This window comes from Diospyros lotus, chromosome 11 (genome assembly GCF_014633365.1).
Source record: "Diospyros lotus cultivar Yz01 chromosome 11, ASM1463336v1, whole genome shotgun sequence".
Lineage (NCBI taxonomy): Eukaryota > Viridiplantae > Streptophyta > Magnoliopsida > Ericales > Ebenaceae > Diospyros > Diospyros lotus.
In genome coordinates, this window is record NC_068348.1 from 24,124,402 (window position 1) to 24,196,490 (window position 72,089).

The window sequence follows — 72,089 nt, forward strand, 5'->3', positions numbered from 1 at the left end:
GTACTAGAGCTCAGAATAATGTAATTAACAGGGACACTACAAGAATTTGGAGAATTTATCCATACATAAATTATCCATACATATTATACTTCGGTATTTACCCATACATAATCGTAACATATATAGGTGATTAAATTAGACAAAATGATTACATTATTCACATTTATTATGTATAGGTAAATTGATATACCCATACTTATCTTGGCGAAAATAAATTTCTAACTTTTAGAAGTTAGTGGGATATTTTTCGATAAAATTTTACCTGACGTGGTATTTATTTTAAATTATATCACCCATACATATTAATAAATATTATACATGTGTGGGTAATTATTTATATACTTACCCACATATAATTACAAATATTATATATGTGTGGATATCTATATATTAGTTGATGTGATAGTTTTTTAAATTTTATTATCCACACTAATGTTACATAGTAATTATTTATAAATTTATCCACACACATTATACATTATACGTGAGTATTTATTCATATATAATAATAATATATATGAATAATTAAATTAAATAAATTTATTACATTATTATCCACATTTATTACGTGGATAATGCAATAAGGTTGAAAAATCAAATGGCGTGTAGGTTTTAAAAGTCCAAATTAGTGGGCTTGTGAATTGGAAGTGGGGCTGCCGTCCATGCATTTGTGTATACTTACCCAGGAATTGGAAAAATCAAATGGCGTGTAGGTTTGAAAAATCCAAATTAGTGGGCTTGTGAATTGGAAGAGGAAGTGGGGCTGCCGTCCATGCATTTGTGTGTGTGAGTGTATATATATATATATATATATATATATTATTTAAATGAGGGAAAAAAAGGGATGACAGTGTGGTAATTATAGAAAATCACCAGGGCAAATTGAAAAAGATAAAAAGAATGAAAGAGGGCAAGTCTTCATGTCTTCCCTTTCTTCCTCCTCTCCCATTCTTCTTCTCTTCTTGTTTCCTTCCCTTCTTTTTGTTATTGTTGTTGCTCAAGAAAGTTTAAGTTGCTGATTTTAAAGGGCTATTTTTTGATTGCGATAGCTTGGTTCATGGCGTCCTTTCTTCTTTCGGTTTAACCATCAAAAGATAAGTTCTTACTTTTTTTATTTCTTCCTATAATTGAGATGATGCTTAATCTTATTGATTTTCTTAAATACTTAATGTATTTTATTCAAAAATCTCGATAAGATTTCGATTCATCCTATATTTCTTAAGGAATTATGCATTTCTTCATTTATAATCTAGTGTTATGCAAGATCTTATTGCTATCTTGCGTGTACTTTTGGTTTCTCCTTGATTATCGACTAATTATTTTTGTTCATCTTTTGTATGGCCCTAATTGTCATTAATAGCTAGGGGATAATACATGAGTTAATCTTAGGAATGGTTGGACATTTTGAGGGGTAAAAACATGGTAATGGGATAAAATTAATAAAATATTTATAATTATTTAGGAATGTACATTTATGCATGAAAATTGTCATATGTGGATGTATGTTGAAAATGTTTAAGAGTATAATTGTGGATGCATGCATTTAATCATGAGCATGTATTGAGCAACATGTGAGTATGCATAAGCCTCTATATATAAATATATATATATATATATTTACGGATGGCCTATGCATTCATATAAATATATTTGCGCATCTAATATTTTGCACAAATGTGTTATTCGGGTAGGGAAAAGGATATCCGAGATAAACTCGATAGACACTTGTTTGATCGTGGGAGCTTCGACCTATAATACTTGCCTGGTATAAAACCATAGCATGGGTGAACAATGGTCCATAATATGATGATATGAAATTGTTATGTATGGATTCAATATTTGTGGCCCTCAAAGATATAAATGTGCATTACTATATGATATATTGTGAAAAGACATGATATGGTGAAAAAATATATATATATATATGTCGTGTGAAAAAAAAAATATGCATAAGAGTGTCATGTTATAAAGCATAACATGGATATGATTGCATGTGATATGAGACGTGGTACGAGAGCATATCATTGTATAATGTGATATAAATCGGTATGAGTTTACGATGGGGTATAATATGTCATGGATTAGTTAAAATAGTGAGTAAAACATATTTTGACTTATGCTAGACACAGAGGATATGCGTATCACCGGTGCTATGTTTCAAAATTTTACACATAATAATTACACGTAAAATATTTCTAGTAGTATAATATTTTCAGAAGAAGCTGCACCCATAGGAGAGAGATAAAGAAAGGCAGAGGGCCTGCCTCTGTTATTAAACAATTCCTCCTCCCCCATTTTCTTCCTTCTTAATTTCAATTGAAATTGAAATCCTTCGCCTTTTACTATGCAATCAATAATTGATTTCATTATGCAATCAATAATTAATTTTACTATATATTATGCACTTTAACCATTTGAAATCCATTGTCTATTACTGAGCAATCAATAATTAATTTTATTATACATTATGTACTATGCACTTTTACTATGCATTATGCATTTTTGGCAAAAGGGGCCATGGGTTTAACTTTTGACCAATCACCTCCAGAGACATTTTAAGCACATGATGTCAATACCAAACACAACACTATATGGTGTATAACTTTCTATGTTTACTACCCATTATTAGTAATTAGATAATATTGAAACCCCTTTCGATATCGATCAACCCTTTGATCCATCACCAAAACTTCTCCAAATCTTAACGAGATTTCGAGAGTTCTTGAATAGTATCTAATAACAGTTCAAGATAGTATAGGTGGCAGCAAAGTCTATTGTTGTACTTTTTATACATTAGTTTTAATGATGAAAAATATATATTGGTTTAATCCCTAAGTCATGAGTCAAGTGTGTGGTTTTCAACATATATCAATTTCAATATCAAGTATTAATTTGTCAAAATGGAAACCAAATGAATTTCAACTATCAAGAATTCAAAACCCTGTTTTGACTAAGTCTGGAAGGTTAGCACCTTATAAGGAGATATATATGAAAATATTTTCATTTTAGAAAACTATCTCTTGATAATTTGATATCTAACATTCATTAGTGCTAAAACGATTTTTAATGAATTTTTCATTAAATAGAAAGTATATATTTTGGAGGTGGTTAAATCGTAAAATCGTAAGTTTGTACTAAAACCCAAAATCTACTTTCTTATTGATTTGGATTTTGATTTTGATTTTCTAGATATTTTTATTGTATTCAAATAGGGGGTACTTTGTTATTTATATTTATGTATTAAAGTAAATGGAGGTAAAATATAAATAAAAAAAAATGTGGACATTTACTTAAACTAATGAAATGTAAATAAGCTGTGATGTATGCATGTTGTGGATTGTACTTTCATGCAAATGTTTTTTAATATCTATCATGTTCCTATGCATGTTTCGAAACCCCTTTGGAAAGGTTTTCAATATTTTCAAGTACATATGTTATTTCGAAACATCTATGTATTAGCATTTATTTCAGGTTTTGAACTATGTTTCAAAACCTATATATCACATTTCGAAACCTCATTTCCAGATATGTGTGTTTTGAAACTTATGATGTTATGTTTCGAAACCTCATTTCCAGAGAGGTATGTTTCGAAACTTGTGACAGTATGTTTCGAAACCTATGTCTTTGTCAGTAGAGATCCGAGATGCTTTTTGCTTTGCATTTTTAATATTTATCTAAAAGCTTCTCAAAACATTTTTTAATGCATTATCCATGGTTTACAAAATTCAAATTCAAATTTGAAGTGGAGATCATTATTATGTGTTAGTGGGGAATAGATTGTGTCTCCCACTCATTGTTATCTCTTGGTGCATATCCAGCTGTAAAGACTGTATGTTTCGAAACATAAGAAGTATGTTTCGAAACCTATGTGTAAAATTGTGATGTTTCGAAACCTATTATGTATGTTTCGAAACCTACTTTTTTGTCTTGTCTCTAATGACTATAAAATGGCCAGATTTCTATCTTTTGGTATAAATAGCAGGTATTTGAAGACAAGAAGAGATTGATAGAGAGATAACAAGAAAGAACGAGTGAGCACACACTAGAGAAACACACACAAGCATAAATGATCTAAATTCGTTTGACAAGCTTTCAAAAAGGATCCATGCATTCATTCATAGATGTGCATTGTGGTGTGAAAGTGAGAAGGAGAAGCAAGCTGAAACAATAAGTTATATACTCTCTAGCTCTCCCCATCTTAAGCCGGTACAAAGGTTTGTACATCCTCTGGTAAGGCATTTGTTGCTCCTTGGGCTGTAAAGATAAATTTTATTTATCTTGACTGTTGTAAGGTTTGAATTTAGCCTAAAAACTCATTTGGTGTAAAGGTTTGAGTTGAGCCTAAAACTCATTGTGTCAAAGGTTCGAGTTTAGCCTTAAAACTCACCTGGTGCTAAGTTTGAGTTGAGCTCGTAAAAACTCACTTTGTAAGGTTTTGGGGTGAACCATGATAAAACCCTTGTTGTGGTGATCACTAGTAAAAGTAATTGGAATTGCAAAATCCTTCAAGTGGATAAGCTTAAAGATAGTGGAGTAGGCGAGTGCCGAACCACTATATATCTTATGTGCAAGTATTCTTTAGCTTTCATGTATCATTATTGCCTATTGCACATGCTTGCATAAGTTTTGTTATCAAAGACTAAAATAGTTTTCTTGAGAACAAGTTTATACATATACATAGAAAATATATCTTTGATATACAAACATCTTTGGTATACTCTTAATTACATAAATCATATTTTCCAAAGATCGTTATTTTGAACTACAAGGTAAAAGATTTCGAATCAAGCAAAACAGTGAAATAGATTTCGAAACATACATTTCATATTTCGAAACTTGTAAAACAGTGAGGTATATTTCGAAACATATATAGTAGGTTTCGAAACTTACTTAACAAAAAGGTTTATTTCGAAACATATATCTTATATTTCGAAACATAGTGTTTTGCCATCTGTCAAAGTTTTAAATTATAGAAAATTTACACAATTCATCCCCCATTATGAACCAACAAAGTCTCACTTCAAGTAAATGTATTATAGTTGATGATTACCGGGTGCTATAATACTTCCATCACCTAACGTCCTGACTGAACGAGAACCATAAAGTGACAAACTCACAAACTCAATAGCTATGAGATTTCATTAATGTGACTACATGACACATCAAAAAACACATTTTCTGAATTTCAATCTGCCATAGTCAGGAACTATCATGTCACGCTAATAGTAGATCAAATAGGATGTTCACCCCATCAAATACCGATGAGGGTGACGGATCTTATTTCTAGCACCTATCTCCATATACTAGTAATACAAAACCACATAAATGAATATTTTCACCTCCTAATTGGATGGTTCGACTCATTAGTAAATCTCGCACAATAATACACAAAATAACCGTGTTGGATCAAGTCTAAGGATCAACACACCATCGCAACTTGATGACTCGACCATTATCCACCATGCCATGTGGTCAGTCATTGTCATTACATTCGATTGATCATTCTCCAATGACCACCCACAGGTTTACTAGCGACATCTCATATCGTATAGCGCATGACACATCATCCTCCCATCAATATCCCGATATCGAATGAGATAGTAACCCATGCGTTAATTCATACTCGATTAATCAAAGTCCTCTATTTAAAGAATCTAAGGACTGAATAATTTAAGAAGTCTTGTTACTAGAGAATTCTGTCACACAGTCTCAACATCTTGAAAATAAAATTCTCAAACAAAATATCTAAAGACCCATTCATAAAATTGATTGGAGAAAATATGAATGAAGAAAATATTATCTTTTATTGATTTATACAAAAATATAATTAATACATTACAAACAAGTTCGCTAGATGTCATCCAAATCTAGCATTAATAGAGCATACAACACTAACAAGGACACCACACCCAAGATGGGGGTGAATAATCCTGAGGTATTTTTTACTATAGTCTTATGGTAGTTAATTTGATGGATAGTAATCGAAGGTCTAGGGGTTCCATTTCGATTTCTAAACCATTTGGTAGAACGTTCTTTATTTTTGCATAAGGTGGCTACTAGTTAGGTTATGAGAGTGAACAAGACTTAATATTTTATTTAGTGAGTAAGCTTAAGGCGGTGAAAAGTGCCATGAAATAGCTTAATAGCACTAAAAGTCATGTCTCTAAGAGACTTATTGATTTTAGAGGTCAATTAACTAATGTTCATGAATGCATCTAAGATAACCCTCAATACCTAGTTCTTCACTAGAGAGAGTTGGAATTGAGTAAGGACTATATAGTTGCATTAGCTCAAGAATTTGAATTTTTCCATATTTGCGCCTAGGTCATATGATCAGTAGAATGGCATCAATGTTCTAGATTCTTTTTCCAAACCATGATGGCTCAGTGAAATAACCATCATATCTTGAGTATTTAGAGAGAAGATGGTTTGAATTCAGAGTCTCCAGATAAAGTGGTGGACGTTATAATGTCCTTCTAACAATATCTCTTTAGGCCTCGTGCTCGACTAAAAATTGTTTGTAGCTTGAGAATGTTGCCCCTTTTATGGATAAGCAATTGACTCAAGGGCAATAGATGGGACTTACTACATCTGTGACCCTTGAGGAAGTTAAGTAGTCTTTGTTTGGTATGGGTGATGACAAAGTGCTTGGGCTTGACAATTTTACTATCAAATGTTTTAGAAAGGCTTGGGATGTGATAGATCCTAATGTGGTGGAGGCAGTCCAAAACTTCTTTCCATGGGACGTCTATTGGGAAAGATTAATACTACCATTATTAGTCTTATTCCCAAAGTCCCTCATCCTGGGACACCTAGCTAATTAGACCAATTTTGTGTTGTAATATCCTTTATAAGGCCATTACCAAGATTTTGGCTAATAGAAAGTGGTACACTCAAGTTTGGTGGATGAGTTTCAAGTATTTTTGCTAGGCGAATCAATTGGAGATAATGTTTTATTGGCATAGGAGTTGGTTTACTAGTACCATCTTCATAGGTGTTTCCCATGTTGTGCGATAAAATGGGTAAATTATATGAAACCCCCCCTTGCACTTAGGGTCATGTGCAACTTATCCCCTTGTGCTTTCAATTGCATCAAAAAAAACCCCTTGCACTTTCAAAATGTTGCAATTAGTTATAATTTGTTGTTATTTTACATAATTTTGTACAATAATCTACATACAAAATATATAATTATACATATATAATTTCAATATGTCAAAAAAATACAAAATTTTGCATTAATCAACCAATAAATTACATAAAATTATGTAAAAAAATAACAAATTATGGCTGATTGCAACATTTTGAAAGTGCAGGGGAGTTTTTTGATACAATCGAAAGCACAGGGGGATAAGTTGCACATGACCCTAAGTGCAGAGGGGTTTCATATAATTTACCCCGATAAAATTTGACCTAGCTAAAGCCTATGATTCTCTTGAATGGGATTTTCTCCTTATAGTTCTCTATCTGATGAATTTTCCTTCTCAATTTTATGCATGGATTAAGGAGTGTAGTACAATTCTCTATTATTCTGTTAAGATTAATGGAAAGTTGTATGATTTTTTTGGTGGAGCTCAGGGTTTAAGGTAGGGGGATTCATTATCGCCCTATTTATTTGTATTGGTAATGCACGTTTTCATGGTATTGTGCGTCATTAATTAAAAAATCATTTACATCACTAGATAAGTCTATATTATGTTAAAAATAATTTAGATAAATTTTTAAAATAGTTTAAAAGTGTAACATGTGTTACATGTGTTATTATATGTTATTCGCATAAGTTTTTATTTTTTTAGTAAACTAGCAAAGAGTATTTTGAGTTTTACCTTGTTGATAAAGTTTTATAACCATAAAATGACTTTTTTTTTTAATTGACAGAATAAGTAGTATGTTTATATATATAGTATCAAGTTAGAGTGGGGATGCTAAATGTCATTCCCACCCACCATCCCGATTGAAAATAATTGAGGAATACGTGAATTCAACCCTGATCAACACTTGTTGATTGTTATCCTAATGGGGGCAAGGTGGGTTTCGTGAGTTTGGATCATTTTGCTAATTTTAGTGATAGATATTGTTGCAAGGACCCAAAAATTATAGATACATGCGTCATGCATATTAGCACAATGTCAACTAAAATATAATGTTTAACACAAAAACAAGATGTGCATCAATTTATTTATACAAAACTATTATACTTATTTTTTTTAGTATTAAATATTGAGACACAGACTCACAAAATTTATAAATAAGTTTTAAATGTCACATAAAAGTTCATAATAAAGATGAAAATTTTTATAAACGGGCAACCTTAAGTTCTCTTTTTGACCAAATATCTCTTTATTTTTTTTATAGAATAATGTTAGGAATCACTTAAAAAAATGTTAAGAATTATGACTGATGACGGTATTATCAGTTATGTGATGTTTTCTTGTTGGAAGAAGGTAAGAAGACCCATTTATTATTATCTCATCTATCTAATATCTCCTTCAATGAGACTGCAACACAACACAAATGACACCGTCATCATGACTACTAGTATTATTATTTTCTATTTTAATCTGCATGACAATCACTTCATTAGTTAGTAACAAACAATAATAAAATTTGACTATGGTCCATTATTGAAGTAGGATTAAAAAAAAAGGACAATTAGCACAAAAAAATCAAACGATTTTGGGTTTTTGCAATTATATCCAATCGTTTCAATTTTGGTAAAAAGTACCGATTTTATGAAATTAGTTACAATTTTAGCCAACTCTCTAAATCGAATCCCCGAGCAACACGCCACACGGCTTTATAAAAACCATGTTGACTGAAGTAAAAATAAAAGTAAAATAAAAATCACATGGGTTAACTGCAATTAAACCCATAGGGAATCGGAACATTCAAATCCTGAAAGAGAAAGAGCCCGAAGAGTCGATCGATGCGAAGAGGAATTAGAGGCTGATGGCAACGTCCTTGAGGAAGCAATTGAAGGATGAAGAGGACGAGATCGAGGAGTGACATCGACAATTTTGAAATAGTTTTGCAGAGCTCCCAAAAAATAGATTTCTTAACAAGGTGGAGAAAGGAGATGAAACGTAAGTGGCTTACTATTTATCGAACTCTTCATCATCTGGACTTTTCAGTCGTTTTAATCTTCATCCGAAGAAGAGTCCGATCGGACTTGTCCGTTTTTTTTTATTTCTCATTAAATTTGTAAAAAAAATGTATAATTTTTTCTTTTGAATGTGAAGTTTAGGATGAGATTTCAGTTTTGTTGAAATGGTTTTTAGCATTCGTGGATGTAAAATATGGAAATGTAATTCGATTGAACTTGTCTTCAAGTTGTTTTGGTTAGAGTGTTTTTGAGAATTTAGGATGAAACTGATGAAACCCAAAATATTGAAATGATCGAACAAAACCATTTGGATCTGAAAGTGTCCGATCGGAATAGTCCGATCAAGCTAATGAATAGTCCGATTAGAAATGACAATAGTCCGATCGGGTTGATTAATAATCCGAACGAACCTTTAAGTCAAGTTATTTTTTTGGGTTGATTTTTTTTTATTTCTCATTTAATTTCTAAACTCTAGTATTGTTGTTGTTGTTAAAGTGTGGTTTAGCATGAGAATGTGGCTTAAACTCATTAAACCATAGATCGGAAATGATTCATCAAGAGTCCGATGACAATAGTCTGATCGGGTTGATGAATAGTCCGATTGGACCTTTAAGTGAAGTTGTTTTTTGAGTTGATTTTTTTTATTTCTCATTTAATTTCTAAACTCTTGTATTATTGTTGTTGTTAAAGTGTGGTTTAGTATGAGAATTTGTGACTAAAACTCATTAAACCATGGATCGGAAATGATTCATCAAGAGTCCGATGACAATAGTCCGATCGAGATGATGAATAGTCTGATCGGACCTTTAAGTGAAGGGAGTTTTTTTTTTTTTTGAGTTGGTTTTTTTTATTTCTCATTTAATTTCTAAACTCTTGTATTGTTGTTGTTGTTGTTAAAGTATGGTTTAGCATGAGAATTTGTGGCAAACCATGGATTGGAAATGATTCATCAAGAGTCCGATGACAATAGTCTAATCGGGTTAGTGAATAGTCTGATCGGACCTTTAAGTGAAGTTATTTTTTCAATTGATTTTATTTTATTTATCATTTAATTTCTAAACTTTTGTATTGTTATTGTTGTGAAAGTGTGGTTTAGCACGAGAATTTGTGGCTGGAACTCATGAAACGCATGGAATGAAAATGATTCATCAAGAGTTCGATGAAAATAGTTTGATCGAGCTGATGAATTGTTTGGCATACAATTTAGTGCATAATTGTCTCACTTGATACATTTGGTGTTTTTGGTTTTCTTACCAATCTTCACCAACTCTCTCAAAAGGCTAGTATGGATGCTAATATTTGAATCACTGCAAACTTAATGTTGTTAATTGAAAGTTACTTTACATGATCGATCAGGTTATGATCATAATAATTGGATCTTGTTAGGTTTTGAATCAATACCATAACCATGATACCATCAAACCATGAATAAGGAAGAGAAAAACAGAACACTCTAGATTTTTGCTTCAATACTGATTTTTACTTTTCCATTGATATTTATATAAAGTGCATGAAAAAATTACAGCCACACACTACAGTCAAAACATAAACTAAGACATTGTCATTAGGTAGATAGATTTCCTCAAAATCTAGAATACCATGCCTTTACAACAAAACCTTACCCACTAAAGTAAACAAAATGATTACATCCATTAGCAAAGAAGTACCCAAAAAAGTTTCACACGTTAACATATCTCTTTTTATTCACCTGAGCAGCATTACACAATCAATCCCCACTTCCAGTTTACATCTTAAAGGTTACGAAAATGTGGGTTTGTATACAAATGGTTAGACAAAGAGAGTATGGAAAAGAAACACTCCCAAGCTGATTCCATTTTTTATTCCATTTTTTTATGCAATCTATTCATACGTGAAGATCCATTTTGAAGATAAAACCGGATAACCAAAATTGCTAAATAATTAATGTTATGTTTTAGTTAGTTTTGAATGTATTAGTAATTTTTTGACATACATGATAGTGTATAAATTTTTCCTGTTTAATCATGTTTTTTTTATATACTTTTTTAGTGTATAAAGGGGAGGATATTGACAATATTAAAATATTCCAAGGGTAATCATTTAAGAAAATAATCTTTTTTAAATTTAAATATTTTAGTTAAGATCATGTCTAATTTTAAAATGAGTGAAGTTTCAATCAACTCTTCAATCTTGTATCAAATAATCATGTGTGAGCATGGTGTGCCTGTTTAGTGTTATACTTCATGGAGTAAATCTAATTTTGGAAAAAATTCTTACGATATCTATTTTGAAAGGTAATTTTTATCTTATAAATGAAATAATTATTAATGATTTTTTTAAAATTGATTGTTGGATGGTTTGGTGGATAAGATAATGATTGTAAATGATTTCAATGGATCGATAATAAATGAATTAGACGTGAGAAAATATCATGTGAAGTTTTGTTAGATAAATAAATGAAAAGGATAGATTATTTTAAGAATAAGTGTGGGCTTTAAAAGAAAAAAAGATATTGGCGCTCCAGAAAGGCTACAGATATTGTCAACGCGTTTGCCAAGGCTACAGATATTCTTGGTTATGAATCATTGCCCACAACACAAAGAAATTGTCATCATCTTCGGTTCTAGCTTCCCTTGTATTTTGTATTTTCCGCGAAAGAATTCTCTTCGTCCAACCCCTGCAAACATACTGAATTCCATTTTCTCACTTGTCTCTTTCTCTTCAATTCCAGCGCGCCATGAAAAGAGAAAGGCGAGGAAGACAACCCCACCATCACCCAATCGACGACGGGAGAAGGATAATCAAACATTTTCATGATCATAACCAAGAACAAGTTGAGCAACAACCGGACCTCAAAAACCCACATTCAATGCCTTCCACATCTCAATTTGAACCCGCTGAGTCGTCGAGGCCGCCTCAGAATCGCGGGAGCTCGAAGTGGGTTTCACGAAATCGGCGTGGCAGTGGTGGTTTCAGACCTCGGTTTGTTGAAATGGGAAAACAGAATTGTAACAGGGAAGCGAAGGGGAAGGAAGGGCAAGAAAAACGGTTGGACTCGGATGAAGATATAAGTGGATTGGGTTCTTTGAGAGATGAGAAAGCGTGTGAAGAAGGAGGAAATCGAGGTGGGGTTGAGTCCGGGTTGAAAGGTGATTCAAACGGAGAGATGACAGAGGGGTCTGATTCGGTTAAGGGTTTGGATGATATAGGAAGCAGGTTAAAAGGGTTGCAGCTGGGAGCAGAAGAACCCGAGTTATTGGAGGAGCTGCTGAGAATCAATGACCAATTGCAGGAAGACGAGGTAATTTGCTGTGAAAGCGTATTTATCTTTGCTAATGCTTCATATTGGCGTCAATTGAGATAAGCTTAACTCTTCAGGAATTAGTCAGTTGTGATTCAGCATAGCAACTTTAGAATCAGACTTAACCATTTACTATGTTATTGGGTCTGCAAGCTTTGCAGGGATGCAATAGATTCTGGGCTTTTTAGTTTGTGCTTGTGCCTGTGGATGACAGAATGCCTAATATTATTAAATAGAACTTAGTAGTTGGTAGGCAGTAAAATAATTCATTGCAAGTTCCAGATAATAGGGTTAGGTTACTGTCAAGTGTTATACACTCGCTTGTTATTGCAAAATAAGATGCTTCAAATCGACAGCTAAATTGATTGATTGTGAATTTGGATTGTCCGTATCTGAACATTCCTGGGTGGAACTTTTTGCGGGAGACATTAAGAAAGCACTAGGATACTTGAAATCAAAATATTGGGATTAGGAACACAGAATGTATGTATCCTTCCCCGACAACTATAGATGTTAGGTTGAAATGGTGAATGTTTACCTTATACGTTTTAGTCTAGAAGAAGCATGACACAAGTTTGTTCAGGGTTATATGTTAGTCAGAATTGTTGTTCTCGTAACTATTCTTTAGCTCTATATGCATGTTTATTCTTTAGCTTCATGCACATGTTAATCACTCGTTGCAGAACAACTCTTATGTGTCCCCCTGTGTTAGGACCTCGTATCCTGATGATGGGATCTCTCCTTACGAGAGATTCATTAGGGTTGGAGAAGGGTAGGGGGGAAAGGACAAGGCAGGGAGAACAAAGGATTCAGAGGGGGAGAAGTTGAAGAGAGAGAGAGAGTCTGATTCTGTTATGGAAATTTGTTGATCTTTCTCCTTCAATCGGGAGGCTTTTATAGTTCCTCCTTATTGCCAATCTAGGCTATTACAACTCTAACAAAAGGTAACAACTATAGCTACCGCTAACAGCTTTTTAACCACCTACTAACTGCCTCTAACCACTAACTGCTATCTCATGGATTTGAATGATTGGGTGCATCGTGAGTTATTTTTCTTGATTCTTATGACCATATGCCTGACTTTAAAAAGAGAGGGAAACTGATCCCTATTACATTATTCTGAGCTCTAGTATGGAGGTTTAGAAGTCTTGCATTTCAGCTCAGTTGCGAAGTGACTATGTTCTCCTCTCTTATTTCTTTGTTGTTGTTGTTTTTAATGTTTGGCTGCAGTTAGTTGCTATGGAGTCAATTTATGGAGATAATATGTTCATTCTTTGCAAACAAGGAGACCTGCGATCTTTTCAGGTTGGTACTATTTGTAAAATTCTGTCATGTTTAATGTCAATTATGCAACATTTCGATGTTTTTGCAGATTCATATACAAGTTGAAGCCCCCAGCGATCTTACCATCTCCACAAAACTAACAACCTATGATGATCTTGAGACCAAAACTGACAGTTCATCCAACTTCTCATACTCTTTCAAAGTTCAATATCTTCCCCCAATTGTTTTGACATGTTTATTACCCAAGTCATACCCAAGCCATCTCCCTCCTTATTTTACCATCTCAGTTCAGTGGATGGATTCTTGGAAAATCTCTGAACTTTGCTCTGTGCTGGATTCAGTATGGAAAGAACAACCAGGACAAGAGGTTATATACCGTTGGGTGGAATGGCTACAAGGTTCTTGTCTTTCTTATCTTGGTTTTGATAAAGAAATTGTTCTTGGTCCTTATGGTTCAAGATATTCTGGAGATAGGCGTGCAATTTCAGGAAGCATCTCACCAGATGTTGATGTTCCTTCAATGAAGAGTTACAATGATAAGCAGAACTACAAGAACTTCCTCAGAAACCTTCATGAATGCTGCATCTGTTTTAGTGAATTTGCAGGTATTTTGAACCATTTTCTTGGAAAAGTTTATGGTGCCAAAAAGAGTTTAACTAATTTTTGTAGAAGATAAATTCTTGGTATATTTTTTAACTTTTACCTGTTCTTTCTGAATATTGTGGACCTGCTATTGTGGTAAGTACAGATTGAATTGTTTTTATCAGGAAGAAAATTCTGCTGAGATCAAATTGTCAGAATGTAACCAATGAAATCACCAATCAACTTTTCACCTTTAAGTTTTGTGGATATACCTGAGTGGAAAAAAAAATTTGGATTGACTTTAGCATTTTCTTGTCTGTACTACTTTTTCACGATTCGAGTAAAATTGGTCCAGATGACATTTATATCATGTGATAAACCTGAAACAAGAATAAAGCAAAGGAATTAAGCTAATGAGCCATACCATGAAACTCTAGGAGAGAGTAATAGAGCAGAGACTCAGAAAAGAAACAAAGGTCTCGGAAAATCAGTTTGGTTTCATGCCTAGTAGGTCAACAATGGAAGCTATATATCTACTGAGACGCCTAATGGAAAGGTATCGGGATCATCAGAAGAACCTACATATGGTGTTTATAAATCTAGAAGATAGGGTTCTTAGAGAAGTATTATGGAGGGTTTTAGAGAAGAAAGGAGTCAGAATAGCCTATATACAAGCCCTTAAGGACATGTATCATGGTGTAGAGACAAGAGTCAGAACATGCGGAGGGGATACTAAACCGTTTACAACTACAATAGGACTGCATCAAGGTTCTGTACTAAGCCCATACTTATTTGCTCTAGTAATGGATGAACTCACTAAAGATATTCAAACAGAGGTGTCATGGTGTATGCTATTTGCAGACGACATAGTGTTGGTGGATGAAACAAAAGAAGGAGTGAACACTAAGCTTGAGTTGTGGAGAAGCAATTTAGAATCTAAGGGATTTAAATTAAGTAGAAAGAAAACAGAATATATGGAATGTAAATTTTGTAAGAATGCAAGAGTGGATGATGTTATAATAAAATTGGAAGACCAAATCTTACAAAGAAAAGACTATTTTCGATATTTGGGATCAGTGATTCAAAAAGATGGAGAAATTCACGAGGATGTCGCACATAGAATTAAGGCAGATTGGCTAAAATGGAGAAATGCATCGGGGGTGTTATGTGATGGTAAAATCCCAGTAAAACTGAAAAGAAAATTCTATAGGACAGGTATAAGACCAGTCTTGCTATGTGGCTCATAATGTTGGGCAGTCAAATACCAGCATGAGCAAAAGACGAGTGTAGCGGAGATGAGGATGTTAAGATGGATGTGCGGCCATACAAGGAAGGATAAGATTATAAATGAAGTTATTTGTAATAAGGTAGGAGTAGTGCCAATCGAGGAAAAGATGAGAGAGACTAGACTAAAATGGTTTGGTCATGTGAGAAGGAGACCAATAGACGCTCCTGTGAGGAGAGTTGATAAAATGGAACAATTAGCCAAAAAAAGAGGTAGAGGCAGACCCAAAAAAATTTTGGGAGAGACATTAAAGTTTGATATGAAGTGTATGTATCTAAATGAAGATATGACAAAAGATAGAAATACATGGAAGTCTAGAATTCATGTAGCCGACCCCACATAGTGGGATAAAGGCTTGATATGTTGTTGTTATCTAGTAGAAAAGTATAATATAATATTTTTTTTTTATTTCTAGTAGTAAATTATTGTAAAAAAAAAAAAATCTGGCCCAGTAGGGGCAACTATCCCCATTGGGCCTCACGTGGCTCCGCTCCTGGTTCTAGGATCAGAATATTGAAATATTAAAAATATTTGAAAATTTTGGGAACAAAAACAAAAATTATAGAAATTTTATGCAAACCCCAGAACTTAATAAATTGATCAATTTTGTTCATTGTTATGATATGAGCATTAATTATACAGTTTAACAGACCTTTAAACAACTGTTAATACTGATTTTGATTAAAAAACTGAGTTTTTTATACACTTCCCAATTTATCACTTTTAACACTTCTATTTTTCTACCAGGCTCAGAGTTTATTAGATTGCCTTGTGAGCATTTCTTTTGTTGGAAATGCATGAAAACGTACTCTGACATGCATGTAAAGGAAGGAACAATAAGCAAACTTCTGTGCCCTACTGCAAAATGTGGAGGCATGGTCCCACCAGGTTTGCTGAAACGATTGCTTGGTGATGAAAAGTTTGAACGTTGGGAGTCACTAATGCTACAGAAAACACTAGAGTCTATGACAGACGTAACCTATTGTCCAAGATGTGAAACAGCTTGCATAGAAGATGAGGACCACCATGCACAGTGCTCAAACTGTTTATTTAGCTTTTGTACACTTTGCAGAGGGCGACGCCATGTTGGAGTCAAATGTTTGACACCAGAAATGAGGCTTCGTATTTTGCAGGTAATTCATTTTCTATTTTTTCCTCTAAATTTACATATTTCTGTGGTGTCTGTTCAGTTGAATGGCTGGATATCACTTGAGCAGCATCAGTACACTGATAGTCAACTGCCTCCTCCCCCCCCCCCCCCCCCCCCCACACACACACACACAAACCAAAAACAAAACAAAAAAAAATTGCCATCATATTCATTTGTGCAAGACTATTGCATGTGTGTTATGAACAGAGGGGAAGAGAATAGACCGACGTATATTTGAGATGATGTGCTTGATGCCCTTCCAGGCATATGAAAGGATTGGCTAGCATGCCTAGTAGCTAGCTGTTGGAAGGCACTGGCATTCTTCTTAGTGTTGAGTGATTCTAGTTTTGCTCTTCGGCTTTGCAACTATATTCTGTGTGCTTACCAACTCACATCCGAGCTCAACAAACAAGGGTGGAAGGATAAGATTGTTTAGTTTGACATGTGTGGTTCTCCTAATCTCCTTATGTTGAAAAGAAATTCTGCAAAGAATGTCAAGATGACAGAATATCATATCCCTTGATAATTACTGCTAGAAGAGGGCTATCAAAGCTCCAATGTCAGCAAATATATGAACATCTAAAATGTCTAGTAGTCATTGTTAGACAAGGGATTTGATCAATGCTGGATAAATTGGTGAGTGGTGACACTAGAATCCAGGGGGCATGGGGAGACAACTGCTAGATTGGTGTTCTATCACTAACATTTAGGCATCATTTAGTAAGTGCTCCAGAAGTAGTATTACAGCATTCATTGCCAGATAAGCAAAGGATCAGAGCATCAGTGGAATGACTATTTTCTGGACAGATTTTTTAGTTCATGAATTGGGGATTCCATAAAGTTTCCTCCTTTCTTTCCGTGCTTAAAATGTATGATGTAAAAGGAGTGGCTGATTTGATAGTGGACTTTTGACCTTAGCAAGCAATAATACACTTTATAGAGAGGGGTTATGAATCCTTAGGCTGGAAAAGGGCTTTAGAGGAGTATCAAAGAGGTTGATACAGAATATCATGCATTCAGCATTGCTGGAATGTGCAATGGGATGGAAGTGTTGACTCAAGCAAGAAATGTGAAGAGAAGTGTGGTGGACTTTCAACTGGAATATGGTTGTAAGATTCTTGTAAACTGTTTCAATTGATATAGTGCATTTTTCAGCAGTTAGTCTCTGGATGGGACTTGAGTACCTGCTAACACATGGTTGGTTGGTATCCTCTTAAGAATATCCCTGGTCTACTTTATGTATGTGTTTCTATTTCAGTGAGAAAATATATTTTCTTAGGATGCCTCCTGAATCAGACCACTAAGCATGCCCCATAAATTGAGGATATTGGTTTTTCATTATTATTGTTCTATTGCCTAGCTAGCTGACCTGCATTATTCTTCTATGAACTAAGCCCCAAGGGGTCTCTCATCAGAAATCACAAAGTACAACTTGGAATGTATGGTCACATCTTGCTTTGTTTTTCTCACCCATGAATACGTATCCAGATAAAATTTGACTAGGACATATTTTTAATAAATATATTCTTGTATTGTATGGTTTGATTTAGATGTGGTAATATCCAGAGACATTATAGTTTGATCTAGAAATTGCCAAATGTCTGACCTTGGACTTTTGTGTTTTGAAAGATGCAGGAACAACCATCGTGTTGTGATCTGTATGTTTACAATCTTTTGTTATTGTTGGAATAGTGTATATATATTGTAGTTTAGCTATTATACTATATTAGTACTAACTGTACTACACTTGTAGTGCTTGACCCATGGTCCATTACTTCCTATATATAATTGACTCAGTAGTATCAATAAAACATAATACGAATCATTCACCCATAGGATTTTTTTTTTTTTCTAATTTAACATGATATTAAAGCCAAAACCCTAGAGTCCCGCTGTATTTCTCTCTCCATCAACATCCATACCCTATTTTCTTGTCCCAAAAGGTGAATCGCTCACCCCAGGCGCCCCCACACCCGGCTCGACAGAATGTGAGGGAGTTAATCATGGCGACTCAGCCAGGCACAGTGGCTAGACCAGTGCTCACTGCACACAAGGAGCCCCCCTCATTTTAAGATATTGCTCCCACACTGCCGCTGGCGAGACTCGATCCTTGGTTCTTGTCCCAAACTTCACCTTGGAGGCACTTTGTGCCCCCAGCTGTGACCAGCTGAGCTGCCCATGCGGGCACCATACCCTATTTTCTCTCTCTTCCTGCACTTGTCTAGGCTTATACACCCACTTTCCGATGCCATTTGAGAAATCCAACCACACCATCGTGTTTAGAAAAATCTGATCAGCTTGACCTTGGAAGCTCGTCATAGGAATCACTGCCACACGCTGCCTCTTCCATTGTTGACAACACAACTTCCAATCTTTGATCTCGCTTTTCCAGTGGTTGTTTCAAGACACCGACCACACCACCGAAACCAGCACCTTCTGATCTGGTGTCCCTCATTCATCACAGCATCCACCAGATCTGACGTCAGCATCCCTCATCTGTCATAGCATCCTCCAAATTTGGTGTTGACGTCCCTCGTCTATTGCTAGTCTAACCCAAATCGAGACGCTGCTCAAGCAGCTGTTCGTCGGTCCATTTGCTTGTCATCTCTGGCGTCAAAGTGTTCTTGCTCTGATGACACTGTTGCGACCATCAATTTACAATCCTTTGCTGCTCCAGAATACTTAGAGTTGCCTTCCATCCAAATCATGTCCAGCACCAGTTCCTCTGTTGATTCGGGCTCCAAATCTGGTATTTTCTCTCAATTTATCACTCCTTCTCCAGCCATTAGCTCTGAAAAACTAATTGGTAGTGTCAACTATACGTCTTGGGCTGTATCTGTTGAATTATGGTTTTTGGGTCAAAGATATGAGGATCATTTGACTACAAAGGTAGATGATATTCCTACAGTTGAACGAGCTACTTCGAGGAAAGTTGATGCTCTCCTTGGCAATTTACTATTGCAATCTATCGATCCTAAACTTTATGTTATTTATAAAGTTTATAGGACTTGCTATCAGTTATGGAACAAAGTTAAAACTCTTTACACTAATGATATCCAATGGCTCTATAATGTTGTGTCCAACATGGTTCACTTGAAGCAACACGATCTCGACATGTCTGAGTTTATTGGTAGACTTGAATCATTTAAAGAGGAGTTTAATTCTCTCAAGCCTGTTGGGACTAAAGAGGAGTCTAATGTTGAGGAACAACTGCAATAGAGAGATGAGTTCTTTATGGTATTGGGGTTGACAGGGCTTTAGACCTGAACTCCCTCCAATTCGACATCAGATCCTAGCTAGTCCCACCATTCCCTCTATAGAGAATGTTTTTGCTCGACTGTTTTGTGTCTCTTCTTCAATCATAGTGGCTGAGTGCCCTTTAGCGGACTCTTCAGTTTTGGCCTATCAAACTAGTGCTAGAGGAGAAAAATGAGGAGGATGGAGTGGTAATTCAAATAGGGGAAATCGCCCCAAATGCAATTATCGTCACATGTGGGGTCACACCAAAGAGAATTGTCATAAATTATATGGCTGATCTCCTTGTGCTGTTAAACTGACTCTTAATCTGAAGCATCAAAGGGTCAGTCATTGCCATCTCTTCTCCTGACTGGAGCTAATTATGAGGAATACCTTTTGTATCATGCCACTAAGCAGTCCACATCCTCTGTTGCTTTAGTAGCTCACACTAGTAATTCTTTTGCTTGCCTTACTTTTTAATCTTCCTCACTTGGCCCTTGGATTCTGGACTCTGGTGCATTTGACCATATCTCTAGTAATCAACATCTTTTCTCACATCTTAATCATTCCATGTGTCTTCCTTGTGTCACTCTTGCCAATGGTTCTAAAGTAGTTGCCAAGGGCATTGGTCAAGCTCAATCGCTTCCTTCATTAGCTTTGGATTTTGTTCTTCAAGTTCCTGGATGTCCTTTTAACCTCGTCTTTGTTAGTAAGTTAACCCGTGCTCTTAATTGTTTTATTACCTTTGTTGATAATTCTATTATTGTGCAAGATCGAGGTACGAGATGGATGATTGGTATAGAGCATGAGTCACAGGGACTTATGATCTTTCCATGCCTCCCTCACCAGTTGCCTGCACTTCTACTGAGTCTCCATCCCTATCCAGAATCGCTTGGCGCATCGCAGCCTTTCCAAACTCCAGAAGATGGTTCCAAGTCTCTCTAGTTTGCCTTCTTTAGATTGTGAGTCATGTCAGCTTGGTAAACATAGTTGTACTTCGTTTCTCAACCATGTGAATACTCAGGTTGCATGCCTCTTTGAATTGGTTCATACCGATGTTTGGGGTCTTAGTTGTGTTATTTCTGTTTTAGGCTTTCAATATTTTGTAACATTCATTGATGACTATTCTCGATGCACTTAGTTTATTTTTAATGAAAAATCATTTTGAGTTATTCTTTATTTTTCAAGCTTTTTGTGCTGAAATTAAGATCCAATTTAAAGCTTCTATACATGTGTTGCGCAATGATAATGCCTGTGAATATTTTTCTGCCCCTTTATTACATTTATGTCTTCTCAGGGTGTTCTTCACCAATCTTTTTGTACTCACACACCTCAACAAAATGGAGTTGCGAAGCATAAAAATCGTCATCTCATTGAAATTGCCCACACTTTTTTGCTCCATAACAATGCCCCTTTTCGTTTTTTGGCTGATGTTGTTCTTATTGTTTGTTATTTAATTAACCGAATGTTGGAACACAAGACTCCACATTCCATTTTATTTCCTACTTGGACCCCCTATCTTCTTCCCTTTCATGTCTTTGGTTGCACTTGTTTTGTTCATGATCTAATCCTTGGGTGAGATAGACTTTCTGCCAATTTCGTAAAGTGAATCTTCTTAGGTTACTCTCGACTTTAGAAAGGGTATAGGTGTTATTCTTCCAATAGTCAACTTTACTTCATCTCCGTCGGCGTTACATTCTTCGAGTCTTTTCCCTTCTTCACCTCCCCAACTACTGAGGGCACTGCCATTTTTTAGGTTCCCCCTATTCCTTATCTTGGTCCTCCTCTACAGGTCTATCATCATCATCTGCCTCCTAACCCTCCTGTAGGTATTGTTGATGTTCCAAACAGTGTTCTAAAATGCACTAGGCGCTAGTCAGGCATCAAATTGGAGCCTAGAGCCTAGGCGGACTGTATATTTTTTTTTAAATGTAATTTCATGTTATTTTCAAATAAATCAAAGTTAAAAAAACAAATAAAACTTATATATATATATATATAAATTAGGGTGAACAACTAGAGAGACGAGCGGTGGCCAAGGGAAATTGGGGCCAAGAGAGACGACTAGAGCGACGGCCAAGGAAATCGAGAAATCAGGGGTCAAGAGAGACAATTGGTGGTAGTGGCAGCGACGACGATGAGAGAGAGCTTTCGAAGCGGTGATTGGCGGCGATAACAAGAGAGAGAAATCAACCTAGGCACCGTTGACGACAGGTTAATCGAATCAGTGCCTAGGGAGGCCAATTAGCCTATATTCGCGACGGCCGCCTAGGCCGATTTTTAGAACACTAGCTCCAAATGACTCACCCCTAGCTCTATGATGCGGTCACCAATCAAGACTCGGCCCAAGGCCGACCCAACTAAACTGGAATAGTATCACCAAAATAGTAGTGTCATAATGTTATTTTAATACTTCTTAAGTTTTAGAATTCTACTTGATTTAGGATTCTACTTTATATTTCTACTTGATTTAGGATTCTATTTCATGTTTCTACTTGATTTAGGATTCTACTTTATGTTTGATTAGAGTTTTATTTTTATTAGGATTCTAGTTAAATTTTATTTAGGATTTATTTCTATTAGAATTCTAATTGGATTTTGTTTTCCAAATATTAGATGGATTTGGATTAGCCAAATACTATAAATATGCCTAGAATCTAGAGTTTGTAATCAAGTTTTAATCAATCAAATTTCAGCAACCTATTTGGGTTTTCTTAGCAAAACAGTATTGTTTTTGCGTCTTCTTGAAAGCCAAGCTTCGGCCATTGAAGTTTGCTCTTTCAAGTGTTTATTTTGGTGTGTTTTCTTCACACTCGCGCTACACGCTGCGTCAGGTGGTATCAGAGCGGTTAATCAACCAATCAGATGGCCAATCTTGAAGGTAACGGTAGCAACCAGCCTCGTGACAGTGATCAGGGGTTGTTCGCAGTTTGGAGAGCAATCGAAGAACAGCGGGAAGTAACTCGTACTATCCAACAACGATTGGAGCAACATAGCAACCAATTGGGCACCTTACTACGAGTTGATGATGACAGGAACCTGAATAATGGGGTGAATCAAGCCGGAGCGGGAAGACCACCCATTAATCATGTCCTTGTTAATCCTAGAAGACCAGTGATTGAAGATAGCGATGAAGAGGATGATTTTGGTCGAGCAATAGCTAACCCTGGTGGTAGAGGGGTTAGGAGGAATGCGCATCAGCACAACCACTGGGGCAATGATGAGTATAAACTAAAAGTTGATATTCCCACCTTTAGTGGAAATCTTGATATTGAGGGGTTCCTGGATTGGATCACTGAGGTTGACCGTTTTTTCGAATACATGGAGATCCCAGATGAACGACAAGTAAAGTTAGTGGCTTACAGATTGAAGGGCGGTGCATCTGTTTGGTGGGAGCGATTAAGAGAAACAAGATTGAGGGAAGGCCGACAACCAGTTCAGACATGGAGACGAATGAAGCAGCTGTTAAGAGGTAGGTTTTTGCCCCCTGACTATGAACAATATATGTTTGAAACTTATCAAAGATGTGCACAGGGAATGAAGAGTGTGAATGAATATACCTCTGAGTTTCTGCGATTGGTAGAGAGAAACCAATTGTCAGAAAGTGACAATCAACAAGCAACTCGTTACTTGAATGGATTGAAGCTTGCTATTCGTGATAAAATTGGGGTTCAGATGGTTCTGAGTGTGCAAGAAGCAAGGAACTTAGCTTTAAAGGCTGAGTTAATGTTGAGTGAGAGATCTCGTAATGACAACTATCATCGGTATAGTGGGAATGAAAATAAACAACCAGCTTTTGATAAAGGCAAGTCGGTTCAAGGAGCGCAACCCTCCAATCCACCCCATACATTCAACCCTAATAAGGCTACAACTGGGGGAAACATTCGAGTTAACATTGTAGAAAAGGAAGAGGAAGATGTTGCTGAAGAGGAAGTATATTGCGGGCCTGATGGGGAGGATGACAAAGAAGATTATGGACATGAGCAATATACCTGTGTAGTGAGGAAGTTAATGCTATCTCAAAAGAATGAAGATACTACTCAACGGCATAAGCTTTTTCGCACGAGGTGTACGGTGAAAAGAAAAATCTTTGAGTTGATTATTGATAGTGGAAGTCAAGAGAACATCATAGGAAGAGATGTGGTGGCAAAGATGCAGTTAATTCCTGAAAAACATCCAAGCCCTTACATGATTGGATGGATCAAAGAAGTTTGTGGCATACATGTGGATGAACGTTACAGAGTGCCTTTCTCTATTGGTAAGTACTTCGACGTAGTCTATTGTGATATTGTTGATATGGATGCTTGCCATATTTTATTTGGGAGGCCTTGGCAATTTGATGTGGATGCTACGCACTCGGGTAGGAAGAACACATATCAGCTTGAGAAAGAAGGTGTGCATTATACTTTGTTACCCATAGTGGAAAAGAATCAAACCAAAGCTTATAAAGTGGAGCTTGATTTCGAAGATTATGTTGTGCCAGCAACCTCAACGTTTGCAAACTCAGGTCTTATTTATGTTGCTAACATGACAGAAACTCCAAGGTTATTGACTCATACTGGGGTATTTTCCAGTCCCGATGGCTCAAGCATTGCTTCGCAACCCAAGGATGGTGGTGTTTCTTCTGATCGACTTGCGACTGTAAAGGAGATAGAGGTCATGGTAGCAAATCCTTCTACAGTTCATTCAAGCTCTGGCATGGTTGAATCGAAGGCAATAAGATCTACCAGATTAGAGAAGCGCTCAAGATGGAAGGTTCAACATCCTCAATCTAACAGTAATAATGCAATGGAGGCAGAAGGCAACAAACATGGTGATGATTGGACCCATGCCAATGCTGATATGGCTAAGAAGGGGAGGAATGTCTTTGCTCATGTTCTCTTAGCAGAAAAGTTCAAGCGGTTTAGGAAGATGTCAAGCAAAAGTTGCACAAATAAGAAATATAAGGCAACAGCTGACAAGCATAGGAAGCACAAGGTATTTGAGATTGGAGATGAAGTTATGATCTTTTTGAAGAAGGAACGAATTCCAACAGGAAAGCATAACAAGTTCAAGCCAAAGAAGTATGGTCATTACAAGATTCCAAAGAAGACCAATGACAATGCTTATGTTGTGGATTTGCCTAATCATATGGGTATTTCTAAACATTCAAAGTGGCTAATATCTCTTCGTACTTATCGGATGTGGATTTGTCCAAACAGGATCAAAATTCGAGGTCGAATTTTTCTCAAGTGAAGGTGAATGATGCGGTCACCAATCAAGACTCGGCCCAAGGCCGACCCAACTAAACTGGAATAGTATCACCAAAATAGTAGTGTCATAATGTTATTTTAATACTTCTTAAGTTTTAGAATTCTACTTGATTTAGGATTCTACTTTATATTTCTACTTGATTTAGGATTCTATTTCATGTTTCTACTTGATTTAGGATTCTACTTTATGTTTGATTAGAGTTTTATTTTTATTAGGATTCTAGTTAAATTTTATTTAGGATTTATTTCTATTAGAATTCTAATTGGATTTTGTTTTCCAAATATTAGATGGATTTGGATTAGCCAAATACTATAAATATGTCTAGAATCTAGAGTTTGTAATCAAGTTTTAATCAATCAAATTTCAGCAACCTATTTGGGTTTTCTTAGCAAAACAGTATTGTTTTTGCGTCTTCTTGAAAGCCAAGCTTCGGCCATTGAAGTTTGCTCTTTCAAGTGTTTATTTTGGTGTGTTTTCTTCACACTCGCGCTACACGCTGCGTCACTCTAGCATCTTCACCTACCATGAACTTGCCACCACTTGCCACTCAGCATGATGCCATTAGGAAAGCTAATCATTCTACGTGCAATCCTCATTCCATTTACACTTTCCTTAGTTATCATCATTTGTCTTTACACTATTATGCATTTGTGTCTTCTTTATCCGTTGTGTCTATGCTTGAAATAACTGGTGAGGCTCTTTCAAATCTAGGGTGGCGCCAAGCGATGGTTGATGAAATGATTGCTTTACATTCTAGTGGCACTTGGGAATTGATTCCTTTACCTCCTGGCAAGTCTACTATTGGTTGTCGTTGGATTTATACTGTAAAAGTTGGTCCTGACGAACAAATTGATCTCCTTAAGGCTCATTTAGTTGCAAAAGTCTACACTCAGATTTATAGATTTGACTACGGAGACACTCTCTCCTATGGCTAAGATTGCTTCTATTCGGTTGTTTCTTTCCATGGTTGCTATGTGTCATTGGCCTCTCTATCAATTGGACATCAAAAATGCTTTTTTTATGGCGATTTTCAGGAAGAGGTCTATATGGAGCAATTGCCAGACTTTGTTTCTTAAGGGGAGTCTAGTTTAGTATGCTAGCTCTGTCACTCCCTTTATGGATTGAAACAATTTCCACGAGCTTGGTTTGGGTAATTTAGTGTCGTCGTTCGAGATTTTGGTATGATTTGCAGTGAGGCAGGCCATTTTTGTTTTCTTTTGCCATTCATCACATGGAAAATGCATCTATCTTGTTGTGTATGTAGATGATATCGTCATCACCGGAAGTGATTAGGATGTCATTCTACAATTAAATAAGCATCTTTTTAGTCATTTTCAGACTAAAGATTTGTGCAGACTTAAGTATTTTCTTGGTGTTGAGGTAGCTCAATCTAATAATGGTGTTGTTATCTCGGCGAGAAAATATGCTTTAGATATTTTTTAAGAAACTGGCATGTTAGATTGCAAACCTGTTGATACGCCCATGGACCCGAATGTTAAATTCTTACCAAGACAAGGGGAGCCTTTGGCAAATCTAGGAAAATACCGAAGACTTGTTGGAAAGCTAAACTATCTTACTATCACTCAGCCAGATATTTCTTTCACTGTAAGTGTAGTTAGCCAATTCCTACAGTCTCTGTGTGATAGTAATTGGGATGTTGTGATTCGCATCCTTAGATATATCAAAGGAGCACATGGCCAAGGATTGTTGTATGAAGATAAGGGGCATACTCAGGTGATTGGGTATTCTAATGTAGATTGGGTAGAGTCTCCTTCAAATAGACTCTCTGCTTGAGGGTATTGTATTTTTATTGGTGGCAATCTGGTATCCTAGAAGAGTAAGAAGCAAAATGATGTTGCCAGGTCAAGTGCAGAAACTTAATATTGTGTTATGGCTCTGAAAATGTGTGAACTTATATGGTTGAGGCAATTACGTCAAGAATTACTGTTTGGAGAGCTTGTGCAGATGAAGTTAATTTGTGATAATCAAACAATGTTGCATATCGCATGTAATCCAGTTTTTCATGAGAGAACCAAATATATTGAAATGATTGTCACTTTATAAGAGAGAAGATCTTGTCCGGATGTATCACTACCAATTTTGTCAACTCAGCTGACCAACTGGCAGATATCTTTACTAAGTTTCTCAAAGGTCCTTGCATTGGTCTCCGTTGTAACAAACTTTGTACATATGATCTATATGCTCCAGTTTGAGGGGGAGTATTAGAATAGTGTGTATATATTGTAGTTTAGCTATTTGTACCACATTAGAACTAACTGTACTGCACGGCCCATGGCCTATTACTTTCTATATATAATTGACTTAGTAGTATTAATAAGAGATGATACAAATCATTCACCCATAGGATTTTTCTCTTTAATTTAACAGTTATGATTTGAACTTGTCAATGAAAGTAGACTTCATGAAAAGGGTCAAATCCATAAGTCTACATCAAACATGCTTGGATGTTTTGTAGTGAATTCCAGATTAAGTTTGAGTTGTTCTTCATGTCTCTTTGAAGTTAGCTAAGATTAAAGCATCAGCTAATTTTAGTAATTCTTGGACTTCCTGGACCCTCATAGTATAAAGGCTATAGTTATTTTTGGCCGCATTATGTTTTTTTTACTAGTGGTATTAGTGGGAATTGAACTTGTGTCTCCTTGGACAAATGCGGCCTAAGTACAGGGCATCCGTGAATAAGCCAAATAAGGCTAGCTGTTACTCTATTTGGCTTTATTCTCTAGTGTAATCTTGTAGAGATCTTAGTCTGAATACAAATACTTGAATTCTAGTAACCTATGAAATGCTTCTTTATACAGTGAGGTTGAGCCTTTCAGGAACTGAGATTCTGCTTCTGTGATGTACTTTTGCCTTTGTGGGGGTGAAGGGCCTTTGGATTTCTCATTATATTCTCTTTCTCTTCCTTAAAATTCAGCAAGGTTATTGTTCACAAACTCCAATAGCTCTTCAAAGAAAGATAAATTCTTTCGCTGACCTTTCACTGTTTTACTTAAATACTGAATTACCAGAATAGTTGCTGCCATGAATTTGTGGCAGCTTTTTTCCCCCCTCTTAAATCACTTGCAGTCTAGCACTTTCAATACTAAACGAATTCTTGCCCATTTCAATTCAAATGGCATAAAATTGTAAATGTACTCACTTTGCTCTACAGAATCGGCCAGGAAACCAATTTTGGTTGCAATAGTTGGGGCTTTCTACTACTGTAAAATGATAAATTGCTGACAAAATTTGTTCTTTTTGGTCTTTCAAATTTATTTCATTATGTGGCTCCAATATTGGAGATTGCACAGATTCTGGGCCTTGCTATCTTCCTGGCTCACCCCTAGATTCCCTCTATTTTGGTATCTTATGCTGTGGAACGGAATTCTCTTTTTGTTTATTCTCTATGATATGTTATCAATATTACTTTGGTTGTAGTTTATCTCTTTATTTTTGCAAATTTCCATTATTTTAGTTTTCACAATTTTCCTCTATTTAGTGTTGGATGAATATGAGCTATCAATTTTTCTTTGCTCTGCTGCCTTCCCTTTATAAACTTCCTCGTAGACTAGAGAAAATTAATCCTTGTTGCTGGTGAACCAACTTTTTACCTTCTTGCTTGCAGGGGCGACAGAATTCATCTCAACTGAAGGATGATCAGAAGCGTCGTGAGGGTGAAATGATCAATGAGTTCCTTAGTGTTAGAGAAATACTTCGTGATGCCAAACAGTGCCCATCATGCAAGATAGCAATCTCAAGAACTGAAGGCTGCAACAAAATGGTATGCCAAAACTGTGGAGAGTATTTCTGCTATCTTTGTAACAAGGCAATCAGTGGATATGAACACTTCAGGTTTGTGCATTGCACATTTTATATTTCAGCTATTCTTGTGCCTGTTGTCTCTGCATTACAATACATTCATCAATTCACCCAAAACTAATTAGCATGTTCTCCCTGAAGGGAGGGGGCATGTGAACTTTTCCCACAAGAAATGATTCAGAACTGGGAGCAGCAGATTAATGATCGTCAAGAGATAGGTCTGGCTAGACCTGAACTGGTTGCTGATCGGGGTCATTCATGCCCTATTTGTGGTCAAATCAATGTAAAGGTGTGTATTCGTTTAGCTGATTAACAGATCAAATTTTCATGGGATTTAGTTGTAGTTAGGTTGCTCTGCTCTTTCTACTTTCTAGGTATGCTGAATTCAGCATGTTAGCAGCCACACTATAATTGGTGTTGACTACATGAACGTTAATATGTCAACTTTCAAAATCTAGAAACCGTAACAAACATATTTAGGGCGGAACATTGAGATAAATTTTTGAACCGTGAAATGATGGCGAACTTATGTCTTAAATATCCAATTTAAAATAAGCGAAAATACAAGAATCTGTTTTTTAAGTGGAAAAGATTCACAATTTCTTTTGCTTTAGTAAAAGGGAGGAATTCACAATTAGTCTGGGTCAAATGTAAAAAATCGTTTTTATTCCTTTCATAGAAAAAAAATGTTTTTGACTATTCAAACAAGTTAATTACACTTTATAGTAATTTTTATATAAGATACTAAAAATACCCTTAATGAGATTTTAAAATAGAAATCTCATATTGCCATTAACCTCATTTATCAAAATACCCTTATCTCTTTCGTATAACATTTTCTCTCTCTCCTGTTCCAAATTCATCTTACTCTCTTTTTTTTCATTGTCAAACTATCCAAACTTAGTTATTTTTCAAACATTCAATCTTTTTGCATGTTGGGTCATTCAATTTTTTTCATCAATCACAGTGACCTTATTGAAGTCTCATTCAACAAGTTTTTTTCTCTCTAAAAATAATTTCACTCAATCTCAAGCTATCGATTTGATTTCTATTTATTTTAATGTTTTAAATAATTTTGTGTTCACATTGCTTATTAAGGCTGCGTAGAATGATTGTGGTTGTGAGCAAAACATATTTTGGTAGATATTAATCCAAATTTATACTAATTTGCATGATTTTTTTTTTTTTAAACTGCACATTGTTATCGAGTTTTGTGGGCCACAAAACTCGGCCAACTAAACCCGAATCGGGTTTGCTTGCCCAATGGGCAAAAAAAAATTAAAATCGGGTTTAATGGGCAACAAAACCCGGTGACCCACTAAACTCGATTTTAATTTTTATTATTTTTTTTATAAATTAATGGGTTTCATTAGCACTAAAATGATATCTTTTAATGTAATGATAACAATAATAAATTTATCCAAAAATATAAGTATAATTCTTAAACAATAATCTCTTTTTGGTGTAGTTAGAGCACTTGATAATGCGTTGGTTGTGTTGATATTGGTTACACACACCAAGTCAAAGATATTGTTGTTTGTTGTGATTTATATATTCAATTAACTCGAGAATAGTAAAAAGATATCATTTAAATACTAATGGAACTCATTAATTTATAGAAAAATAAAAAAAAATTAAAATCAAGTTTGGTGGGCAACAAAACCCGGTCACCGAGTTTGGTTGCCCACAGGGTTTTGTTGCCCACTAAATTCGATTTTAATTTTTTTTATTTTTTCTATAAATTAATGGGTTTCATTAGTACTAAAATGATATTTTTTAACGTAATGATAATAATAATAAATTTATGCAAAAACAAAAGTATAATTTTTAAACAGTAATCTCTTTTTGGTGGTGTTAGTAATTAGAATACTTGATCATGTATTGGCTATGTTAATATTGGCCACATACACCACGTAAAAGATATTGTTGTTTGTTGTGATTTATACATTCAATTAACCCGAGAATAGTAAAATGACATCATTTTAGTGCTAATGAAATCTACTAATTTATAGAAAAAATAAAAAAAAATTAAAATCGATTTTGGTGGGCAACAAACCCATTAAACCCTATTTTAATTTTTTATTTTTTTCTATAAATTAATGGGTTTCATTAGCACTAAAATGATGTTTTTTTATGTAATGATAATAATAATAAATTTATCCAAAAATAGAAGTGTAATTTTTAAACAATAATCTCTTTTTGGTGTTGTCAGTAGTTAGAACACTTAATCATGCATTAGTTGTGTTGATATTAGGCACACACTAAGTCAAATATATTGTTGTTTGTTGTGATTTATACATTCAATTAACCTGAGAATAGTAAAAATACATCATCTTAGTGCTAATAGAACCCACTAATTTATAGAAAAATAATAAAAAATTAAAATCAAGTTTGGTGGGCAACAAAACCCAGTCATCGGGTTTTGTTGCCCACTAAACCCGATTTTATTTTTTTTATTTTGTTTATTTTTTCTATAAATTAACGGGTTTCATTAACACTAAAATGATGTATTTTGATGCAATAATAATAATAATAAATTTATCCAAAAATAAAAGTGTAATTTTTAAACAATAATCTTTTTTTGGTGTTGTTAGTAGTTAGAACTCTATCATGCATCGTATGTGTTGATATTGGCCACACACACAGTCAAAAATATTGTTATTTGTTGTGATTTATATATTCAATTAGCCTGAGAATAATAAAAAAAATATCATTTTAGTGGTAATGGATCCCATTAATTTATAGAAAATATAAAAAAATTAAAATCGAGTTTGGTGGGCAACAAAACCCAGTCATCGGCTTTGGTTGCCCACAAAACCCGATCATCGAGTGTTGTTGCCCACAAAATCGGGTTATCGGGTTTTGTTGCCCACTAAACCTGATTTTAATTTTTTTTATTTTTTTCTATAAATTAATAAGTTTTATTATCACTAAAATGATGTCTTTTGATATAATAATAATAATAATAATAATAATAATAATAATTTTATTCAAAAATAAAAGTGTAATTTTTAAATAATAATCTCTTTTTGGTGATGTTAGTAATTAGAACACTTGATCATACATTGGTTGTGTTGATATTGACCATACATCAATTCAAAAATATTGTTGTTTGTTGTGATTTATACATTTAATTAACTAGAGAATAGTAAAAATACATTATTTTAGTGCTAATGAAATTCATTAATTTATAGAAAAAATTAAAAAAAAAATAAAATCGGATTTGGTGGGCAAGATTTTATTTTCTTATTTTTTCTATAAATTAATGGGTTTAATTATCGCTAAAATGATATCTTTTCATGTAATGATAATAATAATAAATTTATTCAAAAATAAAAGTGTAATTTTTAAATAATAATCTCTTTTTGGTGTTGTTAGTAGGTAAAACACTTGATCATACATTAGTTGTGTTGATATTGGTCACACACACCAAGTCAAAGATATTGTTGTTTGTTGTGATTTATACATTTAATTAATCCGAGAATAGTAAAAGACATCGTTTTAGTGCTAATAGAACTCACTATTTTATAAAAAAAAATTAAAATCGAGTTTGGTGGGCAACAAAACCCGGTCACTAGGTTTTGTTGACCACTAAAGTCGATTTTAATTTTTTTTCCTATTAATTAATGGGTTCTATTAGCACTAAAATAATGTTTTTTGATGTAATAATAATAATAATAATAATAATAATAATAAATTTATTCCAAAATAAAAGTGTAATTTTTAAATAGTAATCTCTTTTGGGGACTATTGCGTAATTTGGAAAAAATCAATGGACAAAAAAAAATCTAAAATTTAAAATTGTATTTAGCGGACAACAAAATCCGGTCACCGGGTTTGGTTATTTTTTCATTTTTTTATTTTTTCTATATATTAATGGGTTCTATTAATATTAAAATGATGTCTTTTGATTTAATGATAATAATAATAAATTTATCTAAAAATAAAAATGTATTTTTTAAACAGTAATCTCTTTTTGAAACTATTGCATAATTTGAAAAAAAAAAAAAACTAATGGACAAAAAAAAAGACCAAAAATTTAAAATCAAATTTAGTGGGCAACAAAACCTGGTCACCAGGTTTGGTGGGTTGGGGTTTGTTGGGATTTGGGTTTAGTGTTTTCAATTTGTGAAGGCTGTTTTGGTCTTTTAATGTTTTTATTTTTATTTTAAATTTTTCAATAAAGAGTGATTCCAAGAGATTAGATGGTGGGGTCATAAGTGGTAAAGTGGGTATAGCATGCAATTAATTTGTTTGGGAATGATAAAAATGTTTTTTTTTCAAGAAAAAGGGATTAGAAACGAATTTTCTATTTGGTGGGCGGTTAATTTGTGCAATTTCCACTTAGGAAAATGCCTTCTGTATGCACTTCAATAAACCAATGTGTTACTGATCTATCAATAGGGGGCATGGTCTCTGCCACATAGACCTTGTAGGGATTTAAAAAACTTGTACTATACAGCTGCTTCTATCTCTAGGGACAAAGTTGGCTTTTTCTTGGGCAAAAATCAAGGAGCAATGGTGGGACATACTGAGCAGGTAAACAATGTGTGGAGAAAGATCTCAAATTGATAAAATGCTGATCAGGATCAAAAGTTCACAGAAAATACACAGCTCTCCAACTTCAACCATCTAAGTAGATCCAACTTTGCCAAAATCGCGATCATGGGACATGTTACTTGCTGTTAGTGACGTATTTTGGCATTCACAAGATATCACCATTTGACATGATTCGTAAGCTGACATATTTTGATTTGCCTGTGCATATAGGTGCCTGATACATGAAATATATTGTGTGGAACACTAATTTTTAATTTTTCATGGTTTATAAGCCATATGCTTATCTTGTGCATAGATAGGGATCAATGCAAGCTTTTATACAGTAAAGCAGTCCACCGATGAAACTGGGCTCTAGTCCCTTTTTGTACAGCTCTGTTTGTTTCACCTTACTTGTCAAAACAAAGAAATTAGGCTATATTGTTGCTGTTGCTCTCTCTCCGGCTTTGGTTTTGCTCTTGCTAAAAAATCTGCCTTGTACTTTTTGTCAACCACATGTTGGCCAGGGAATTGCAGTGGATCTCCTGTCTAAATGATATTGTTATTCTTGATCTTTGTTTCAAGTTAAGGCCATTAAAAAATTGTAACACATTTCATAATTTTTGCCGGCAGATGACTAACAATCTTTGTGTTACATCAACAGGCTGGAAATAACAATCACATCTTCTGTTGGGCATGCCAAAACCATTACTGCTACTTGTGTAGAAAGATAGTCAGGCGCAGCTCGCAGCATTTTGGACCAAAGGGTTGCAAGCAGCACACAGCCGAATAGTTGGTTTCACGACAACGCGAGTCTGAAAAACATTCAAAACCAACGAATACCGAAGCAGATGCATCATGCATTCAAGCAGCCTAGCTAGGCCAAGCAACATCTCAATTCGGTTGAGCTTGGGTTGGGCCATTGCTTGAGAGCGCAGTCTTCTGCATGAGGTTTGAATTTGGGAGTTGGATTATGTGCAGAGGAGAAATAAGTTTGAATTTTTGTTTGGAGTTGGAGAAAGGATCAAGAAATTTGATCCGTTGTGTATGCTCACCAACTTATTCAGGGTCTTTACGATGTTTTACAGTTATTTCCTTTTATTTCTTTAACTGTCGTACAAATAATACCACATAAATATATGTGTGTGTTTATATTGGAAGACATCTATGATACATGGAAACGTTTTGGAGGTTTCGTTTTGTGATTTTCAAAACACTTTTTTTGCTAAAACTTCAAGAAATATCAAAAAAAAATATTTTTGAACTGTTTTTACAATTTTAAAAATATTTTGAGACTATTTTGTAATATTAGAGCTATACATTTTATCGACGAGTTCAAATGAAATAAGATAAGCATTAAAAAAAATGAAAAATCATAAGGCGGTGGAATCGAATAATATATCAATAGAAGCAAGAAAATGCATGGGAGAATAACGTATTTTCAGGCTAACGAAATTATTTAACTCAATTTTTAAATAAAAAAATATGCTAGATGAGTAGAGAAATAGTACTTTGGTCCCTATATACAAGAATAAATGAGATGTTCAAAATTGTGAAAATTACAGAAAAATTAAGTTAATGAGCCATACCATGAAACTCTGGGAGAGAGTAATAAAGTAAAGGCTCAGAAAAAAATAAATGTCTCGAAAAATCAATTTGATTTCATGCCTAATAGGTCAACAATGGAAGGTATATGCCTACTGAGGTGCCTTATGGAAAGGTATCAAGATCATCAAAATGACCTGCATATGGTGTTTATAAATCTAGAAAAAATCTATGATAGAGTTCATAGAGAAGTATTATGGAGAGTTTTAGAGAAGAAATGAGTCTAAATAGCCTCTATACAAACTCTTAAAAACATGTATCACGGTATAGAGACAAGGGTCAGAACATGCAGAGGGGATACTGAACCATTTAAAATTACAATAGGACTGCATCAAAGTTTTGCACTAAGTCCATACTTATTTGCTTTAGTAATGGATGAACTCACTAAATACATTCAGATAGAGATTCCATGGTGTATGCTATTTGCAGATGACATAGTGTTTGTAAATGAAATAAAAAAAGAAGTGAACACTGAGCTTGAGTTATGGAGAAATAATTTAGAAACTAAGAGATTTAAATTAAATAGAAGGAAAATATAATATATAGAATGTAAATTTAGTAAGAATGCAAGAGTGGAGAATGTTATAGTAAAATTAGAAGACCAAATCTTATAAAGAAAAGACTATTTTCGATATTTGGGATTAGTGATTCAAAAAGATGGAGAAATTCACGAGGATGTCACGCATAGAATTAAGGTAAGTTGGCTGAAATGGAGAAATGCATCAGGAGTGTTATGTGATGGTAAAATCCCATTAAAATTGAAAAAAAAAATTCTATAGGATAGTTATAAGACCAGTCTTGTTATATGGCTCAAAATGTTAGGCAGTCAAATACTAGTATGAACAAAAGACGAGCATAGCTGTGATGAGAATGTTAAGATGGATGTGCGGCCATATAAGAAAAGATAAAATTAGAAATGAGGTTATTCGTAATAAGATAAGAGTAATGCCAATCGAGGAGAAGATGAAAGAGACTACACTAAAATAGTTTGGTTATGTAAGAGACCAAGAGACGTTCATGTGAGGAGAGTTGATGAAATGGAATAATTAGTCAAAAAAAAAAAAGATAGAGGCAGACTAAAGAAGATTTTCGAAGAGACATTAAAATTTAATATGAAGTGCATGGGCTTAAATGAATATATGATAAAAGACAGAAATATACGGAAGTCTAGAATTCATATAGCCAATCTCATACAGTGAGATAAAGGCTGGATATGTTGTTGTTGTTGTTATACTATTTTGTAATATTAAGAAATATTGAAAATATGTTTTAATTCAAATGTATTATGAAATTTATATTTATTTTTAAATTAAATATTTTTTATTATTTTTATATAAAAATTTATTATTTTTTATTTTCATTTTATATTATATTTATTTTTTGTTTTTATCTTTCCACAACTGAAGACACGTGTACTAAAGTATATGAACTTTCACACAAAATATCAAGAGTCAAATCTTTGTGTTGGTATTTGACTTATATGGAGGTATGTATATAAGTTGTGATCGCATTCGAGTTTATTTAACGGACAAACTGAGGAAGAGTCGACTCTCCTCAAGACTAGTCGGGTGAAACTCAAAACTTGGGTTACAAAAAAAAAAAAAAAAAAATTCTAGAGTTTTATAATTCACGGATGAAAAGTTAATAAACTGTCATTTTTTTAAATCAACTTATTTTCTATTATTACTTTTTAAAACTGAACTTTTTAAGGGATAAAATGGTAAATGACTAAAGTCTAATAGATTGCTAAATTTTGCTTATTTATTGAATTCATTCCAAATTTCACCATCAACCCAAAGCTAAAAAAATTGTAGCACCACTAATTTCTGCCGTTGAATCAATTTTTTTAAATTTATAATTATCCGTCCAATCAATTGGCGACAAAACATAGTTAAAATCAAATTAAAATTTTGTTGATAAATAAATAAATAAAAAGGTAAATTACATTCTTAGCCCTGAATTTTTTGAATTCCCCCACTTATTATTAAAAATTAACCTAAACTCTACAATCAATTAATTTTGAGATTTATATTAATATATATCACATCAATTTTTGTTATTAAAAATTAATAAAAAATAAAAAATAGACTGAATTTTAACAAAAATTAAATTTTTGTGACTATAATGACAAAATTCAAAATATAGTGATCAGTTTACAGTGGAGTATAGAATTAATAGTGTAATTTATCTATAAATTTAAAATTTGGAATAAATTTAGAAAATAAATCGATATTAACATCATTTTTATTGATTTATAGGGAGAAGAATATTTACGTTCAAACATGTTATATGTATTTCCCGCATCACCCCGCATGGGCCAGACTCGGTCCGATAGACCGACCGAATCACCCAAGGCCAAGAAGGCCCGGACGACCTCGTCAAGGAAGGTCCAGCCTCCATCAAAGATCCGGAACTCGTAAAGCGAGCGTATGGCGAGCTCCCGGTAATCCCCCAACGAGCTCGGAGCAACCGACTAACGAGCTCCTGAAATATCCTCCAGATCGCTGGACCATCCAAGTCGCTCGCCTAAAACCTCCAGCTCGCATGAGCGGCAAAGCTGCTGAGAAGTCAGAGGTAGGGTCCGATCACTTTATCTGTAACAGCCCATGCCCCTCGTAATGAGGATCCCACTCCCGGTCTTGCGAAGGCGGTAAGAACTATTTGCCCCCCATTATACAAACACTGTATTTTTATATATTATCTAGATTGTAAAAGTCCCTCAAGAAAAATGGAAATAAAGGGGGCCATGAGGAGCAAAGAGAAGGGACAGAAGAGAATAATCAGATACCGCCACTCTGGGAGAATAATCAGATGGCGGCCGTGGACTAGGCATCGTTCTGGCCGAACCACGTAAAAGATTCTGGTGTACACGCTTGGAACTTTGGGGGGGGTTCCTTCCTTCTCGGTATTTTTTTTTGATTGACTCACCGCGGCCCAAAACGAATCACGGTCGGCCGAAATCAAACGTCGACAAAACACCTCTAAGATTTTACTAAATTATAATATCTCATATTTTAAAAATTATATTAAAATCTCCTTAATCAAAAGATTATTAAAAATTATATAATTTTATTTAAAAAATTAAGAATACCAATTATCTGAGTGTAATTGTGCTTTGGGCTTCAGCCTTAAAGTTAGCATGCAAAAAATACATTCAAATGCCTCAGAGTGAGTGAGAGTAGAGTAAAAAATAAATCAAGTTGTTCACAAGTTACTCAGTGTTCATCTCAATAAAAACTAGTTCAAGTTTATTTATTATCTTATTAAGTTAGGTTTAAACTTAAATTTGAAACTCAATTTGTAAATGAACTAAACTTGAGTTCAGCAAAACTCAACCCGTTAAAACTCGTTAATAGATTTAATTAGTAGTTTGTGAACATGTTTGGTTAAAAGGTAGCAAATAGATTCGTAAATAAGTTTGTTTATAAATACATTAATAAATTTATTTATAATTTTATAAATATATTATTTAACATAAAATTATCAGATTTTAAATTATTATAATAACTCCATTAAATTTAATATGCTTACAACGACTATATTTATTAAGTTATCATTAATGTAATATATATGTGTGAAAAATAGTTAAAATCAGTTCATGTTGCATTTAAAATTGTGTCCAGACCAAATGAGGCCAAAGAGACGTCGTTTTGGCTATCCCCTTCTCTACCACTACCCTTTCTTTCTTTTATTTGGCTATGGGCCTTTCTCTTTGTGTTTTACAGATGATAGATCCACCATTGTTGTCATTGTCTGTTGAAGCTCAAAATGGGTTTTAAATGAAAAGCGAGTTAGGATGACAATGAGCTCAAAGAGGAGGAAGAGAGAGTTGGAAGGGTAACATGTGGCAAAGGTCTAATAGAAGAAGAGAAAGGGCTTCACGGGGTGTTGCCATGCCAAAACCTCTTTCTCCTCTTCTTCTCTTCATCTTCCCCATCCTTTTCTTCTATTTGACCTTTGCTACCAACCATCATCAATGGTCTTTGATTGGCTTCGCTAATTGCCATCCTTCCAGCTTTCTCTTCCTCCTCTTTGAGCTTGTCGCAATCCCAACTCACATTTTTCTCTAAAACCCTCTTCAAGCTTCAATAAACAACAACGACAATGATGAATATGTCATTTGGGAAACACAAATAGAAGGAAAAGACAGGCAGTGTTAGGATTATAATCGAACCGAGTTGAGCTAAGCTCAAGCTCGGCTCAAGCCTTAAAGCTTAGCTTGAGCTCGACTTGTCAACCTCAAGTGCCTATTGGCAAGTCTAAGGATGCTATGCAACATGAATAGAAGAAGAAATGTGTGTAATGGCAACAAAAAGGGAGAAATGTGTGAAGTGGTTATGGACAATGCTTCAGAGAGGCGACTGTAATGGGCAAGGGGCGAATATAGGGGGTGTGTGATGACAGCGGTAGGAGACGACATCGAGCAACAATAATGCAACAGGGGTGTGCATAGCAGCGGCAGACGAAGACAACACACAAGCAGCGATAATAGAGTAGCGAAAGGCAGTGTGTGATGGCATATGATGGTGGTGAAAGGTGATAGTTGGCTGTGGTTTAGCCTCAAATGGAGGTTTGCAACGGTGACAACGATGGCATGTGCTAACATTCAGTCTTCAATTTTCTTTCACTTTTTAAGGTTTTTAATTTATACAACTATTTATATGGTGTTTGATTAAACCTAATTTTCTATTTTACTATATTATTATATATACATATATTGTATTATGTTAAATAATTAAATTAATATATATAATAATTTTAAATATATTCAATTTAATTATATTATTATAATAATTTAAAGTTATATAACTTTATATTAAATAATATATTTATAAATGAACTTATTTACGAGTGTTGTGCCATAAATTTTTCGAGCAAGAATAATGAGAATTTTTTAAGAAAAAAATAAAAATAAAAATCAAGGCTCATGTCAAGCCTTGTGATCGGCTTGTGCAGCAAGGCCTTGTGGCCAGCCTTGCGATAGTGTGCCGCAAGGTTTGCAAGGCCTCATGGCAGGTTTTGCGGCAGTGTGTTGCAACTTGTCGCAAGGGCTTTACGGCAAATGCCCTCGTGACAATTCCAAAGACCTCTCGGCAAGGCTAAAACTCCATTCAATAAGCGATATGTGTCAACATCATATATCCTTGAGAATCATGCTCTATAAATACCCACTTATAGGACCTTGAAGGGGACTTTCGAATTCGGCAAAATTTTAACACATTGACTATGTCTTGATTGTTTTCGTGAACAATTATCCTGATCCGATAGTGACTTAGGCATTGGAGGGTCATTGTGGGCAAGAATTTCTGTGAGCCTTCTAATCCATTTTTGAGTGTCAACCGGGCAATATCCTTGTGATGAGATTCTTAAGGAGAAAGTGCTTGAGGTAATACTCTTGTGGCAAGATAGACCCTTGTGGCGAAATCAAATCATTGCGGCGAGACCCTTGTGGCAAAGGTAAATCTTTGTGACGAAGTCAAATCCTTGTGACAAGGCCCTTATGGCGAAAGTAAATCCTTGCAGCAAAGTCAAATCCTTATGGCAAGATAGACCCTTGTTGCGAGGCAAATCCTTGCGGCAAGGCCCTTATGGCGAAGGTAACTTTTTGTGGTGAAATCAAATCCTTGCAGTGAAACCCTTATAGTGAAAGTAAATTCTTGTGGCAAAATCCTTGCGGTAAGAGTCTTAAGGCAAATGGCTTGAGGCAAGATTCTTGCGACGAGATAGATTCTTGTGGCAAATCCCCTTGCAGCAAACATTCTTGTGACAAACTCTCTTGCAGCAACTTCTTTCACTACAACCTCATTTCACTAGACACCGACCTCGAGTAGACCCCACATCATAAAATTTAATTGTTGTATTTTTTACAACAACTACGAGATATTTGTAAACTTTTAATTGAATATATTTACGAGTCGCTAATTAAGATTATTTGTATTTACAAAACTCTAATAGAATATATTAATAAGTTTTAATAATTCAAACTTTATTAAGATCAAACTCCTCTCACTTATAAATTGAGAGTCAAAATTAAATTTAATTTTAACTCATTTATTTTTAATAAATAATTTCGAATGATTTTTTTTTAAATAAATACTAACATTTATGTTTAATAAATAATTTCGAACGAGTATTTTTTTTTCTCAACCCCCCCCCCCCCCCCCCCCCCCCCCCCCCCGCCCCCTCTCTGCGACTGGGGCACACCGGCGCCGCACATCCCCTCCTCTGGGACTCTGCCGCACGTCCCCCTCCGTCTATGCGACTCGACTTCGACTCTGTGAGACATATCTGCCTCACTCCGTCGTTGTCTTCACCGTCTTCACACAGATCTGCCTCACTTCGGCTTCACTCCGCCGTCGTCGTATTCACCCTGCCTCTCTTTGTCTTCGTTTTCGTCGTCTTCACTCTGCCTCTTCTCCTTTCTTCGTCTTCACGAGCTCGGCTCGCCAGAAGCTTCTCGAGAGCCGAGCTTCTGGCTAGCCGAGCTCGAGCTTGACTTGTGTAAAACGAGCTCGAAGCCTCCAAAGCCACTGAAGAAGAAAAGCTCCTCCGTGTCTCCTGAATCGTGATGTCCATGTGCCCTCGTCAAGATTGTTTCTGTGGCCAAGGCTTCTGACTGGAACTGGGTTTCCTATAATTCTTCGCAGTCTTTTGGTAAATTGGTACTTTCTCTTGTAGCATTGCTTTATCTACAGTTACATTGTTCTGTGAAGTCTCTTATCATGTTTTTGGGAAGAAAAAAGAATTGGAGCGTTCGAAGCATGGTCTCATGTAACTAGAATTTCTGCTTTATGGGTATGTACCCTTTTAGGAAAAGATGGTCATTTAGCTTAGTTTCAAATTTGGGTTTGTTTCGGAATCAAGTTTGTTTCAGGGAAAGATGCTTTTGTAGAAGGTGTAGCTATGCTTCTGTGGCTTTGTTGTCAGATTCATGGGATGACACTGTGGTTGATTCTAGTCTAGGTGTTGAGATAAATCTAGCAAATAAAGCTCTTTCTCCGAGAAAAAGGATAAAAATTGGTAGAGAATGCGGGCTATATCCGGTTATAGGGAGAGTTTTGAAGTCTTTGAATTGGATGGCTGCGTATGGAATTAGTTTTTCAACAGCTGTGGAGAAATATGGATTCTCTCATTCATTTGATGCATTTAGGATCATTGTATATATATTTGCATTAGGTAGAATGGATAAGGAGGTATATTCTTTGCTTAAAGATATTGTTTGCTACTATGAAAAAGGCAACTTTGATTTGTTTCATTTGTTCCCTGCATTACTGGATTTGCCTAATGAAATTGCTGGAGCAAATATTTTATGTGGTACTCTTATGAAGGTTTTTGCTGCAAATTCAATAACTGATAATGCAATTGATGTGTTTCTGAAGGCTAAGGAAATTGGATTAGAACCTAGTATCTTCTCCTGCAATTTCTTGCTTAAACACTTGGCAGAAGCAAATAGAGAGGAAGATCTTGCAAGTTTATTTCAAAAAATAAAGGAGACCGGACCACTGCCTAATGCACATACCTATACCATCATGATGAATTTTTACTGTACAAGGCATCATTGCCTAGGTGATGTAGATACTGAAAAGGCCACTGGAATTCTGGAAGAAATGAAAGAGAGTGGGGAAAGCCCAAATGTTGTTACATATAGCATTTATATCCGTGGACTTTGTAGAGTTGGATGTGTTGAATTTGCCTTAAATTTGATCAGAAATTTGAGACAGAAGAACATACCCCTCAATTGTTACTGCTACAATGCTGTTATTGATGGATTTTTCAAAAGAGGTGAAGAGGATGAAGCTTTGAGGGTTTTGGAAGAGATAAAGGCTTGTGGAATTTCACCCGATGCAATTAGTTATAGCATCTTGGTTGATGGATTATGCAAAAATGGAAATCTTGAGAAAGGTCTTAATTTAATTGAGGAAATGGAATCCAGTAACATAAAACCATCTCTTGTTACCTATATCTCACTCTTAAAAGGTTTATGTAAGAGAGGACTAATGGAAATTGCACTCCAGGTGTTTTATAATCTTCGGGTTTCTGGTTATAGGTTTGACCACACTGCTTATGACATTTTAATCAGCGGTTTCTGTGAGCAGGGTGATTTGGATACTGCACAAGGACTTTTGGAGGAGATGACCAGCAATGACTTGGTTCCTAATGCTTCTACTTTTAATAGTCTGATTAAAGGGTTTTGCAGGATGGGCTCCTTGGATAATGCCTTGGAACTTTTCAATGTCATGGTAGAAGGTGGTGTGCTACCGGATACAGTCACTTGTAATTTTATTGTTCACAGGTATTGCAAGGAAGGGCATGTGGAAGATGCTTTGCAACTAATACAAGAAATGAGGGACCAAGGCATTTGCCCTAATAACTTTACCTATACTATAGTTATTTGCAGGCTGTGTGAAGAAAGAAAACCAGAAGCAGCATTGCAACTCATCCCATTAATGCTTAAGAGTGGCATTTCCCTTCACACTGTCACTTACAGCGCTATTATAGATGGTTTTGGTAAACAGTTAAATTCAGGAAAAGCCTTCATGTTCTATGCAGGAATGTTAAAACACGGGCTTATTCCTGACACTGTTGCATATACAATTCTCATCAACACATTATGCAATGAAAGTAGAACAGTTGAAGCTTATAATTTGTTTAGGGAAATGACTTGGAAGGGCTTGGACCCAGATATGATTTCTTATACATCAATTATTAATGGATTCTGCAAAATTGGAGATATGAAAAAGGCATGCGAATTGTTAAGAGAAATGTTGGGGAGAGGCAAACTGCCTAGTGTTGTTACATATACTTGTCTAATCTACGCATTTTGCGACAACAATAGGATGGACATTGCTCACATGTTGGTGGACGAAATGAGAAGAAAGAAAGTCTATCCTGATGTTGTGACTTATAATGTTCTCATGAATGGGCATCGTAGACTTGGACATCTGGATAAAGTTCATGAGGTGTTCAAAGAAATGAGGAAGGAGGGCATTTTTCCCAATGATCAAACCTTTAAGATTCTAGGACTGGATGCTGCCATATTTACAGAAGGTTAAAAGGGCATCCCCAATGCATGAGGCTTCCAGCTTTGCAAGGGTTGGGAGAGTGCTGTTTTGTAAAGCAGCCTTACATTTGTTTTGCAAAACAGCTGTTTCCACAATTTGCATTTGCGACTGGGAGCAACCTTATTATTGAATCCAAGGGTAGCAAGTGGATAAAATGATCTCCGCAAAATGCAGGTGCGTACAATCACACCTTTTATAATCTTCTATTCCTTACACCCTGTATCTTCATTCATATGTGTCATCTTGAAGGTTTTTGTGTATATATATACATTCTTGCTTATCTGAGCCCAGTTGTTTTTGTTGTTGTTGTTATCTTCTTTCCTATTACGTGGGCATGAGAATATTTCATTTACACACAGTACTGAAATGTACAATTATGTAAATTCTTGTTCTCAAAATTGATAAAAACATGTTTTGTAGGTTTCAGGGAAACTTGAACAGTGGCACGCATTAATTTGGTCAACTGCTCTGTGCTTGTTAGCTCTTCTTTAAAAATGAGTTTATTGCAGCATTTGTTTGTCTGGGTCCAGTTGTTTTTGTTGTTGTTGTTGTTATCTTCTTTCCTAATACGTGGGCATGAGAATATTTCATTTACACAGTACTGAAATGTACAATTGTGTAAATTCTTGTTCTCAAAATTGATAAAAACATGTTTTGTAGGTTTCAGGGAAACTTGAACAGTGGCACGCATTAATTTGGTCAACTGCTCTGTGCTTGTTAGCTCTTCTTTAAAAATGAGTTTATTGCAGCATTTGTTTGTCTGAGCCCAGTTGTTTTTGTTGTTGTTGTTATCTTCTTTCCTAATACGTGGGCATGAGAATATTTCATTTACACAGTACTGAAATGTACAATTATGTAAATTCTTGTTCTCAAAATTGATAAAAACATGTTTTGTAGGTTTCAGGGAAACTTGGAACAGTGACACGCATTAATTTGGTCAACTGCTCTGTGCTTGTTAGCTCTTCTTTAAAAATGAGTTTATTGCAGCATTTATTTGGTGGCTTGAAGCTAATGAGTTTTTCTTGCATCCTCTTGAAAGATACTGCAATACGGTAATTTTAATTTTGTACAGTGTTTACTTTTATATGCTATTTTTTCATGAGAGAATCAAGAATGTAATCTACATGTCCTATGAAGTGTAATATTTTGGATGTAATTTATTATTTAACATATAATCATAGAAGTATAATTTCTAAATTATGCTGAATAAATCCAGAATAGCAGAAGTTGTTATAGTGCACGAGGACTTCTTGTTCAAATGTATTCTTATTTTTTGGTTCCTGCAAAGTTCCTTTGTCACTATGCTGATCAAGATATCTTTGAATTGCCAATCATTCTTCATGCAATGTTCCCCAAATTAGATATTCTCTACCATGCCATTGCATATCTGCTCACTAAGTAAATTTCAGCACAAATATTGAATGGGGATAATTTTCTAAATTTTTTCTTTAGTATTATACCAGTTTTGATACCATTATCGGCCTCCATCAGATCTGGTTAGCTTACTTGAATATTTGTGGAAATCTGTGGCACTGGCTGAATCTTTTAAGTGCAAATGCTATCTTAGACTGAAGGGGTATTCAAATGCATGCAAAAGATAGTGAACTCTTTTGCGATCATGAAAGGATCACACAGTTTATTTCTACTACTTAAGTTTTGAATGTATATATTGAGCTAAAACTCTGTCCTCTCTCTCTTTTTGTTTTCTTGTTTCCTTTTAATATGAAGCTAAAAGGATTGTTGCTGCATGTAATGGCAAGATGATGGTACCTTCTGCAGCTTATCCTTACAGAGTGTATATGCTCAGTTTGCAAATGCAACCTGGTAATAACTGGAGATTGAGCCCAGATTGTATGTATATCCTCCGTTGGAAATGCAACCTGGTAATGACTGGAGATTGAGTGAACTTCTCTGTTAATTTTCTGTCTTTTGTAGAATTTGGTGGTCTGACATTTATGATTTAACTGCTATCACAGAGACAAATAATTGAATGAAGCTTACAAATGGCAAAGTATTTGACAATTTGGAAGGATATCGTCCAGGTACTTAACTTACACTATTAATGGACCTCACCTGTGTCCAAGAGCTGTTGGCGGGGTGTCTCAATTTGCTAAGGTTATCTTGGCAAGTAACCTGCTGTCTGCTTATGATGTTCTCCTGCATAATATAAATAATCTTTTTACAAGTATTCATATGTCTTGTGGCTTATCAGTTTTTGTGGGAAAAGAAACGCCAATCCTGTGTTACCTTTCACTTTTAGTTCCTTACGGAAGCCATACGTGGAAGGAAAATTTCTTTCTTTGCATTTTCTTTTTCTGGGGTAACAATGCAACGTTGAACCTTCATGCATAATTAGCGGAACTGATCTTACAAATATCAATTGTTAATTTGAACTTCAACTATGAACTAAATGAGTTATATTATATGCAGAATAGGAGTAGAAACTGCTAAAGGTTATGTTATCTCAGACTTGTTTTAAGATGATATAATATATTTTAGGAGCAATACTTATTCGTATGAAAGAAGGTTAAGTTTGATGGCCATTGGCCAAGGACAATGATAAAGTTCGTCTAGGATTTTGGAGCTCTGGTCAACTTTCAGAAATGAAATTTGAGTTTGGGAAAACAGCCAACGCTCTGCTATTATTTGGGAATATAACTGACCATTGTGAAATATAGTTGAATATTAATTATTAATGGTGTCCATTCTTGCAACATAATTGCATGTAATTTTGTATCATCAACAAAGAAATGTGCCAGGGTTCTTGTTGAGGTATATAATAGTGAGGATGTGGTGGTAATTCTTGTATATACTGCTTGTATATATGTATTATATACGTTAGAAATTGAATAATAACAACATTTTGCAAGATTTTTTCTGACTTCTACATGGAGAAGTAGAAGTTCTTGGTTATGGCAACAACAGAAAGTAATGAGTGGCTTGTTGGTTGAAATCAGCAGCCTCGGGCTGTGGACTCCTTGTAACTTAACAAGATATCATTAGCACCTTCTGCACTATCCAACTCATCTTGAACTTTCTGATGTAGTTTATATCTCAATTTTGCAGTGTATGGTTCATGTAGTTGAAGACATGGATAGGTCAGGTGTTATTTTTACTGGGGCTTGCCTCAATGAAGCCTAGTTTTTCCTTAGGTTCATCTTGACTTGAGAAATTGGTTATTTCACTGCTATTTCAACCAGTTCCAAGATTGCAGCACTGAGGTGTGATCTGGATGGGGAATCAACTCAGAAGGAATAGGGACACCAATTGGAGAGCAGCTATAGTTTCCTTGTTCGTACCTATCTCTGAATGCATTGTGCAATATTCCTCCTCCTGTTTCAAACATCCATATTTCTCAGTTTGCGATGTTGGAAACTTCTGTTATGTCGATTGCAGTCTTTGGCAGCCCCATCCTTGGCTGGTTGAAAAGATGGGTGAGCCGGTGAACGGCTACAGGCACCTTACGGAGGAAATTCTGAAGCTACACCGTCTCTTTTCCGAGTCAATGTTGCAGGGGAAGAGATCAGACTCCGGGGCACCTCAATAATGCTGCCATTCCCGGATAGAAGTTGAGGTTCTTGGTTGTTTTTGCAGTGATTTCTTGGTGAAATAACAAGACCAGGAGAAGGTGAAGCTTGTTTTCGGTGGTTATGCTTGATACAAGATATTGTGAATCACAGATGGTACCTGGCTTATATAATGTCCTGTTTACGGTTTTGTGTATAATATGCTTTGTTGGATTGGATAAGGTAACAGTTGAAAAATATATAATGAAAATGATGTGATTATAAGGTGTTCTTTGGGGGATATTATTGATGCGAGTGTAGTAGGAAGTGTTAGATGAAGCATTATTTTGATGCCATCACACTAAACAATTGGATTATAAACAATGTTTTAATAGTGAGTACATTTGCAATAATGAACTCCCACAGAAAGGGTTGATTTGGTTGGTATCTCCATCACCGTTAGAAAGTTATTCATTATCATCCTACAAATTTGGGATCGTGCATTTATTTCAAGCAAATACTATTCTCGTTAATCAAAGAGCCTCTAGACTCTGGGTATGAGCTTGGACTCAAACAAATGGTAAAATAAATTTGGGAAATTCTATTTGTAATCATCATTTTTGCTCTTCTTAACCTACTTTTAATATCCCTAAAATATCTTCAAATGAAAATTCATATTTATCCTTCATTTAAATTGTTTAGGATCAATCATTCACTATTACTCCTTAATCGCGTGCACTCACTTCCTCATCCACTATTGTCAAAGTCATTTTATTCTATTATTTAAATAGCAGCAATTATAATATATCGATATAAGATAGTAGAAAATTATTAATATTTTTAAAAATTAAAATAATTTCTCAATAATATCAAATAACATGCATCTATATAATTTATTTTTAAAAATAACATAACATCGATCACTAGTTAAATCACATAATTTACATACACTACGGATGAATTAAATCATATAATTTACATACACGACAAATAAATTAAAAAATAAGATTAATTAAAAAATAAAAAATATCTTTCGGGGGTGTCTTCAAGCCGCGAATCCTAAGGTTTGGGGCTTGGGAAATGCCCCGAACCTTGGGGTTCTGGCAATTTTAGTTCCCCGAATCTCTGAGTTCGGGACATCCCCCAACTCCCGAACCCCGAGGTTCGGGGCATCCCTCAACCCCTGAACTCCAAAATTGTCCGAAGCCCCAAACCCCAAAGTTCGGGGGCTGGGGGATGCCCCGAACCTTGGGATTTGGGCAATTTGGGGTTCCCGAACCCCAAGATTCGGGGTATCTTCTAGCCCCCGAACCCCGTTGTTCGAGGCATCTCTCAACTCCCGAACCCAAAATTCGAGAGGTTCATAAAACTCCAAATTTATAAATTCGACAAAAATGAATTCTCCTTAACCTTAAGATTCGGGATAATTCAATTCTCTTGAACCTCAAGGCTCAGGAGAATATATATATATATTTTTTATATATTATAATATGTATATATATAATAATTTATGTAATATAATTATGTATAATTATATATATAATCATAAAATAAAGCTATAATATATATAATTATAATATTACAAATACTGTAAGAATGATTTCATATTACATAGCCATATATATATATATGTTGTGTTTCTTTTGTATTCATTGATTTAATTCATTCCTAATATGTAAATTATGTTATTGAACTAATATTTGTAATATTATAATTATATATATATTATAGCTTTATTTTATGAAAAAATTAAAATTTTATTATATATATACATACATATTATAATTATACATAATAATATTACATAAACTATTATATATATACATATATTATAATATATAAAATATATATATATATATTCTCCTGAACCTTGAGGTTCAAGAGAATTGAATTCTCCTGAATCTCAAGGTTCGGGAGAATTCATTTTCATCGAATTTTGGGGTTCGGGAGTTGAGGGATGCCCCGAACAATGGGGTTCAGGAGCTAGGAGATACCCCGAATCTCGGGGTTCGGGGAACCCCAAATTGCCCGAATCCCAAGGTTCGGGGCATCCCCCAGCCCCCGAATTTTGGGGTTCGGGGCTTCGGACAATTTTGGAGTTCAGGGATTGAGGGATGCGCCGAACCTCGAGATTTGGGGGTTGGAGAATGTCTCGAACTCAAAGATTCGGGGAACTAAAATTGCCAGAACCCCAAGGTTCGAGGCATTTCCCAGGCCCCGAACCTTAGGATTCGGGGCTTGAAGGCACCCCCGAAAGATATTTTTTATTTTTTAATTAATCTTATTTTTTTAATTCATTTATCGTGTATGTAAATTATGTGATTTAATTCATCCGTAGTGTATGTAAACTATGTGATTTAACTAGTAATCGATGTTATAAATTATGTTATTTTTAAAAATAAATTATATAGATGCATGTTATTTGATAATATTGAGAAATTATTTTAATTTTTAAAAATATTAATAATTTTCTACTATCTTATATCGATCTACTATAATTGTTGTTATTTGAATAATAAAATAAAATGGCTGTGGCGATAGTGGGTGAGGAAGTAAGTGCACGCGCTTGAGGAGTAATAGTGAATGATTGGTCGTAAACAATTTAAATGAAGGGTAAATATGAGTTTTCATTTGAGGATATTTTAGGGATATTAAAAGTGGGTTACGAGGAGCAAAAATGATGGTTACAAATAGAATTTCCCTTTGGATTATGATTACGAATAAATTTTTTATAATAATTTTTTTTATAATCTTAACTATTAATTTTTTTTTAATTTTATAATCATAACTATATTTGCGTCCTTTCTTCTTATTAGTGCATTAGATTTGTTTATTGGACCAACGAAACAAATTTTACATCTAAAATTATTGTTTTAAGCAGAGTCTGATCACTTACTCAATAGTAAAGGTAAAATTACGAGTGCAAGTACTACTCCTAAGATCTAGAATGCCCCGTCCCTCTATTGTCACGAATTTAGTCATTAAGGCCTTTCAATGACAACACTTTATTTGATTTATTGTAATCTCACTTTTGATATGACATGTTTACTTGGATGGCCGTTTTTGTGCGGTTCTTAGTGTTCGTATCCTCAATTACTCTAGAAGAGAAAAATTATAGGTGTGAGAGTTTATCTTGTTATGTAGAGCGAGGATCAAACTCAAGACATGATCTACTGAACTAACACTAATATATTACTTGTCTGACGATTCAATTTGAGAACGATATATTTACTTTATAAATAATGGAATCCACGCGAGCCGATTTTTGAAGGTTCAGAGTATCATGGAAATCCATACCCCTCCCCCCGGGGGCGAGGCGTACGTTACCAGTAGTCTATTACTAAAATTCTGGAAGCCCTTAGCTAAATGGGTGAAGGGACAAAGCAATTACACTTCATACCCCGAGTTTGCAGCCCAGCTTCGTTATAGTGCTTTTGCTTTGGTAGCGGGTGATAACCTAACAGTCCACCTAGATCCAGATGCACCCGTATTGCCCGACACATGCTAGAGACAATTTCTCCCCCAAAAAAAGAAAAATTAGACCCAGGGTACCCAAAGCTGGCTCAATGAATTTGAGAGTTTTAGATAAAAATAATTTCTCAGACCTTCTTAAGAGTACTAATTTTTTTTGTAAAAAAATAAATAATGTATATTTTTTATGAAAAAATTTTATCATTTTATTAAATTAAAAAAGAAAAAAAATTAAAAGTTCAATCAACTATAAAATACGATAATCTCTTAATAATAATAAATTTTTAATTAAAATATAATATCTCAAAGGAAGCCAAATAACCTACTACAATACACAAAGAGAAAACAAAACTAATTTTTTTTTAATCTCTAAGAAGGTCAGTGCAAGTTAAGCAAAAAACTTGCATCTAATCTAAACACATACTCTTCAAAACTCTTATCCTTGAGCATCTAATCTAAACACTCAAAACTCTGATATAAATTAAATATTTTAAAAGGCATTATGTCAAATACTTTACACGTGGCAAAAGAATTATCAAACCCTTTCAAAGCTTATCCTTCTAACTTTTTCTCTCCATTAGGTTCTCGCTTTCTCTCTCTTAGCCTCTGGCTCCTAATTGTAATTTAATTTTTGTTTGGAGTTTGAATGAGAGAGAGCTAGAGACATTAAAGGAAAAACAATGAGCAACACGTGAGAGTCCCAATTTTTCTTCCTTTTTTTCTCAAAGTAATTCGCACAAATAGAGCATAGACATACATTAATAGATTCAGAATTAATGAATTACATAGCCAAAATGAAAGACAACTAATTACAAGTTCACAACAAATCAAAACCCAAAAAACACTCACACAAGAACACCTAAAAAGCCTAAAAAATAACAAATTCAAAAATAAAAGTTAAAGTAAAAAGAAATCAAAGTACGTACTGAACAGGCAAATACAGATGCTAATTATTATTGCTGAAGCAGTGAAGCTTGAAGGTTGAAGCGAGCAAGGTTGCAACCTGGGCCTGCGAGAGAGAGAGAGAGAGGAGAGGCTGAGAGAGAGAAGAACAGAACACAAATGCTGCTAAAGTGCGCGCGACACAAAGAGAGGGAAGTGAGAAAATTTGAGAAGGGAAAAATAAGTTTAATAGGATTATGAAAACTGTGAACAAGAGTAAAAAAATTGGATAGAGAATGGGAAAGGGAAGACAAAAAGTTATAGTATTTTGTATTTAATTTTTTAATAAAATATTTATTATTAAAAATAAAAAATATATAAATTATAAATTTTTAAAATTGAGGCTTTCCTAAATTGAAGGCGTTAGGCAGCCGCCTAACTTGCTCTACAGTTGGGTCAGCTCTGAGAGTACCTTAGCACCGACAAGCATGATCCAAGGGTGAACTAGAAAATGACAAAAAGGTAGGGGGGCGGCAATTTTGGCATTAACAATTTTTTTTTTAAATGGTTGTAAATATTTAAAACTATATTGTTGTATGCTACTTTTGTATGCAAATTTCATGATGTATAATACACTTTTAGTATTGTTAAATATATGTGCGAAATCTGAGATTTTGATTCTTTTATATAACTAATATGATACATGACTTCAAATGGCCCATGGTCAACAAACAAACCATGATCACCCCAAGCAAATAAGGGAAGCAGGGAAAAAGATGATGACAATAACCGAGGAACTAGTCCAGACACATAGAACGAGGAAAGCCAGATAGATCACTTGAAATAATATTGGAAAGTATATTGGGATAAGTGCGAGGGATTTGAGCCCCAAACCCCAAGTCCCCGATATGATCAACCTATTTCATAAGCAGAACCTACCACATTTCAAAGAAAAGCAGAGTTGATCCAAGTGAAAGTGAATCTTGAATCAACTAGATAGAAAAATTGCTTGTCCACCCTCACTACACAAAAGGTTAATTGTCTTACCTTCATGCTCGAAATAAAGTTGATCAGTGGTGAAAGATGATAAGAAGAACAATGTTAGGACAAATTATTTGTTGGAGATAATTTAAAGACCTATTCAACGTCAAGTACTTTTTGCTTAATTAAATAATGAAAGAGGCAAGGGAATTCCTCTATATATGTCAGACAAGAGAAATTTCTGTTATAGAATATTAAGATGAGTTCACGTTACTTGTACAATATATGCCTATTTATGAGTTGGATGAATCGGCAAATACCCAAAAACTTTTTAGGAGGATTGAAGTTTGAAATCTAGAAAGCCCTTATCAATATAAGCGTCGAGACTTACGTAGACATAGAATTCTGAGCAATAAAGATTAAAGACAACTTCACTTATATGAAAACTATTTGGGTTTCCAATCCCAAGAATGAAGAGCATAAAATAGCAAGAAGCTTGGGTAAGGCCATTAAAGGAAGTTCAAACCTAGTAGGACTTGCCCCAAATTAAAAACGTCACCTAGGAAGGCCTTACCACACCGTGATTTGCTACCACTGTAGGGAAGTAGGACATGTAGCCAAAAAATTTCTGTGATCTGAGATACTAATTTGCTACAATTATAGCCAACCAGGTCACATTTCTAGGAATCGCCCAAAGAAGCAAGAGACTGGGCAGGCTACCTCTACAGGTAATAACCGTGGACCAAGGCAAGAAAGAATCTACAATCTCCCCAGAGAAGCAGTTAAGGCCAACCTCATTGAAATTCTTATAGGAGTGGATGGCCACTACTCTGCTCATGTAGGGGTGCAGTCATGGACAAGAGCCAAGACTAGGTCAAAGCTATTAAAGGAAATTCTGCATGTTGGAGTCCAACGGAGTTATCTTTGTTTCTATTAATTATCTTTATTTTGGTTATTTAGTTCCTATTTTTATGCATTGTTATCTTCCACTATTTCCACTCTTAATTTATGTTCTATTTTGGTGGAGGTGGGTATTTGTTATTTAAGCAAGCAATTATACTCCATGAGGGGTGAATAATTAAGAATTTCCTTTCTTCTCCAATTCTTTTCCCTTTTTCTATGCTTCTTAATTGACCTGGGCTGCTGGACACACCAATTGGTATCAGAGCTAAGTTGTCATGAACGCTCAAGGCAAGACCAACATCAAGTTTTGGAGTGAGGTCCAAGAGACTTTGTCCCGACATGAGACTAGCTTTGATAGGATCGATGCCATTTTGCAAACAGTGCTCATTGAGCTTCAAGCCCTGCGCCAGGGCCAAGCACAAGCCAAGAAAGAAAGAAACATAACCCCATTTGCCCATGATGAGTCCTACCTGGTGCCTCCCCAAACTGAAAACTCAATGGTAGACTGCAATGCCACCAATTTGTAGCTAACATTCCCTAAATTCAATGGGGAAAATCCTATGGGATGGATTTATAAGTTGGAGCAGTATTTTGAGTTCAAGAATGTTGAGCCCCATTAATGAGTTCAACTGGCTTCTTTCCATTTGGAAGGAGTGGCACTCTAGTGGCATTGATGGCTGAGCAAGTTCAAGGGCCCTCTTACTTGGGTGGAATTCACTAGAGCAATACTCCACTGCTTCGGGCCAACTGACTATGATGACCCATCGGAAGCCCTTACTCGACTTAAACAAGCCACCACTGTGGACATTTACCAGGTTGAGTTTGAGAAATTATCCCAAAGGATATATGGCTTGCTCGAAAATTATTTGGTTGACTGTTTCATTGCAGGGCTATAAGATGACATTCATTTGGACGTTCAGGTGTAGCAACCACGATCCTTATTCGATGCCATCGGAGTTGCATGATAAATTGAGGAGCATAACCAACTGCAAAAGAAGGTATTGTATTCATTCATAATATGCCTATGTATATGTTAATAGAGCCTGGGGCTACACACACATTTCTATCATGCTTTCTAGCCACATAGTTAGGGATGAAGTATGAAAACTTGGGTTAATCAATGATTATGACCACCCCACGCTAGAAGAATATTAGAAACCTCTGTAGGATGCCAAAACAATTAGATAGGCGACATTAAACTTATGATTGATCTTATCCTCTTAGAAATCAAATGACTTGATCATACTAATGGATTTCTATCCAAACATAATGCTAGTATAAACTGTTGGAACAAAATAGTACAACTCTAGGTAAATAATGATGCAAGGGTTGAGTTAAAAGGTCGAAGGAACCAAAGGCGGGTGAAATGGATATTGCCCTTAAAGCCACCAAGATTTTGCAAAAAGGCACCCACAGATACCTAGCATGTGACCACAAGAAGGAGAAAAAGATTTCAAAGCTAGAATAAGTCAAAATAGTTAACAAATTCGTTAACATATTTCCGAAAGACATAACAGAGTTGCCATAATAGAGTTGCCACCATCTTGGGAAATTGAATTCTCAGTTGATTTGATACTTGGGACAAAACCTATCTTGATGCCTCTAGACAAGATGGCACCAGTTGAATTGAGGGAATTAAAGCAACAATTACAACACCTACTAGGTAAAGGATTTATCAAACCAAGCATGTTCCCATGAGAATTAGATGTATTATTTGTGAAGAAAAATGGTGGAAGCCTAAAAATGCGTATTGATTACTGACAAATCAACCTAGCAACCATCTAAAACAAATATCCACTTTCAAGGATTGAGGAATTACTTGATCAACTACAAGGGGTTAAAATTTTCTCAAAAATCAATTTAAGGAGCAAACACTACCAGTTGGGATAAAGATTGAGGATGTCCCAAAAAACTGCATTTCAATCATAATATGGGCACTATGAATTCCTCATGATGCCATTTGGGTTGACTAATGTACCAACAACTTTCATGGATCTCATAAATTGAATCTTTAGACTATACTCGAAAAGTTTGTTATCATCTTCATAAATGACATCATAAGCTAATTGGCCAATTAGATAGAACATGAACTACATCTAGGAATTATAATACCGACCCTTCAAGAGCAAAAGGTATATGCCAAATTCTCAACTATGAATTTTAGCTTGAACAATTAGTGTTTTTAGGCATGTAGTTGAAGGGAATCATTAGTACGGCAGTACAGGTAAAATAAATTTTTTATCGTGTATCAGATACACGGAACGGAATATAATATACACATCATACATAGTTTGAATATTTAAGCAACACACATATTCAACAATTGAATACATAAATAAATGCATACCTGCTGTCTGATGTAAGGCTGGGGTACAGAAATAATTTCTGTATTAAGACCGTATCCACCTCACGTTGTGGTAATCCTAGTCTGTCCACACCTAGTATACCGAATGATACCGTTCCAGTCACTTCTTTCCATGCTAGAATAGAGGTTTCCCATATCACTAGTGCCCGCATCTTAAAATGTTAAGCGTAACAATTACACATAAAATATTTATGTGACAGCAGAATATTTTCAGAAAGAAAAAGAAGAAAAAAAAGAGAAAACTATGTGGGAAAGCAAAGAAATATGCACTATTGGCAGAAGGGGCCAAGGGTCAACTTTTGACCAATCACTTTTTGAGACATTTTGGCCACACGATGTAGATATCAAACGCAACACTATAGAGTGTGTGACTTTCTATGCTCACTACCTGTTAGCAATCAAATAACACCGAAACCATTTCTGATATCAATCAACCCCTTGACCCATCACCGGAACTTCTCCAAATCCTAATGACATTCTAAGAGTTCTTGAATAGGGCCTAGTAGCGATTCAGGACAGTAGAGGTGACAGTGAAATCTCACTTCAAGTTAACCTATTGCAATTGACGATTACTGTGTACTATAATTCTTCCATCACCTAACATCCCAAATGAGCGAGAGTTATGGAGTGACAAACTCACAAACTCAGTAACTATGTGTCAGACCTTATTAATACGACTAGATGACACCTTAGAAAACACATTTCTTGAATTTTAATATGTCCTGGCCAGGGATTGTCCCGTCACATTAATAGTAGATCACATAGGATGTTCACCCCATAAAATACCGATAAGAGCGACAAATCATATTCCCAACACCTATCTCTATATACCAGCAATACAGAACCATATGATAAACATTCCAACCTCCCAATTGGATGGTTTGACTCATTAGTAAATCCCGCACACTAATACACAAAACAACCGTGCTAGTTCAAGTTTAAGGATCAACACGTCATCGCAACCTTATGACACGACTATTATCCACCAGGCCATGTGGTCAGTCATTGGCGTCACATTCGGCTGATCATTCCCCAACGACCACCCATAGGTCTACTAGCAACATCTCATGTCATATGGCGCGTGACACACCACCTTTCTATTTGTATCCCCATATCGAACGAGGTAATAACCCCTATGGTAGTCCATACTCGATTAATCGAAGTCTCCATCCAAAGAATCTAAGAATTAGGAATAGTTTAAGAAGTTTTGTTACCAGAGAATCATGTCACACGTCTCAACACCTTGAAAATAAGATTCTTACACAGAAGATCTAAGGACTCATTCATATAATTGATTAGAGAAAATATGAATGAAGAAAACCTTGTCTTTTTATAAATTTATACAAATATACAATGAATGCATTAAAACAACCCTACTAGATGTCATCCAAATCTAGCATAAGAGCACACAACACTAACACTAGTATCTACAAAAGGAATTGTCATAGACCTTGCGAAAATAGAAGTTGTGAAAATTTGGGAGCAACCAAAAATTGTTTTTGAAATATGAAGTTTCCTTACCATAGTAAGATACTACCATAGGTTCATGGAGGTATTCTCCATGTTTGCTTTTCCTATAACCTAACTCGTGCAAAAAGGTGAAAAGTTTGAATTATACGACAAATGTGAACAAAACTTTTAGGAACTTAAGTGACACTTTACTATAACTCTGATACTCGCCATACCTTCAAGTACATGAGGTTATGTAGTCTACAGTGTGATATAATTGTATAGCAATTGTAACACAACCCAAGATGGGGGTGAGTTGAGTTATTTAAAAATTTACTTGAACTTTAAAAAATCTTTTGCTAGAAATGAGGTTTTAGTGAGTTAAAAGAGAAAATATGAAATCTCAAAACCAATGCTTGAAGAATGTAAAACAAAAGAAATAAAAGACACTAAGGATTTATAGTGATTCGGCTAAATCAAGCCTAATCCACACTACCGTACCTCATTAATAAGGATTTTTAAGCATCCACTAAAACCTCCTACCAAACTCGATAGGCCCTTTAGCATAAACTGCTAGGAATTACAATCTCCTATCAAAACCCGGTAGGCCCTCTAGCTCACAAGCTAGGAAATAAAAGAATGAAATACAAATAGAAGATTTGAGAGTATACATTCTTAGTTACAATAATCTCCCAAATAAACACAAGACTTGAACAAAATTATACAAATGATAATAAAAGCCTTTAAAGAGAAAATATGAAAACAAAATCAATATTGAGAAGTATGAATACGACAGTAAGATCAAATCATTTCATTCTCATCCATTAGCCTTCTCAAGTGCATCCATTTGTTGTATTTATAAGCATTCCAAGAACTTCAAAGAAACTAGTGTTTATAGCCGTTGGACCTACAAAACTAGCCGTTAAAGGAAAAATGGTTAATAATATATAAGAAACGGTCGACAGGAAATCGACTTCTATCAAGCGAGAGTCAACTGCCAACAAGCAGAAGTTGACTTTCAGAGATAGGCTCTTGGTTATGTCGACTCTACATAATAAGCTCTCGACTATATTGACTTTGGCCTTACCATAGTCGACTGGCATCATCAGGTGTCGACTGTCCATGACTAGGAGTCGACTCTTGGCCCAAAAATCGGTTGACCAAACCTCATGGGCAATCGACAGAATAGCTAAGCATTTTAAAACCTTTGCTCCAATTTCAAGCTCTTCAAATGTATTTTTGATAAATCAAAAATAAATGATTCTTTTAATCTAAAACTTGATTTTCTAAATGCCATTAGGAATAATGAACACATATTTTGGCATTGGATGAAATTGATTTTCATGATTCGTGCTTTTGGAACTTATAGAATGATTTAGGAGCACCAAGAGAGAATTATTTACAAAGTATTTTTATCATCAAAACACAAATGTTTTTCATCATCAAAACAACATAAAAGGCAAAACAACAATCTCACCCATTTTTGATAATAAAAAACACAAAAATCTCCCTCTTTTTGTCATAATTCAAAAATGATACATTTGAAAGAATTTTACCACTAGACAAGGTGGGAATTGGGTAAAACAACAATGGGGTAAGAATACTTTGGGGTAAGATAAAATTTTACAAACTCCCACTTAATAACATATATCAAAAATATATATTTCTCCCCCTTAATCAATGCACTCATCAAAGATTTGAAAATCATTTTAACACTATAACTCTCCTTTAATTTGAGAAACCAATATGATTGAAATTTTGGATAGAAATTTTCAAGCAAAATCATAAAGATAAACTCATGATTTAAAATCATCATAAACATAAAGAGATGAGGGATATACCACCAAAGATCTTACTCTTGGTTGGCAATCAAATTACTTCATTTGGGGTTGAATTTCATCTTCATCCCCCTTTCCTTTATGCTTGATTCATCCACAAATGCTTTGACTTTGAGTTCCATTTGGATGTCAAGTAAATTTGCAAAAATAACTATCCACAAGATTTTGGTACCCAAATCACTTTGGGTTCACCATTATTAGCATATAAGTTCCCCTTAAGAACCCGTACTTGTTTGAAAATTTTGGGATAATTTCTTATAAAACCTTTGTTTATAAAATGATACCAATAGTTAGAATGTGAAGCAAAGGATTTTTGTTTCCTTTTTATAAAAATTGTTTGTTTTTTATCTTTGAGCACAATTTTATGAAAATGAGAATTTTTCGATATCAAAACATGGTTGGATCCCTTGAGGATTAGTATGAGAAACACTAGAAAGTTTAAACTGCGTTCTCTTTGATATTTTCAAACCATTTTTAGTTTTCAGTTTTCTAAAACAATGAAAATGCATTTACTTTGTCATTTTCAAAAATAAGAAAAAAAAATTGTAAAGAAAACCTAAAACGATAATGTTGTTTTGGTTGTTTTCAACCAAAACAATCTCTAAGTTTAAAACATGGAAAACACAATCTATTTTCCATGTTTTGGCTCTAAAAAAGAAAAAGAAAAAAATTATTCTCAAATTTAAAAAAAAAAATTATATATTTATTTAAAATTTAAAAAATATAGTATATCTATATTATAATTTAAAATATAAGATATCATATAGGATATTATTAAGTATATTACACATATTATGTATAATAATATTTAATATAAATTATCATTAAGATATTAGTAATTTATTATTTTATTTTAATAGTAAAATTTTATTAAAAAGAGTTAATTTTATTATTTAATAATCAAATTTATTGAATAAAATATTACAAAATAATTTTTCTCAAAATTCTAAAGTAAACGTATTTTCTAATTTTCTGTTTTAAGAAATAGTTTTTTAAAATAACAAAAAAAAAACATGTTTTCAGTTTTCTAAAAACAGACTATTAAAACAAAAAAATTAAAAATGAATTTAAAATTCAAAATTAAAAATTAAAAACATAAAGAAAACGCAACCTTAGTTTTCTTAGAAATCCATTTTATTTTAGTACCACTAGATGATTTCCTTTTAAAATAACAACAAAATGCAATGTGGCCTATCTTGCAACAATAAAAACATTTAATATCATGAAAGGTGTATTAAGATGAGCTTTTGACATTAGCTCTTTAACTAGAATTTTGAACACCCTTTTATCTTGGTTACATGAATTTGAAATCTTCCTATTTAAAATAGGTTTCTTATTCAAATCACTAATAGAAGATTTCAACTGAGTTTCTTTTAAATATTTTTTCATTGAAAACTCTTTATTGGAAGCAAACAAATATTCATTCTTTGATTTAAAAATTTTCAATTCTTTTGATAACAAATCTAATTGTTTTTGAGGAGTTTTGCTCTTTAAGCAAAGATTTTTAAAATTGACACATAAATCATTGAAAACATTTAATAACTTTTCTTTTGAAAAATCATTATTATCGTAAAAAACATAAGTAGAAGTAGAGATTACCTCATTTTCTTCCTTAGCCATGAAGCATGAGATGAGATTTAAGCTTTCTTCTCTTGAGGCATTGGAGATTTCCTTCTCCTCCATTTATTGATGATTCAAAGAATTTTCAAACTACAAACTTTCATCAACATGCTCACAACATTGATTAGTAAGATAAATTGAATTAAGAGTATTCAATATATCTTTAGCACTAGAGCACATAAAAACTTTAATATAATCATTATCATTTAAGGCATGATGAAAAATATGCGTAGCTCTAATATTTAAAGGAGAAACAGTCGACAGTTTATAAGAAATGGTCAACAAGAAATTGACTTCTATCAAGCGAGAGTCAAATTTCAAAGATAAGCTCTTGGCTATGTCGACTCTACATAACAAGCTCTGAGGTATATCGACTTTGGCTTTGCCATAGTCGACTAGCATCATCAGGAGTCGACTATTCGTGACTGGGAATCGACTCTTGGTCTAAAAATTGGTCGACCGAACCTCATGGGCGGTTGATAGAATGGCTAAGCATTTTAAAACCTCTGCTCCAATTTCAAGCTCTTCAAATGCATTTTTGATAAATAAAAAATAAATGATTCTCTTGATCTAAAACTTGATTTTTGAAATACCATTAGGAATAATAAACACATATTTTAGCATTGGATGAAATTGATTTTTATGATTCATGCTTAAAGAACTTATAGAATGATTTAGGAGGACCAAGAAAGAATCATTTATTGTAAGGGCCCACTCTCAAATATTCCTGCTAGCATAGGATATTCGAAATGAGGTCATCACAGAGATGATATAGAACAAACCATAATAAAACATACAACTCAATTTCTTACTAGCAGCGGAAACTAAATTAAGATTCAATTACACTTCCAATATCTCAAGAGTTCGGGCTCAACGGCCATACAAAATAGATAAGAGACTCTAATGTTAACTAACAAAATAAGAGTCATTTCATCTCAAGTCTCACCAAAATGCTAAACAGGATCTTTAAGTTAGGACGCGTCTCCGTACACCGCTATCCTTAGGCCTTAGTCCCACTGGACTCGCCCCCAATAATAGCTTTCCCTTTACCTAGAATGGCAAAGAAGATCAAGTGAGCCACAAGGCTCAGCAAGTTCTAGGACAATAAACAATGATCATGAACCGAGAATAAGGTGACACCAAAAAGAGAGTAATCCAGAACTCAACAATTGTATACAAGTATCAGAATTTAAGAATTGATCAATTCCAAGTTAAATGTATCATGCCACCATGTACTATTTTGAAAATGTGCATATAAATTAATGTTAGTATCAAATCTCATAGGCTCGCAAGCCATCAATTCACACACGCCCAAGTGCATCATGTAAATAGAAACTCACAAATAAGTATGGAGCCAACCTGCCGGGCTATGGCCATCTCATCCCGTGCCAGGTGCTCTAAGGTACCTTTTCCTTCCGCGCAAAATAATAGGTGCGCAAAGATAAATAATACAAAGTATCATAACATACACATGTTAAACGTGTACGGAACATATCATGCATTCCTTTCCATATATATATATAGAATCCACGAAATTTCATCTCACAAATTATTGTCATACTTATACAAATAATTTCTTCCCATTCACATTATTGAGTAGCTTTTCGCTTACATCAAGTGTACACACGCTACAATAATTTATTCAAGAGTTCATTAAATCGATTACTAAGATTTATAATTTACCGGGTGCATAACAAGTATTCATATATATATATATATACGTATATTATTTATACATATACCTTGAGCTATTAAAATTTAGAACATCACCAACTATATAAGATATTTTCTATTATGATTATAATAGAAATATGTGGCTAAGGATAAGGTGCAACGCAGGGTCATTCCAATGGGCTTTTAATATATTGAATGGCTTGGAATATATATATATATGGACCTTGAATATTTATGTGGGTGGGCTTGAGTATTTATATAAGTGGGCTTGAATATGTACATATAAATGCACTCTAATAGTATATATGAGTTTGCTTGGACATCCAGTAGCTTATCTTGGACGGGTGTAGATATATATATATATATAAATATAGAATTTTAAATGGGTTTACATGGAGCATCCAGTGGGTATGGATATATAGATATATGGCTTCCAAATGTGAACAATGGCTGGACTTCACTTCTTTACAGTGGGTACTAATATATGTATATATTTATATATATATAAGTGAATGTAAATGGTTTCCAGTGGCTTGAACGTGTATATGTATACATATATATATATAAATGTAGATAAGTTGTTTGGAGCAGAGTATTTGCTTGGACGTGTAAATGTACATATATATATATATATAAATGTAAATTGGGTTACTTGGAGCAGGGCGTGGACGTGGATATATATATATTATATATGAATGTAAATTAGTTGCTTGGGGCAGGGCATTGGCTTGAACGTATCTGTAAATTTAAATGTAAATGGGTTCATTTGGGGCAGGCATCCAGCAACTTGGGTGTGTATGTATATAAATATATATATATATATATATATCTGCAAATGTGGGGTGGCCGAACAAAAACAGAGCATGTTGTATATGCATATATACATCTTGGGTGGTTCAAATGGGCAAAAAGGAGCTTTCGGGTGTAACAGTGAGGGGAGAGAGAACCCCATTTGGATGGTTTTATTGATATATATATAGAGAGAGAAAGAGAGAGAGAGCTTCCAGTGAGCAGCTACTCTGCTACGCACAAAAGTATATAAGTATGAAGATGTAAATGGGTCTACTAGGAATAGAGCATCTATGGCCGAACTGTGTATGCATATATATTTATATATATATATATATATGTAAATTTAGATGGGTTGCTTGGGACAAGGCATTCAACGGCTGATACAGCTACAACAATATATATATACAAATGGGTTTGCTATTCTGGTTAACGCATTCAACAGAGATGGTGCATATATATAAATATGTGTATATATACATCTCTATATAATTTAGCTGTTATGGATACAATGAATTAAGATTTGCATCCTTATCTACCAAGGAGCCATTCACTTGAAATAAATAGGGCGATTCGAGTCCCCACTGTAACTCAACAATTTTGTATGTATATGCTATTTACCTTACAGCATACTAGCAAGTTGCAAAATGCTAAGAAGTTGAGTACGAAATGTAGAGAGTGTAATAGAGGTTGAGTAAAAAACTTGCCTGATGAAGATGCAAGCAAGAAAAGCTCCACCAACATAAAAATGGAAGGCAACAACGAGATGAACATAAAATGGAAGGGGAAGGTGAAGGTGAAGGTGAAGTATAAGAAGATGCTAGGGAGTGAGGAAAGGAATCAAATAGTGAAGAAAGGAAGGGTGATATGCACTTAAATTAGAAATTTTCTGCACACAGAAAGGCTGTGCAAATTGCACGCCAACTCTGAAATTTTACCAACATGCCCATCTTCTCATATAATAGATAAAAATATTTAGGGGTTTTATTGACAAATGCTAACTTAATTTATTTTCTTATTTTTATTTTATTTATTATTGTTATTATTATTCTTATTTTAGTTTATTTTTATTACACCACCAATTTCATTATTTTCAAGCTATTTATCACCATGGGCCTAAGCACAGCCCCATGTACTCCATATATATATATCAAGCCCACTAGGCTTGATTTCCCACCCTGGTCAAACCCGTGATCTCGTTAACTAATTAATTGCGGCCCATTACATTATTTCTAAATTCAAAAAAAAATTAGACCCACACACTTATCTTCCGACCACATGAACTATAAAATAAAATTGTTCGACCTAAAATTATTTCTACGCCCTCAAAGAAATTTTATTAAATATTAAAATAATTAGACCTCACATTTAAAATACCATTAAACTAATGTTAAGTGTTAAAACATCTAGACCCACTTTAGGGCCGTTACATTTATAAAATATTTTCATCATCAAAACACCATAAAAGGCAAAATAACACAATGATGCCTCAAAAGTAAGTATTTGGTGTGCATGTCTTAATGCAAAAATAGAAAAATGATTGCATATGGATCTCAAAAACTAAAAAAACATGAACAAAACTACCCAACCCATGATTTGGAACTAGCAATGATTATTTTTACCCTTAAATTATGGAGACACTATTTGTATGGTAAAAGATTTGAGAGTTTCATGAACCACAAGATTTTAAAAATATGTGTTCTCCCAATGAGAACTAAATATGAAACCGATGGATGGAGTTTTTAAAGAATTATGACTTTAACATTTAATATCATCCAAGATGTGCAACCCATTAGTCAATGCCTTATGTAGGAAAAACTCCTACTTAGCTGAAAAGATGATTCAAGAATGGGAACTAGTAAGAATTTTTAGTCTCATAAACCTCAAGGTGACTCCTAAAGATACATCTGCATACATCACTAGCCTAACAACCTAGTTAGAACTAATAAACCAAATTAAACAACATGGGTGAATAAACGAAGGCAAGCAAGAAAACTAGACTTTGAATATAAAGACAAATTAAATGATTTGATTTCCAGGAAGAATATACATATTGAAAAACCTTATGTAGATAATAATGGATGAAGTTCACGAAACTTGATACACGATCCATGCTAGGGCCACAAAAATGTAAAAGATATCAAGAAAATATATTAGTGGCCTAGCACGAAAAAAAGCATTGCTAGGTACGTAACTCAGTGTAACATTTTCCAAAAGATAAAAATTAAATATCAAAGACTTGTCAAAAAAATTATAATTATTGGAAATTCTCAAACAAAAGTGGAACCATGTCAGCGTGGATTTTCTGACAAACCTACCTAGAAGCCCTTTCGTGAACAATGTGATTTGGGCTATCATTGATCAATTAACAAAATTAGCTCATTTCTTATTCACCTAAGTCAAGCAACCCATCCACAAATTAGATCAACAATATCTCAAAGAAATCTCAAACTTCATAGAACCCTGGTCAGTATTGTCTACGATAGAGACCCAATGTTTACCTCAAGATTTTGAAGAAGCTTAAAAGAATGCATGGGAATTCAATTCCAACTCAAAATAACATCATCCACAAATCAATGGACAATTCAAAAGGACTATACAAACCCTTGAAGATCTATTAAGAGCTTGAGTGACAAATTTCAAGGGTGGGAGAAACATTTACCCCTCATATTTGCTACAACAACAACCACCACAATAATATTGGAATGGCCCTATACATGGCATTATATGGACGAAAGCATTGAAAATACCCTTAACCCTTACTATTTTGGGCATCCATTATGCACAAGCATTAAAAATACATAATATATGATATATGTATAAATGAATACACACACATATATATGTGATAATATATGTTCATCCATATATGCATATATACATATATGTGAATTTATACACACACACATATGTGGTCATATATATGTTGATCCAAATATGCGTATATTTATATATTTATACATTTCTATTTCTGTACATACATGTAAATTAACATATATAATCATGTATTAGACCATATATATATATATATGCATATTTACAAACTACCATATATATACATGTACAACATATGCATATATACTTATCTATAACCAATACGTGTATAGTATATGAAACCCTAAACAAGTAAATTAAGATAGCAATGGACCAAAAAAATATGGTATACCTTGGATTAATTGTCGAATCTTCCAATGAAAGATTTAGGGTTCGTGAAGAAAGACTAAAGAAAGTGGTGTACTTGTCCGAATGTAAGTCGTCTATCACTAGTTGCAAACTACAGTCACCTTCGATCGCTAATTGTTGGGAGTTGTCATCTTTTGCCACTACATGTTTCTAGGGTTTGTGAAGTAAGGAAGAAAAAGATCACGTTTTAAATTAAAAGAGGATTTACAAAAACATTGTTTAAGCCCAAGTAAGAAACTTTTGTATGATAGGCATTTCTAGGTAAGTGGAGGCAACTAAAAATATTCTTATAAAGAATGTTCATCCATAGAATTAAAAACACTTTTAATAGAAAGCATTTTTATATCTATTAGCAACACACACTTTACCAATATATAATACCTATTAGCAACACACACTTTACCGATATATAAATGTTCTTACTAAGAGTATTTATTTCAAAAAAAAAAAAAAAAACTCTTCCTAGAGATGTTCTTATGGCTTATGTGGACCATCATGCCCTCGTGACACACTAGGTCACAGCTACATTACTTTTTATTTTTTAATTTTAAATTAAATTAAATATTATTATGTATAATTAACTTAAATTATTTAATTAAATTTGAATTAACTATATTTATAACAAAAAATACTTTTAAGTAAAAAAATAAATCATAAAAATTTATAAAAATATTTTAAATCACAAAAAACTTTCATTTGAGTGACCCAAATTACATAGAAGTGAATGCAATTCACTCCAAAATAATTACTCTGTTACGTGGTCATCGTATAAGGCTGACTCTAGTAGCCTTCCCTATCTCACTCCCTATTATATTATAAGCAATTCACTCTCTATTTTGATTTTGCCTTAACAATCATGTCTCCTCCAACAACACTCCTTATTTTATTCTCTATTTGACTTCTTATTTTATTTATTTAATAATAAACTTTAATAATCAAATATACAAATCAATAATCAAATACATACATACATATAATCAATAATCAAATATACAAAATAATCAGTTACACAAGTCAACAAAATCAATAATTAAAAATAATTATTTAACAAAATAATCAGATAATCAAATACACATACACAAAATTAATATCAAATATAGAAAATAATCAAATATGCATACACAAAATCAATAATCAAATACACAAATTAATAACAAAATACACAATATCAATCATCCAATTCAAAATATATAAAATAAAATATACATCACAAACCACCAAAGAAGACTCGCCAAGATTGAGACTCGCCGAAGAAGCCACCGCTACTCATCGTCATCGGACCCGATGTCGTCTTTTTCTAGCTTGGTGGCCGTTGGGAAATGGGGGAAAGATAGCGATGCTGTAGAGAGAGAAATTGATCATCACAGCTAGTGACCTTTTGGGCTTCGCCATAAATTTGGTGATTCCATTTGGCGATGGCGAATGCTGCTGGAAGAGTGATTTTGGGGTTGATTCGCCAAATTTGGATTTAGCGATGGATTTAGCAAACTGATGGAGATAGTTCTCTCACTCCCTATTATATTATAAACAATTCACTACATATTCTGATTTTATCTCAAAAAATGTGCGTGCTCCAATCATACTTCTTATTCTCTTCTCTATCTCATTCCCTATTTTATTTATTTATTAATAAACTTCAATTCCATTTATTTTACTTTACTTATAATTTTTATTGCTATAATTTTATTTATTTATTTATCATTTAATAATAAATATGTCAGTATTAGATTTTTATAATATTTAATATATTTTTAAATAAATTTACTAATATTTTTTAAATATAATTATTTAAAAAAATTATTTGAAATATTTTCATAATCAAATACACAAAATAATCAGATACACACATACACATAATCAATAATCAAATACATGCATATACAAAATTAATTAACCCAAAACAAATGGACACATTCGTTTTTAACATCTTCCTTGAAAAAAAACGTTTTCAGACACTCAAACAAATTAGTTTCACTCTAGAGTGCAATTAATTTGTTTGAGTGGCTGAAAATGTTTTTTTTTTTTTTTTTTCAGAAAAGTGGTTAAAAATGAATTTTTTGTTTGAGACATGGTTAATTTTTACAATTTTCACTAATAATAAAATATATAAATTAATAACTAAATACATAAAATATCAATCATTCAATACTACAATAAATACAAAATATACAAAAATCACAAATCGAAAAAGACGCCGCCGAAGACGCCAAAGGAAAAAGCGGTTGTTGAAGAAGATGACGCCGCCACTGGTCACCGCCATTCCGGATCTAGGGTCTGCAACGAGAAGCTGCGTGTCTGCAACCCTGGTTCTTCTCCGACCATTTTCTTTCTAGCTCTGGCCCTGCGTTGATGGTCACTAAAGGGTGGGGGGGAGATGGCGACAAGGGTTGCGTTGCCAACACTAGCGAGCCTTCTGAAGCTTATCAAATTTTTGGTAAGTGTACAGGGAGCACCGTTGGAGCTGATTTCTCTAACTTGGCTCCCCATAAATTAGCTTGGCGAGGAGAAAAGGTTGTCGTTAGAGATAGCCTAGAGCTAGGGTTGCAAATGACTCTAGCCGTTCGGTACTCAGTTTGATAAAAGCTCATTTGGGTTCGTTCATTAAGATAAATGAGTCGAGCTTAAACCTAACTTTAAAACTCGATTTGTTAACAAGATGAGTTTGAACTCAACAAAATTCGGCTCGATAGGCTCACGAACTGGCTTGTTTAGAAGCTCATGAACGGGCTCGATTATAGGTTCGCGAGCTGGTTCGATTAGAAGCTCACGAGTTGGCTCGTGAATAAGCTTATTTATAAATGCATTAATAAAATTATTTATAATTTTGAATATACTTATTTATAAATACATTAATAGAATGTATTGATAAAAAGAATGTGTTTATATCATTAATAGAATGTGTTGATAAAAAAATTCATTGTGACTTAAAATTAATTAAGTAATGTATGAGTTTAATAGTTTAGTTATCATTTTAATGGAGTAAGAAAATATTTAGTTAAATAACAACTAACAAATATTATACTCGACTAATTTTTTTATTTTTTGTAACATCCTGATAATTCAGGAATAATTAATAATTGTTAATTATTGTATTCGAAGTGATTTGTTGAAGTTTTATGGATTTGAGAAATTTAGTGGAAGATATTATATATGTTTTAAAAGGAAATTATATCATCATTAAGTGTTTATAATTAGTGGGAAAAAAAGATATTGATATAATAGTTAATTTGTAATATGTGATCTAATAAATAATAATAATAACAATAATAAAAATAAAGTAATTAAGGGATTTGGAATGGGGTGGCCGTGCATAATTCTATGCACGCGTATATGATACATTATATTGATAACATATTAAATATTATATTAATATCAAAGAAGGAAATTAGGGGCTGTAGTGCTAAGTTCCAACATACATATAAAGAAGTAATATATACATTATTTTAACATATAAAATAGTAATTAACATATGATAATATTATATTAATATATTGTTAAAGAAATGAGGAGCTGGAGGAGGCTAGTGGAAGCTTTTAATGCTGGTCATGCAAGGAGAAAATGGGATTGAAAGAAATTGGAGGATTAATTTTTAGGAAATTCTATTCGCAGTCAACTTTTTACTCTTTGCAGTCATAATTAAAATAAATTTAACAATTACTCTTCACACCCGCTATCATTACTTGTTGCAGCCACCTATATTTCAAAATTACCCTCATATATCCCATACATCATGTCGTTCCCTTCTCTACAACCACTCGCCGTCATCCCATTTTCTACAGCATTTGTTGCTTCTCTGCAACCCCCACTCGCCGCCGTCGCCTTCCCTACAGCCGCGTCTCTCTGCTCTACGCTTGGTGATAACATAGGTAATTTTTACATGTTTGAACTTGGAGGCTAGAAGGGGAGAGGTTCAATGGGTGAAGGTGGTGGCCACCTGGGTTCGAATCGGTCACCGCCATCAAACCAGAGGCAGCATGGCCTTCGAACTGGGTTCGGAAGTGGCCTGCACCTCCGAAACCTGGATTTCGGAGGCTTGGGCTACTTTCGAAACCTGGGTTTCAAAAACGGCCCGTGCCTCTGAACTCTAGGGTTCGGAGGCGTCCAGCACCTCTGAAAGCTGGATTTCGGAGGCTTGGGCCGCTTCCGAAACCTGGGTTTCAGAAATGGCCCGCACCTCCGAACTCCAGGTTTTGGAGGCGCTAGCCGCCTCCAAATTCTAGAGTTCGGAGATAGCCCATACCCCCGAACCCTGGAGTTCGGAGGTGCTGGGAGCCTCCGAAATCTGGAGTTCGGAGGCTCTCAATTTTTATTTTATATATTATATAATATAATATATTACACATTTCAATTTGCATAGACCCTCCACTATTTTAATTTGTAGTTAAGTTAATATAATGCTATAATATTTATATAATACATATATAATAATAATAATAATAATATTATTATTATTATTATTAAGATTGTTACCTTGGAACTCTGGAGTTCAGAGGCGTTGGCCGCCTTCGAACCTTGGAGTTCGGAGGCGTTGGCTACCTCCGAACTCTGGAGTTCGGAGGTGCTGGGAGCGTCCAAAATCTAGAGTTTGGAGACCCTCAATTTCTATTTTATATATTATATAATATAATATATTATACATTTTAATTTCTATTTTATATATTATACAATATAATATATTACACATTTCAATTTGCACAGACCCTCCACTATTTTAATTTGCAGTTAAGTTAATATAATGCTATAATATGTATATAATACATATATATTATAATAATAATAATAATATTAAGATTGTTACCTTCGAACTCTGGAGTTCGGAGACATTGGCTGCCTCCGAACTCTAGAGTTCGGAGGTAGCCCATACCTCCGAACCTTGGAGTTCAAAGGCATTGGCCACCTTCGAACTCTGGAGTTCGGAGGTGCTAGGAGCCTCCGAAATCTGGAGTTCGAAGGCTCTCAATTTCTATTTTATATATTATATAATATAATATATTATACATTTCAATTTGTACAGACCCTCCACTATTTTAATTTGCAGTTAAGTTAATATAATACTATAATATGTATATAATACATATATATATTATGATAATAATAATAATAATAATAATATATAATAAATTATTAAAATTATTACCTCAGAACTCTGGAGTTCGGAGGCGCTAGGAGCCTTCGAACTCTAGAGTTCGGAGACTTTTAAAATATATAATATATTATATTATATAATATAAG

General features: G+C 34.3%; 2 protein-coding genes across 9 annotated transcripts; both read left to right on the forward strand.

Annotated features, from left to right (window-relative positions):
* Positions 1-11,620: 11,620 nt before the first annotated feature.
* LOC127813264 (uncharacterized) lies at positions 11,621-34,693 on the forward strand. The gene is made up of 7 exons (XM_052354153.1): positions 11,621-12,383; positions 13,614-13,688; positions 13,756-14,272; positions 16,282-16,667; positions 28,800-29,026; positions 29,135-29,282; positions 34,194-34,693. The coding sequence occupies exons 1-7, from the start codon at positions 11,820-11,822 to the stop codon at positions 34,320-34,322; spliced, it is 2,046 nt and encodes a 681-aa protein (XP_052210113.1). The 5' UTR covers positions 11,621-11,819; the 3' UTR covers positions 34,323-34,693.
* Positions 34,694-41,315: 6,622 nt separating this feature from the next.
* Positions 41,316-48,143, forward strand: LOC127813518 (pentatricopeptide repeat-containing protein At1g63330-like). Of its 8 annotated transcripts, XM_052354524.1 has the most exons (6): positions 41,316-44,370; positions 45,094-45,248; positions 45,925-46,079; positions 46,173-46,238; positions 47,263-47,487; positions 47,593-48,143. In XM_052354524.1, exon 1 carries the CDS (start codon positions 41,926-41,928, stop codon positions 44,185-44,187), a length of 2,262 nt encoding a protein of 753 aa, XP_052210484.1. In that variant the 5' UTR covers positions 41,316-41,925; the 3' UTR covers positions 44,188-44,370; positions 45,094-45,248; positions 45,925-46,079; positions 46,173-46,238; positions 47,263-47,487; positions 47,593-48,143. The 8 variants fall into 8 exon arrangements, with proteins under 8 accessions (XP_052210484.1, XP_052210481.1, XP_052210483.1 ...); XM_052354521.1 differs by having other exon boundaries at positions 47,263-48,143; XM_052354523.1 differs by having other exon boundaries at positions 45,932-46,079; positions 47,263-48,143.
* The last annotated feature ends 23,946 nt before the right edge of the window (positions 48,144-72,089 follow it).

Coding starts and splice junctions, on each gene's coding strand:
- LOC127813264 (XM_052354153.1), top strand. CDS start 11,820: ATGAAAAGAGAAAGGCGAGGAAGACAACCCCACCATCACCCAATCGAC. Junction 12,384..13,613: donor ACCAATTGCAGGAAGACGAG/GTAATTTGCTGT, acceptor GTTTGGCTGCAG/TTAGTTGCTATGGAGTCAAT. Junction 29,027..29,134: donor AGTGGATATGAACACTTCAG/GTTTGTGCATTG, acceptor TTCTCCCTGAAG/GGAGGGGGCATGTGAACTTT.
- LOC127813518 (XM_052354521.1), top strand. CDS start 41,926: ATGGGTATGTACCCTTTTAGGAAAAGATGGTCATTTAGCTTAGTTTCA.